We start from the raw sequence: 72,089 nt of genomic DNA on the forward strand, positions 1-72,089 counted from the left end.
TGGTCGGGTCCTAAAAAGTCGAGACTTTCTAGACGAGATCGAGATGGGGATCGAGACGGACGTTGACCAAAGTTGACTTTTAAATATATAAGTATATAAATGTATATATGTGTACATATTTTAAAGCCAAAAACTTTAATTAACTAATTTGTACCATTAATCGCTATCAACGCTAATATAATATAGAAAATTCAAACTAAAATACGACAAATTTGACCGATTTTACCTACTTTCTGGTTTTTTCGAATTTTGAGAGACTTTGACCTGATTTTTTTCAACTTTGACCTGAATTTTAACCGTTGACTGTCATATTAAACGGTGTTCTTCGAGACGGAACGGGCTAGTCACCAAAACGTCGCAACGGCTCGAGACGGGGTGTTTTGCAACACTGCTTTGAACTGAATTTTTTTTTTTTTTGATAGTTATTGGGATCACTTAAGGGAGACTAAACCACTCATTGCGATCATCTCCCGTTTCGACTATGTTGATGCAGCGATAATAACACCGTCTTCATCGCTGCCCAGGAGGAAACCTTGAAACCGATCCAAGGGCACGACCAAGGAAAACTTCTCTCCCCTTTACCCCCCAAACGATATGAGAAATGTGTCATGAGTGGATACTTCATGGCAGAGATGAAATTATGTTTTTAATATGTAGACAACGGGGGTCGAACTCCTGACCTCCCCTAAAGGAGGCAGGCCACCAACCGTTGTACCACATAACAACTTTTTGAACTGAAATTGTCTAGTGTCTATTACATTCATACTTTGATTATGTGGGGTGATATTCGCATATCATTTTTTCTTTATCTTTACACACATAACGTATATGTAGCGACCCCGACAAATCGTCAAATGACGGCGTCATCTACGTATGGTCCCATTACATGGTCGTAAGTCTTTATAACAAAGTTTGACCGAAAAGTATGTCGCATTCATTTCATAAATAAGGGTGTTTCAAAGTTTACAAAAGTAGTTTCCACAACAAGTACATAACAATGTTTAAAGTTTGTGTAAAACACATGCGACACGATTAAAAGTAGTCAAAAGACGCTCCACGTATGCAAGTATACTCGACATCCAATGCAAGTATCAAATAGTATGAGCGGAAGCATGTATCACCTAAGTTCAAGGACCTGAGAAAAACATAGAGAATCTGTCAACGAAAACGTTGGTGAAATCATAGGTTTAAATAAGTAAATGAGTAATAGTAAGTTGAACCACAAGATTTGCAACATCGATAAAGCCATAGTACATTCTAAAAGTTAATATTCACGAGCACCCAATTATCAAAGCTTAACGTTCCGTCCGTTGAATACCCCATCAATTAGTGCTAGAACAACACTGTTCCCGAAAATATATTTCATTCGTAAACGGTAGCGAACCGTTTGAATGAGGGTTTGTCAAACCCATATGGCCATATAACATAAGTTCTCGCTTACACCATCTGATGTAACTAATGATAATCGGATTGAGGATTTTCGTTCTAAACTCGTATGTAGAATGTTTGTTTTCCCGTTCTTGTGTTCACTTAGTTCAAAAGTATCGTTTATGTTTTCTCATCCCAAAAGTAAGTTAAAAGTGTAAAAGTGGGACTATGATCTCACCTTGAGTGCACGAGTAGTAAAGTACTTCAACAAGTAAACGTGTGCAAAGAACAATGCTAGTCTTGACCTAAACAATAGGTTGTATCAATAACGGTAAACACGATAGGTCAAAGATGTTCAATTAGTCCTATGGCTCGTTACGACTCGATTATTTAGCATGTGAAATCAAATTGCCAAGTTTCATGCAAGATACAAGTATATAAATAAGTTAGGAAGGTTGCATAATCATTTGGTTAAGTTTGACAAAAAGTCAAACTTTGGTCGGTCAAAGTCAACGAAAGTCAACACGTTCGGGTCGGGTTCCGAACTATTTTTCTAATCTTAGAAATCATATATGAGCATGTTGGCCAAGTTACATGTTAATCGGAGGTGCGTAGCATGCCAAACATTATTCGAAAATTGACCAAATTGGACAGAATCTGTCCAGGCCATTCGGCGCGCCGCGCGGGGGGTATGGCGCGCCGCGCCACCCTGCTGCTTCAGCTATTTTTCTGCTTTTTAATTATGCACGAACCAAAACCAATTCTAACACAATTCTTGACCCGCAAACACTTATAACGCCTATCATACATCGTTGGAAAGGTAATTTGACGAAGAATGCAACTAAACACATATCATCAATCAAACTTGTACTTAAAACAACCAAAAACCGTAATTAAACATTCATAATCAAAGTTTAAGTTCCAAAAACGCATTTTATGATTCGGGCAACCAATTTACATGTATGTTATGCCGTTTCGAAGGTAATCCAACACACATTGCAACAAAACACTTAACAACAATATCTCATAGCATTTGACGCATCAAAAGTTCATGTAAAGCTCATCAAACCCTAATCCAAAATCACAAATTCAACAATCTTGCATATGAAACTAATCCATGTCAACCTACATACCAATTTGAAGCTAGTGATGTTAGGAACACAATTAAAACATCAACTTTTAACATCTAACAACATATGATCATCCAAAATTCAAGAACAACACACCAAAATTCAAGTTCATGCTAGTTACACTAAAACAACGAGATCGAGCATATAAATCATATATTCGTGTTAGACTTGAGCCATAGACACTAATTAACACTTTTATAAGTTAAAAACATCAAGAACACAAAATCTAGTGATTTTAGAAAGTTACCCAAAATTGATGAAATCGGTATGGAAACGAAGAGGAGATCACGAGGAGTTCAAATATGCAATTTGTTTTGATCGAATCCTTCTTGAACGAATTTGGATGATGATTGAAGGTTTGAGGGTTTTGAGAGAAAAAGGTGAAGTATTATTTTTGGGGAGGTGATAGAATGAATGGAGAGGAAAGAGTTGACTAGTTGACCTAGTCATCTCTTTCTCCATTTGGCAACTTTAGTCCCTCAACTTAGGAAACGGGTACGGGAATTACCTAAACGAGATAATTCAAACGCGTATTAACGAGATGTGTTATAAACATATAACGGAACTTAAATAGTTAAATGGAAAAGTAAATGGAAAAAGGCGGGATGTTACATTACCTACACCTTAAAAGAAATTTCGTCCCGAAATTTAAGTAGGCGTAGTAGTCGTTGTTTCTTCCTCGAGATCTCGCGTTTCCGAATTCACGAATAGATGAGGATACTTCCTTTGCATTTGATCTTGTCTTTCCCAAGTAAACTCGGGTCCTCTTTTGGCATTCCAACGAACCTTGACAATCGGGATTCGGCTTTGTTTCAATGTCTTGACGGAGGTGTCCACAATTTCAACCGGTTCCTCCACAAAATGAAGTTTGTCATCAATGGTAAGCTCCTCGAGAGGAATGACGATATCGGGTTCGGCAAGACACTTTTTCAAGTTGGATACATGGAAAGTAGGATGAACGGAGCTCAATTGAGGCGGAAGATCTAAACGATAAGCAACGGTTCCAATACGCTCCAAGATTTCGAAAGGACCAATATACCGCGGATTTAGCTTCCCGCGTTTCCCAAAACGGATTACACCCTTCCAAGGTGCGACTTTTAACATTACTCGGTCACCGATTTGAAATTCAAGATCGTTGCGTCGTTTGTCGGTATAGCTCTTTTGACGACTTCGGGCCGTCCTAAGCCTATCTCGGATTTGAACGATTTTCTCGGTGGTTTCGTGAATGAGTTCGGGTCCGGTGATTTGCACGTCGCCTACCTCGGCCCAACAAAGAGGTGAACGACATTTGCGGCCATATAGCGCTTCAAAAGGTGCGGCTTTAATACTCGCGTGATAACTATTGTTGTAAGAGAACTCGGCGAGAGGTAAGTGCTTGTCCCAAGCTTTTCCGAAATCAACCACGCAAGCTCGTAACATGTCCTCTAAGGTTTGAATTGTACGTTCGCTTTGTCCATCGGTTTGAGGATGATATGCGGTGCTCATGTCTAAACGCGTTCCCAACGCTTCTTGCAATGTACGCCAAAATCTAGAAACGAAACGGCCATCTCGGTCGGAGATAATCGATAATGGTACACCGTGTCGGGCTACGATCTCCTTAATGTAAAGTTGTGCAAGTTTCTCCATTTTGTCCGTTTCTTTCATGGCAAGGAAGTGTGCGGATTTGGTGAGACGGTCAACAATAACCCAAATGGTATCATAACCGCCCGTCGTTTTTGGTAGTTTTGTGATAAAATCCATCGTTATCCTTTCCCACTTCCATTGCGGGATTTCGGGTTGTTGAAGTAGTCCGGACGGTCTTTGGTGTTCGGCTTTGACCTTGGAACATGTCAAACACTTGGAAACATAAGTAGCTACGTCCCTTTTGATGTTCGGCCACCAATATAGTTGTTTAAGGTCGTGGTACATCTTATTGGCACCGGGGTGAATCGAGTATCGTGACTTATGGGCTTCATCTAAAATAAGGCTTCGTAGGTCCCCATAACTAGGCACCCAAATTCTTCCGGCGAAATATCGGAGTCCGGTTTCTTTAACTTCGAATCGAGAGGTGAGGACGTTCAAGTGTTCGAGAGAGATGTTTTCATCCTTAAGAGCCTCATCTTGGGCTACCCGAATTTGGCTATTAAGGTTGGTGTGAATGGTGATGTTTAAAGCTCGGACACGGAGAGGCACCACTCTTTCTTTTCGACTTAAGGCATCGGCTACTACATTTGCCTTCCCGGGATGGTAACGAAGCTCGCAATCGTAATCGTTCAAAGTTTCAATCCACCGTCGTTGTCTCATGTTTAGTTGCTTTTGATCGAAAATGTGTTGGAGACTTTTGTGGTCGGTAAAGATAGTACTCTTGGTTCCATAAAGATAGTGTCTCCACATTTTAAGTGCAAAGACAACGGCTCCGAGTTCGAGATCATGTGTCGTATAGTTTCGTTCATGAATTTTAAGTTGTCGAGAAGCATAAGCAATGACTTTCGTTCGTTGCATCAATACACACCCAAAACCATGTTTTGAAGCATCGCAATATACAACAAAGTCATCATTGCCTTCGGGAAGTGACAAGATAGGAGCGGTGGTTAGCTTTGTTTTCAAGATTTGGAATGCGGATTCATGTTCGGTCGCCCAAATGAATTTCTTTCCCTTGTGAGTCAAGGCGGTTAGAGGACGTGCAACCAAAGAGAAATTTTCGATGAATCTACGATAGTACCCGGCGAGACCCAAAAATTGACGAATGTGAGTAGGAGTAGTAGGAGTCTCCCATTTGCTAATGGCTTCGATTTTCGATGGATCGACTTTAATACCTTGGTCACTTACAACATGACCAAGAAATTGAACTTCCTTTAACCAAAATTCACACTTGGAGAATTTGGCATAGAGTTGTTCTTGTCTTAAAAGTTCAAGCACAAGTCGGAGATGTTGTTCGTGCTCTTCTTCATTTTTAGAATAGATCAATATGTCATCGATGAACACAATAACGAATTTATCGAGATACGGTTTGCACACGCGGTTCATAAGATCCATGAATACCGCCGGTGCGTTAGTGAGACCAAATGGCATGACAAGGAATTCATAACTACCATAACGAGTTCGGAAAGCGGTTTTGGAGACATCTTCCCCCTTAACCCTCAATTGATGATAACCCGAGCGGAGATCGATTTTCGAATATACACAAGACCCTTGTAGTTGATCAAAGAGGTCATCGATGCGAGGAAGAGGATATCGGTTCTTAACCGTCAATTTATTTAGTTCGCGATAATCAATGCACATTCGTAGGGATCCGTCTTTCTTTTTAACAAACAAAATCGGAGCGCCCCAAGGTGAATGGCTAGGTTGGATAAAACCACGATCAAGTAGTTCTTGGATTTGACTTTGCAATTCTTGCATTTCAGATGGAGCGAGTCTATATGGTGCACGCGCTACGGGTGCGGCTCCCGGAATAAGATCGATTTGGAATTCAACCGGTCGATGAGGCGGAAGACCCGGCAATTCATCGGGAAATACATCGGAATAGTCACTAACAATTGGCACATCATCGATGTGCTTCTCATCGGACTCGACTTTCTTAACGTGGGCAAGGATCGCAAAACAACCCTTACGGAGTAGTTTTCTAACTTTAAGGCACGAAACGAGGTTGAGTCTGGTGCAACTCTTATCGCCATAAACAATCAAAGGTTCACCATTCTCGATAGGAATTCGGATTGCGTTAAGATCACAAAGAATGTGAGATTTCGTTTTGACTAACCAATTCATACCGATTATTACATCAAAGCTTCCTAGTTCCATGGGTATCAAGTCAATTTCAAATTCTTTACCCAAAATGTTCAAAGTACACCCCCGGTAATATTTGTCGGCACTTAAGAGTTTTCTGTCGGCCACTTCGATGGAATAAGTAGTATCTAAAGGGTGTGGTGGAGTGCAAAGGGTAGGAGCTAAAGTCTTGGACACAAAACATTTATCGGCACCCGAATCGAATAAGCAAGTAACATAAGAGTTGTTGAGAAGAAACGTACCCGTGACTAGTTCATTGTCATCTCGGGCTTCCTCGGTGTTGATGTTAAAGGCTCGGCCTCGGTTGTTGGGGTTGGCTTTCTTCTTCGGGCATTCGTTCTTATAATGGCCTGTTTGGCCACATTCGTAACAAGTGACCGTTTTTGGGGGATTGGGCCCCTTTCGAGCGACGGGGGCGGTGCTTGTGCAATTGTTGGCCCTATGACCAACTCCTTGGCAACGGTGACAAATTAGTTTGTTACATTCGCCGTAATGATGTTTGTGGCACTTGTTGCACAAAGGTAAGTTTCCGACATAACCCTTCTTGCCGTCGTTGTTGAAGGGCTTTTTGGTGAAGGTGTTGTTGTTGTAGTTAGTTGATGGAGTGGCTTCCCATTTCCTTTTGTTGCCACCCGACTTGTCCTCGGCCTTAGGAGCCGGCGCTACGATTTCGTCAACCGTTTCAATTAGTTGGCGAGCCATGTTCATAGCGGCTTGATGAGTAGTGGGTTTGGATGACATCACCCCTTGTTTGATGCTTTTTGGAAGACCGAGCATGTAGAGCTCAATCCTTTGAGATTCGGGGTTAACAAGATTAGGACACATCAAGGATAGTTCGGCGAAGCGTTGATTATAAGCCTTAAGATCGTTTCCGACCGCTTTCAAAGCTCTTAGTTCTTCCTCGAGCTTTCGGGTTTCTTCGCGCGGAAAGTATTCGACAATCATCTTTTCCTTCAAGTCGGCCCAAGAGAGGGCATGAGCTTCATCGGTACCCACCGATTGAACATAGGTGTTCCACCAAGTGAGAGCAACACCGGAGAACGTGTGGGTGGAGTATTTGACCTTGTCTTGATCCCGACAACCGCTTATGCTAAAGACGGCCTCGGTTTGTTCAAACCAACGAGTAAGCACAACCGGTCCACCGGTTCCATCATAAGTGTGAGGTTTGCACCCCATGAAAGCTTTGTAGGAGCATCCCTCGTTTGAGTTACCGGCCCCATTGTTGTTGTTGTGGTTGTTGTTATTGTTATTGTTGTTGGAAGAGTGACCGGCCATGGCCGCATCTACGGCGGTAGCTATCATCCGTTCGAGAGCTTGTTCGGGAGTTTCATTGCGGCGTACACGACGAGGAGCCATTGTTCCTTCAAAACAAAATAATACCGTTGGTTAGTATTCTAAATAATACTAACCGTGATATGGAATAAAGATAGAGAGAAAATTATCCTTGACCCGCCTTAAATTCTTTATGTCATAATGTCGGTATGTTCATATGAGTCACCGTAATATAATTTCCGGGAATTATATTACCCTAATTCATATGTGCATTCGACATTACGTCATATAGTCAAGGTGGCGTGTCAATTAAATTATATAACGCAAGATTTAGATAGAATAAGAGTAGATATGAGTAGAAGAGTTAGAGTATAAATGCACAATTTGTCAAGTAATTCCTATGTCAAGTCTATATGCCGGTTGTAGTCTAGACTCACCAATGTACCCTAAGACTCGGGGTTGACACCAATGAACTCTAAATCCCTACAACCAAAGCTCTGATACCACTTGTAGCGACAGATGGGGTAGAAACCCACCCAGTGCCTTTCCAGCTAACCGCTTGGTGACCACTGAGTGTACCTCAGACACTGATTTTACGGCCCGCATTTCTGCCAAACTGCCAACCCTCAAATTCCAAGGGATCGCAAGGGGTAAGAGCCAATGCTTCGTCACAGGTAACACTGTGAGAACCCCCTCTACGATTAACCCGCCAAAAAGCATAGTCCGTATGAGTGCCCGGCCTAACAGCCGGCGCGCGTGACTACCTTTACGGCTAAGGTTAAACCTGGCTCTGATACCACTTGTAGCGACCCCGACAAATCGTCAAATGACGGCGTCATCTACGTATGGTCCCATTACATGGTCGTAAGTCTTTATAACAAAGTTTGACCGAAAAGTATGTCGCATTCATTTCATAAATAAGGGTGTTTCAAAGTTTACAAAAGTAGTTTCCACAACAAGTACATAACAATGTTTAAAGTTTGTGTAAAACACATGCGACACGATTAAAAGTAGTCAAAAGACGCTCCACGTATGCAAGTATACTCGACATCCAATGCAAGTATCAAATAGTATGAGCGGAAGCATGTATCACCTAAGTTCAAGGACCTGAGAAAAACATAGAGAATCTGTCAACGAAAACGTTGGTGAAATCATAGGTTTAAATAAGTAAATGAGTAATAGTAAGTTGAACCACAAGATTTGCAACATCGATAAAGCCATAGTACATTCTAAAAGTTAATATTCACGAGCACCCAATTATCAAAGCTTAACGTTCCGTCCGTTGAATACCCCATCAATTAGTGCTAGAACAACACTGTTCCCGAAAATATATTTCATTCGTAAACGGTAGCGAACCGTTTGAATGAGGGTTTGTCAAACCCATATGGCCATATAACATAAGTTCTCGCTTACACCATCTGATGTAACTAATGATAATCGGATTGAGGATTTTCGTTCTAAACTCGTATGTAGAATGTTTGTTTTCCCGTTCTTGTGTTCACTTAGTTCAAAAGTATCGTTTATGTTTTCTCATCCCAAAAGTAAGTTAAAAGTGTAAAAGTGGGACTATGATCTCACCTTGAGTGCACGAGTAGTAAAGTACTTCAACAAGTAAACGTGTGCAAAGAACAATGCTAGTCTTGACCTAAACAATAGGTTGTATCAATAACGGTAAACACGATAGGTCAAAGATGTTCAATTAGTCCTATGGCTCGTTACGACTCGATTATTTAGCATGTGAAATCAAATTGCCAAGTTTCATGCAAGATACAAGTATATAAATAAGTTAGGAAGGTTGCATAATCATTTGGTTAAGTTTGACAAAAAGTCAAACTTTGGTCGGTCAAAGTCAACGAAAGTCAACACGTTCGGGTCGGGTTCCGAACTATTTTTCTAATCTTAGAAATCATATATGAGCATGTTGGCCAAGTTACATGTTAATCGGAGGTGCGTAGCATGCCAAACATTATTCGAAAATTGACCAAATTGGACAGAATCTGTCCAGGCCATTCGGCGCGCCGCGCGGGGGGTATGGCGCGCCGCGCCACCCTGCTGCTTCAGCTATTTTTCTGCTTTTTAATTATGCACGAACCAAAACCAATTCTAACACAATTCTTGACCCGCAAACACTTATAACGCCTATCATACATCGTTGGAAAGGTAATTTGACGAAGAATGCAACTAAACACATATCATCAATCAAACTTGTACTTAAAACAACCAAAAACCGTAATTAAACATTCATAATCAAAGTTTAAGTTCCAAAAACGCATTTTATGATTCGGGCAACCAATTTACATGTATGTTATGCCGTTTCGAAGGTAATCCAACACACATTGCAACAAAACACTTAACAACAATATCTCATAGCATTTGACGCATCAAAAGTTCATGTAAAGCTCATCAAACCCTAATCCAAAATCACAAATTCAACAATCTTGCATATGAAACTAATCCATGTCAACCTACATACCAATTTGAAGCTAGTGATGTTAGGAACACAATTAAAACATCAACTTTTAACATCTAACAACATATGATCATCCAAAATTCAAGAACAACACACCAAAATTCAAGTTCATGCTAGTTACACTAAAACAACGAGATCGAGCATATAAATCATATATTCGTGTTAGACTTGAGCCATAGACACTAATTAACACTTTTATAAGTTAAAAACATCAAGAACACAAAATCTAGTGATTTTAGAAAGTTACCCAAAATTGATGAAATCGGTATGGAAACGAAGAGGAGATCACGAGGAGTTCAAATATGCAATTTGTTTTGATCGAATCCTTCTTGAACGAATTTGGATGATGATTGAAGGTTTGAGGGTTTTGAGAGAAAAAGGTGAAGTATTATTTTTGGGGAGGTGATAGAATGAATGGAGAGGAAAGAGTTGACTAGTTGACCTAGTCATCTCTTTCTCCATTTGGCAACTTTAGTCCCTCAACTTAGGAAACGGGTACGGGAATTACCTAAACGAGATAATTCAAACGCGTATTAACGAGATGTGTTATAAACATATAACGGAACTTAAATAGTTAAATGGAAAAGTAAATGGAAAAAGGCGGGATGTTACAGTATATTGATCAAAAAGTAGTGTGTGAGAATCACCTTCTATTGATTAGTTACAATGTAAAAGACCGTAACTTAAAAGATGATGAATAAATAGATTATTTAGCGCATTTATTGAGAATGAAATAATATAAGCTAATTTTTACTGATACCGGCGTGATGGGGCGTGATGAGTGTTTTTATGAGGTATAGTGCTAATTTGGTAATGGTATGGCGTGATGACGTGATGAAAATTGTAATGATAAGGCGTGATGGTTGTGTGATAAGAAAATGGGTCCCATATTTTCATTTTATTTTTCATTTTTGTTTGTTTTTATTATTTTATTATTATTATTATTATTATTATTGTTATTATTATTTAATTAATATAATACGATAATTTTTTAATATAACACTTTTATTAATAAAAACAAACACGGTTACATTTTCTTCCTAATTAAAAACAAGTACGACATAATTAAAAGTCATAAAAAAGAAAAATTACAATTTATTTAAAGTACGACATACTTAAACTAAAACAAAGACAAGTTACTATTCGGATTCAGAATAATATCTGAAAAATTACGGCCATCAGTATGGTAACCAGGTTGACATGATGGATCGTCTTCTTCAAAAATCAAATACAGAGATATTCGATTTGAACGTAGAGGGAGAGTTTCTTTGATACCGTACCATGCTTCGTCGGTACGAAGGTTCATAACGCACAATTTCGGAAGACAGTCGTCTTCGTAATATAACATATATGTGTGGTGAAATGGTACATTTTGCTTCAAAAATGCTAACAAGGTTTCTAAACCCCAGTCACGAATGTCAATTTCTGCAAACGAAACTTTTGATGTACACTTGTAATCGTAAACTTTGTAATCACCATCGAATTCACCTCTATAATAAATGTCGAATGAGACAATCATAGGGGATTCTGTGTATTTGAATGTAATTTTGAGTTAAGAAAGTGATGGGGTATATATAGTGAAAAATGTAGTGGTCTGAAAATGTATCAGTTTGAATTTATTCATTTAAATTTAACTGTTTAGGTTTAAAATGTAGCCGTTTGAAAATTATTATTAATTAAATATAAAAGAAATTAATATATCACAAATTAAAAATAAATGATTATAATTTATTAAAATTCCTAAAAAAAAATTAAAAATCAACAATTTATTAAAATTCATAAAATGAAAAATAGAAAATTAAACGATTAAAATTCAAAGTCCTAAAAAAGAAAAATTACAACTTCGAAAAGTTAAGCATTTTAACTTCGAAAGTTTGATGGAAGACCCCAAATGTATTCAGTGAGATCTTGTCGAAGTTGGTTATGAACGTCCCTATATCGTATTTCTTTTTCTTCTGTTTCACGAGTTGTACCTTCGACCGTTTGTAAGTATTCATCAAACATGTCCGATGTTGTATCATAAGTCAATTGACGCAACGCCGATGTACATTTTTATATCGTAGTAAAACCTTGTTGACCAAGGGCATCATTTTTTTGTTTAAAAAAATCAAAATGTGTTGGTAAAGGTTCTACATCGTAATTACTTATATCATTGACGATGCGCAAGAATAGTTCGCTACTCATTCTAAAACGTCTTCTAAAATGTTTTCTGTATACATTGGGTTCTCTTGAAAGTAGTGCTTGTGTACATATTGTGCTGCAAGTTCACGATTTCTACGAATGTAAATTCAAGACATTGAATTCAAGACATTGAAACTCGTTGAGTAGAACTTTCAGCCTCTTCAGCATCTAATTCTTTGACATATCCTCGTAAAAGATCCAACTCGTATTCTTCACCCGAATTTCATATATCAAAAAGTTGAAACAAAAATTTCATATTAAAGTTTGTTTATAAAAAAATATATAAATAATGAGAGAATATTGAAAGAAATGTGTGAAAAATATGATATGAGAAATGTGGTATTTATAAAAATTGATTTAATTTTTTTTTTTTACAACGGCTATTAACTAGTTAAAGACCCGCAATGTCGCGTGTTTTATTGAATAATGATATTTAAAGACACTTTTCAACCATGATAACACAAATAAACAATATAACATTTCAAAATATCAAATGTACAATAATAATAAATACAAAATCTTGTTCAAAATAAAGTAACAAACTTAAATTCAAAAGTAGTAGTAATTAGCTATTCGTATTTGCTAATAGGTCCGACCTATAAAGTTGCAGACGGCGATAATGCAACTTCTTTTTATGTCTATCAAGTCTTTTGTATAGTTTCCAACATATTCATGCCATTAATCTTTTGAGATGATCATGAATTGTAAATAATGTAATAGTTTGTTGTCTTGTGGTGAGTATCATTTACATCTCAGACAAAACCTTTCCACGTAATTGGCCAACCTGTAATCATTATTTTATATTTTGCTACAAATGTTTGTGTGTGTGTGTGTATATATATATATATATATATATATATATATATATACTAGATTTTAGAGCCCGTGCGATGCACGAGTGTGTAAAAACACCGCACAAAAAAATGTATATTGCAGTTCATATTAGTATGAAATAGCGATATTGAAAAATAGAAAAAAAAGTAAAATTATTAAAGAGCCCGTGCTATTGATAAATTTTAAAAATTCTGTTGAGTTTAAGAATTCGTGGTGTTGAACAAATATTAAAAGTTCCTTTGAGTTTAAGAGGACGTGGTGTTAACAAATTTTAAAAACAGTTTTGGACTGTGTTAGGAACAAGGTTGGAGATCTCGAATCTTGGGGAGATCTCGTTTGGACATATTTTAGGAAATCTCGGCATCTCGAAAAATCTCGGGGAGATCTCGGGCGTTGACTTACGTTGACTTTTTAGTTATTATAATATAAATATATACAAATAAATCAATATATGTATATTTATATACATTTTTATAAGATTTTACAAGAAAATGCAAGAAATGAGCGAGAAAATCCTAAATATTGCGAGATTTTATGAGAAAATTCGAGAAATGAGCGAAATATTTCGAGAAATCGTGGCTTTGACCAAGTTTGACCCCGTTGACTTAGAAATCTCAGGAGATGGACATCTCGTCTCGGTGGACTTCCAAAAATGAGATCTCGGAGAGATCTCGGGGAGAAATAAGGAGATTTACAACATTGGTTAGGAACTTAATGTCTACATTTTTTTATTTGTCACTATTAATATCTTTTTAATTATATATAAATTATATACTACGTAATATTCAGAGAAAATATGAGCCCATTGATAATTTGTCATGGAACGTGTCACATAAAAACACGTTGATAAAGTCTAAGTTATATTATTTTATAATTATTATATACATTTATTTTTTAAATAAAAGTGTAACTCGCGAGTTTAATTATTAAAAAGTTGTTAGTCGTTTCAGCAAAATAAGGGTTCTCGGGAGTCGTTATGTATAATTAATATTATAATAGTTATATTTGCATTTTCATAAATATTTTAAAGACTTAAAATGTAAATTCAAATCACTTCCATATTTATTGTTAAAAAGAAATGCTCTGTTAGTAGTGCATCAAAACTCCGTGTCGAATACATTTTATTGCGTTTAGTTCGAAAAATTATTTTGAGTTGAATGGTGATGGCGGTAGAACCTAACTTACAGCGAACAGAAATATAAATTCGTTCAAAAATTTTGATGAATTTTTTTTGAGTTTATATTAAATAGTGAAGTGATTTACCTCTAAAGTGTATTGATTAATATAGATACAGTTAGATAAAACTTTAAAGTGTATAATAGTGCGGTAATAGTTTATCACAATAGTTGTTTAGGAAAAAATATTTTTTGCATTATGTATTATGATTGTGTTTGTGGTACACTGGTACCTGTATGTGACTTACATATATAGAGTACGTAGAAAAGTGATCTACAGAGTAATAAGTCATCGAACAAAATAAAATTTAATATCAGCCAAATCTATTTAAAGGATATATTCAATTGAGTAATTTAAATATTTAATTGTATTTAATTAAATTTTGGTCCAATCTTTATAAGATCTATTTTAATTATTTAATTGATTTTAATAATAAAACGACACATAGGATTTTGTAAATCAAATTGATTAATAGAATGACACATAGGATTTATCTAATTCGGATTAATAAGAAATTGACACGTAGGATTATTTGAATGCGCTTTATATATATGTATGTATATATAGATATTAAAAGCTTAAAATGTATCGATGATTTTACATGATCTATAAAGTTGTGCATAATACATAGCTTTCCAACTAAACTTGACATACAATTTTCGTAATTTGACATGGCAGATTCATCACCTTTATTAAGTAAGTCTTTCCGAGTTAAAGTATGTGCTATAGTGGTTTCTAACTTATTAAGATATGTACTTAGTTTAACCTCTTTTTCTAAGATAGTAGCTTTCAAATATTTCATTTTTGAAATTTGATCGCCAATCATCTAGGCATGGTTACATAAATTTGTTTAACACAGGAACACAATAATATCATGCCATTGTACAAAGTCTAAGTAAACAAAAACGAAGTTGAAGGTTTGACTAAAATTAGTCAAACATGACTTTAGCAAGCCTGGTGATGGTATTAAATAAACTGACAACACATGCATCTTAGTTAATCCTAAAAAGGAAAAGGGTCACACCCTCAATTTAATGAATTAAAGAGAATATATTGTGCCTTTTTACCTTTTAGGTTTAGTCACGTCTTCCCATATAAGGAAGCAAAACCATAACACAAGAGAGAAGGCGTTCCTTCGTCATTTTATTAAGTATCTGTCAATAGAACAACATTCGTCCAGCATGAATTCCGGGTGTCACTCATTGATTGTTGATTGTAATGGAACTGGTAGATGTAAGTTGATTCATTCATTGTTTCAATTATTGGTGGGACTTGGTCCATGTTGTCGGTACCCCATTTCATTTGTGAGTTGTAAAAAACAATCTTGATTGAGTATTTTGTCTGCTATCGATGAGAAGACATTGAAGTTTGCTAGTGTTGTTCCGTCCCTAAGTAACTGTTTATTTTTAATAGTTATTAACTAGTTAAAGACTCACGATTTCGTAATTTTTATTGAATAATGATATTTAAAGACAATTTTCAACCATGATAACACAAATAAACAATATAACATTTCAAAATTTCAGATGTACAAAAAGATAAATACAAAATCTCGTTCAAAATAAAGTAACAGACTTAAATTCAAAAATAGTAGTAATCAACTGTTCGTATTTGATAATAGGTTCGACCTATAAAGTTGTAGGCGGTAATAATGCAACTTTTTTTTTTTTTTATGTCTATAAGTCTTTTGTGTAGTTTCCCACATATTCATGCCATTAATCTTTTGAGGTTATAAATAATGTCATAGTTCGTTGTCTTGTGGTGAGAATCCTTTATATCTCTGACAAAGTCTTTCCACGTAATTGGCCAGCCTGTGATCACTATTTTATATTTTGTTACAAATGTGTATATTTTAAAAAAAAAAAAATATTAAAAGCTTAAAAAAAATAAACTGACAACACATGTTAGTTAGATCGTTTTTGGTCTGAATGTGAGGTTTTTTTTTGTGGTTTATTTGTATTTGCTAGCTGCTTGCTAGTTGTTTGTTCTTTTTTATTGATAATAAAATACTTGCCTTTCAAAAAAAAAAAAAAAATAAACTGACAACACATGTTAGTTGATCATAAAAAGGAAAAGGGTCACACCCTCAATTTAATGAATTAAAGCGAATATATTCTGCCTTTTTACCTTGTAACAATCTGGGTTCCAACATAATATTTCGCCATTCTAGTCTTCCTCTACCATATCCATCTTACCACATCAACATCCTGGAAAAACAAAAACCAAGATCGGTAGTAAGACAACATAAGCTAACACAAACACCCATTTATAATTTTAACATAGGTGAATATGTTGATATCTCATTATTTATAAAAATTTTATTAATCAATTCTAGAGATATCAATTACTTTTGAGCTATGTTTCCATCAAACAGCTCCAAGTAATAAATGTAACAAAAAATGTAGTAAACTACAGTTGGGGATTCACAAATGTACCACTGTATGCTTCGCTAACTATGCTACAACTTACAAGTAAAAGGGTGAATTTGGCCCACTTCCAGAATGACCAAACTAACATTACAGCGATGAGGTTTCTACCCATTTTGCAGCTACATTCATAAACTTGTAAGCCATATGTTAACTGATGAATAGTATAGTCCAGTATTTAAAAGTGTGATACAAGTTAGCAAATTACCTGAATATAGGTCATTGTCCATATGGATTCCTTAAGCAACTTACACCATATTTAATGTCTTTAGAGTTGGTATAATTAGCAAAGCCAAATGTTCCTAAAGCGTACGCTATTCGTCTCTTCAACACACTATTTTCCCCGATGGTCTTGGCTTCCTTTAAATGAGAAGTAAAAACTTCTTTATCGATCAGTATTTGTTTCCAATTTAGTAGGGAGTAATTATATAGTATGTTACTCATGTGTTGACGAAAACTAAAATCAAAAACAAAAAAATTATTCAGCGTGTGTTACGTAAGTACAACTGAAACATGTAGTGAAACTATAACACTTATAAACTTATCTGCATCTATACTTTCACCCATCTCCACTTCTGAATATTTTATCTTTTCCTCTCATATCATTTACACTGATCTTAAGTAAAACCCTATAGACTCTTTTGCAAAAATCTAAGTTTTTTACACACACCAAAACAACACCATTGGATAAGTCTAGGACACTGGAAACATACACACGTTTACAAAGTATAATTAAGATCATTACTACCCATCTCCTCTTTATATGTTCGAATCCAACCCAAAGTACCCATATAAACTGATATATGACACTCAAAAGTCATAGATTTAAGTAAAACCCTATAGACTCTATCGATTCCATTTACAAATAGCTCGTTTCTGTTTGGATATGATATTGTAATTTTTTGCAATGTTGAACCCGAAAATCATATGCTTTAAATAATGACGACTAATTTATGGAGGAGATGGATTAAGGATTTTTAAGAAGAAGAAGAAGAAAGAATAGTTGCAAAAGGATTGAGGACAAACTTATCAGAAGGACGGTGTGCATAGCTATTAGATCTGAATTCAAAATAGAACGATTAAATTATGGTCTGAAAACTGCAAAACTTATCAGTAGGGCGGTTTGCATGGCTAATCGTTACACGATGCTTCGTCCCGTGTAATTTAATTATGGGGCATTTCGGGAAATTAATAACAAAAAAGTTTATTTATTGGTGAATACGAGTATGGGATTAATATTGACCATTAGATTAGATGAAGGGGCTTGTGATGGTCATTTCATGATCTAAAGGCGGCTTTAAAGAAGGTTTTAGAAACATTTATTCACTAATTAGTATTATTGTCTTTTAAGGTATAGAGGGGATTGTGATATGTGCGTGTTAGAATAATATACTTGCTTAACATGCTCTGTAGTTTTGTTGATCTTCATGTGTGGAGCATTCCATCGTATCAAATACTGTATGTAATATCAAATTGATTACTTGCTTAATTGTATGTAATATCAAATTGCTTAATATGCTCTGTAGTTTTGTTGCTCTGTAGTTTTGTAATACTGTATGCAGCATGATCATTCCATAGGGCCAAAGATATTATGCTGCCGCTATATGGTTAGACGTGTCCACAGTAATAATGTTGATGTTGGGTGTTATACTATTGTGTTTTATTTATTTATTTATTTATTATTATTATTATTATTATTATTATTATTATTATTATTATTATTATTTATTTATTTATTTATTTATTTATTTATTTATTTATTTTATTTTTTGTTTTGAACAGCAAGTGTGATATTACAAGTATGCAAATCGTCTTTTGTGTTTTATCCGTTGCTATCTATATTAATGAAAACCTTAAATATGATTAAGTATAGTCTTATATCTAATGTTGTGCAAGTTCTAGGTATGAGATTTTAAGGTAAATCCAAACGTTGATGATTATATGTTTTGTTTACTCTTATAGTTGCACATACAATATATGGTAGGGACTATGAGCGCAAATTCTAGTACTATGTACTGATTACGTATACATGTTAAGCAGTTTAAAAAGTAGCTTTTCGGTAACATGTTCTTACTTGAGCTGAGGTTTATGAGGTCGATCGCCATTTTCGTTTTGTTTGCTTTGCCGACTTGGCCAGATGGAGCTAATGCTTTGTATGCACCCGATATAGTCTGTTGATAGTAGTACTGTTAGTGTTACTGATTATATAATGATTCTATTAATAATTATCTGGTTACACAAGTAATTACCCGAACTTTAAGGTAAAACAGCAATTAACAAAGTTTGTATACAACCCGACTGGCCTGATATGTTGCTAACCAGCGCTTTTGAAACTCAATTGTATACAAAACTGCAATTAACAAAAATAAGCAACCATTAAAACCACACATACTGCTAACAATAATGAAAATATCCAATATATATGTTAAAAAAAGACAATATCTAAATTTCAATGACACAAGATACTCTTATTGCTGATAATATTTAACATATATTAAAGTAAATGTACTAATAAAAATCAAGTATAAATCACGTAATCAATTCATGTTGGAATACACGGGCAACAATATCAGCTAGTTCAGCGGGAGTCAAATAACTATATCCAGCGATGAAACACATTACGGGCAGAGCATCAGGAAACACCTTACTTTCAAAATTGTGTATTAACCGCCAGGTCCCAATAATGACCGACCCCGGCATCAGAAAGCACCTTACGGGCAGTAATTTCAGTCCTGCACTCGTGGACGGAAAACCTATGAAAACTTGGTTTTGCAACATTCCCTTGCCAAACAAGGGCACACTCATTATTGGGTTTTTCATCATCATCATCATGATCTTCATATTCATTCTCTTCTTTCACAGCAGCAGCTGCCACCCAATTTATACGTTTTAACATCAACTTCTGATAACGTTTTATGGACTTGTTACCGCCTTCCACCACCACCACACAAACACCCTGAGACATAACCGCACAGCCAGAGAGCCGGTTTTCTTGGGCATTAACATCAACTTTATACCTTGTTTGAGGATGAGAAAGGTCATTATTAACTTTGTACACGGAAACTATTGTCTCGGGAGTATTATTATTATTCTTTTCATCAAAAAGTTTCCTTTCTTTCTTTTCACGTCTTTCAGCGGGTGTTAGCTTCCGTGCAATGTTTCTGTCAACATGGGCTTGTTCGCGTTCAGACGCAGCACTTCTTATCTCCATTTCAAGGCGAGTAGGGTCTTGGGTCGCTTCTGAACCAACAACTCTCATTAAATTGTTCATTTTGACTTTCGGTTTGGATGGTTCTAGAAGGCCTTGTCTGATCATTTCTTGACGGGTTTTCTCGGTAGCTAAGCGTCTCTGAGTGCGGAGTTTTTTGCGTTCTTTTTGGGTAAGCTTTAAGGGTTGAGGTGGTGGTGGAGTAGGTTCGGCTGGTGGCTGGATAGGACGGGGGTGTTCGACATATAATGTGACTTTTTCTTTCTTTACTTCTGTCATGTTTCCGTAGCTATCGAATTCTATAAGTGGTACGTCCCACCACTCATAATCAGGAATAGGATCCTTTGGCTTTTCTTTGATAATAATTCTATCTGAAACCTCTATCAGATTTGGATTGATATCAGGTTCCGCCTCCGCCAAATGAGCTTGTTTTGCTCTAAACTCTCGTGCTTGTGCTTCTCCAAATTGACTCTTTAGCTTAATCATCTCAGCCTCCTTAGTCCATTTACCTTCTTCTACGAACTGAAAAGTCATCTTTTTAGGCCTTAAAAGTTTGACTTTATCTATTCCCATTTGAGGATCAAAGTGAGGATTTTTATGTGGGTCGACTTCCAATTCAGGTTTCAATATTTTGAAAGCATCTTTTTTCTGCTTGTTAATGTTAACCTTAAGGGTGGTCAAATTGTTTAACTTTGGTATATTCACCTGCACGTTCCCATGTTCATCCACTTCCCTTCCCAAATGATCCAAACAGAGGATGGGAGCCTTGGCAGGCTTGGGTTGTTGAAGAGTTGGCGGGAACATGTTAATAAGTATAATTCTTTTATTAACTCGTTCAACTATAGACATCTGACCAATTCTATCAGTGCTGGAGTTAATACCTTTGTTCAACATAGGGGTTTTCTTCATCTTCGCTGCAAGCTTCAGTAATGTGGCTTTCGCCTTAGAAATAGCATCTCGAGAGATACCACCACTCTTGCCAGCATCTGCACAAGTCCCGTTACTATTAACTCCTTCATTTTCATGTTTGCTAGAAAGGGGAGATACCTTAGAAGGAGGGTGGCGGCTGTTTGCACCACCACCATTGACCTTGGAACCACCAAACAATTCATCTTTAACTTCACTCTTCAATTTATCACCATTCAATTTCTCTTGCTTAATTCCATCATTGTCTAAATCAATTCCTTCTTTCTTATCTTCAAATCTCCTCCTCTTCTCTTCTCTATCAGCAGCAACTTTATCTTCAAATCGCTTCCGCTTTTTGCGTTCATCCAAAACCCTAATTCGTTTCTCCCGAGCCTCATAATACCTATCTTCATCATCAATATCATCATTCCTATCTTTCCGTTTATGATGATGTCGATCTTTGCTGGTTTCTCGGCCGTATGACTTCTCAAGCTTCAATCGATCATCGATATCTTCCATTCTCTCGCCTTCGGAACGGCGACGGCAGCGATATTCACTGTCGGTGTCTCGGTATTTGGAGCGGTGTTGTTTCAATACCAAAGGAGATCGACTTTCTGAATCTTTGTGTTTCCGGCTGGATCGACTATCCATTGTGGTTAGGGTTTTGTGGGAATCGTTGTTTCAATACCAAAGGAAATCGGACTTTATATAGCTTTTAATTTTCCTCTCTTTTTTTCATATAAAAACGTAATCAGCAAGAAATAAAGATAAAATAAAACAAAGGAAGATTATTTTGTAGATGCGGAATTTTTTTTTAATTTTAAATAGTGAGAGAATAAAATAAAATAAAGCCATGTAAAATAGGAAACAAATATGAAAAAGATACTACTATTCTTTTTTTCTTTTCCCTTGATAGAAATAGAAAAAAATCTAGATGAAAAGAAAGGAAATAAATAAATAAGAAAGAGAGAGAAATTAAAATTTTAGAATTTGGAGATGATTTTTGCTCTTGGAAATGCATCACACGAAGTAGATTTATCTTCCATTTTTTTTTTTTTTTTACTTCGTCACTAATAATATCAGTAAAGCTCTACTTCATCTTCCTTTTTTTTGTTTTTTTAGTTTCATCACTAATAATAATAATAATAATATTCGTAAAGCTAAGCAGATATTTCAAGAGAAACAACGGATAAACATAAGTCAAAGTCAAATACGATCAAGTAGACCACAACGGTGGTGCCAATCTACTACACACTAGAGGAATAAAAAAATCAAATATCAAGAGATTAAGAAGTATAGAACGATCCTTTTTTGAGTCGCAACTAGGTTGTTAGAAAAAGAAAATTAAATGAGGGTGGATTCGCGGACGTGGAACATGAATAGAAAGAAAGCTACTTGGTGGTGAAAGACTGTTACTTAATGGAAGCGGCACGTCAAACCAGTTTTTGAAGGAAGCGGCACACCGTTTCGGTGGCGGCAAAGAAAGAAAAAAAGTGATAAGATCATGTAGAATACTCGTAGGTGTAACATATTATCATGGCTGCAAATGACGTCTGTTGCGATGGTTGTTGCGGCGTTTTGGTGAGTATCTCTCTCGGCGTCTAATATGTTCGTCAACGGTCAAAAGTCGGGCCAACGGCTGGAAAGGTCGGGTCAACGCCGGTCAAAAGTTGAAAATTATATTAAATTCATTCAAAAGTAAGTCAAATCGATCAAAATTTACGTAGTTTAGTGTTACCTTTTTTTAATTATATCAACGGTAATAGCAATTGTAGGTACAAATTGGTCAAATCCCCCCAATTTGATGTATTTATTTTGTAAATATGAAGTCATTAAACTAATATAAAGTGCCGATTAACTATTGATCCCAAATCTGCCATGGTTTATGTTCAACAGTTACCAGATGATGAGTTAATGGCCCTACTGGAGCAGCTTGATAAACCTGGGAATGAAGCTCTCTTTGAACATGTAGCAAATGCTGATACTCTGTCCGAGCAGGCTGTTTATGACTTTATTCTGTCTACTGCTTCTAATATACCTCCTAATGGTTCCTAGAAACTTATTAAGTGTGAATTTAATCAAGGTTTCGGACCAGTAACCAAAGATGCTGCTACTGTTCTATCAGTACCCTCTGATTCATCCGACTCTTCTGCTGATAGTTTTGCTGAGTCATCAGATTATGATATTTACAAGGGTACTGTTCTCCTATTAAACCATTTTTGTTTCTAACTGGTTCTGCTTCTGCTGATGATGATAACATTGGTTCTAAGCGTTCGGGTGAAGGTAAAAATGATGAATTGATGATGATCATGGTGATGAGTCTGATGACGACCTAAACGTGCCTCCATATTGAAGACTATCTTAAAAAGATACATGGTTTTGCTAACATTGTCGTGAATGATCACCAGCACGAGCAAGATCAGATTGAGTTGGCTCATCGTATACTGACTCATGAAGTTGTTGCGTCTACAATTTCTGATCTTGAAGCCTAGTTGGCTACAAAGAAAAGTTGTTATGCTGATTTGGAGGCAACATATGATGTTGGTCCCTTGATAAACAACATGAGTATTGTAGAGAGGGAGTGAATACAACTTCTTTTAATTAACTTAACAGTTAAACACAATTTAGTATTCAAGCATGTAATTTAAATAGAGTCAAAAGTAATTTTCAACGGTTTATTCTTTATTGATTAAATCACAAAGAATTACAACTATCCTTGGCGGAATGATAGTTGGTTGATACAGATTTACCTAGATTATAGCTATGAGGATAAACTTAAAGCTATTACACGTTTTAGACTCTAAATAATAAAACCCACACCACTAGTTGTTACAATAGTGGATACAACAATTTATAGTAGTCCTACTATCCGTGTAATTGATCCATTGTCTACTGGTACATAGGATGTCTGTACTTGTGGGGACAATTGTGTCAGAGAGCGTGCTCCCTTCTTTCCTCTTTGGTAGCTATTTACAGGAACACCCCAATTCGGTTTGGCACCACTATTTGTTTAAACAAATAGAATGTTGTGTTCCCTAGGCGTTGACAAAGTATAACCCATGTCTACACATGCGTTAAACTTCTGCATTCCCACGTGGTCTGGTAAGGTCACTTGTCAGTCGCCAACGCGTGTCCTTTTCTGTTCAACTTTGTCTTCGACTTCTGTTGAATAGTACAATTGATGTAGACCACTCAGGAAACCACCATGCTTGTAATGGAGCATGGTTGTCTTGTGTTGTATGATGATTACCAGGTATACTGGTTCTTCTCATGCTGAGTCGCTAGATCTTCTTGAATTGCTGGGTACTCATCCTGTGCTGATTCGAAGAATACTCTCTACCTTGTGCTGGTAGACTAGGCAGCATACTAAACGCTTGACATAGCAATATTTGTTGTCTATACATAAACAAACTTGTGCTGGCTGCACATAACATTTTAGTGCAAATAAATTATAGTTTTGTCATAATTAAATCCTTAATTATTTTGGGGACTCAACAATCTCCCCCTATTTGATGATGAGAAAACCTATGACATTGAGAAAACACTAAAGCCAGCACTAAGGAACCTAATGAAAAATAGGTAGTAAGTTTGTCCCTTTTAAGTTTGTTTTGGGATCTTTTGCTGAGTTATCTATATCTTATAACTTGATATGATTTTGAAGATAAATTCATTTCATTTTCATTACAACAGAGTATATACAATAATTACAAAACATCATAATGAAATATGAAATAATCAAAAGATACAATTTGAGAACTAGAAGGCTATCTGTCTTTATCTTTGTCTTTATCTTGTTCATCTTCATATAGCTCTTCTTCTTTAACTTTGAGAGCAACCCCCAGGCTTCAGGAAATAGGATAGGTAGCTCAGGAGGGTCATAAACTGGAACATGAGGAGGTAGAATGATGGGATCTCTTCTGTGTGGGCCTTCACCAGTAGATTTCTTTCCTTTAGGCTTTTAAGAAAGTACTTCTTCTACATTCACTACTGGTGCGTTCCCAAATTTTGTTGCTTTGTTGAAGAGCTCTTGGAGTTCAGGTTTCAGTGTATCTTTAATACCACTTTTACCCTTACCAATAAAGTACTCCAATATATCCATCCATTCACTGAATCCTAAGGTTCTTAATTCAGTGTAGTCTATCCTCTCTTGAATGTTATTTTCCCTGCTGACACTGAAAGCTCTTTTTATGCCTTTGTGCACCTTGATGATCTTGCTGGGATTGGATCTTCTAGTCATTACATTACTATACTTGCCCCTATAGTAATGACAGATAATTCAATTGTTCGTTCAGTTTCTATAGGGGCATTAGCAGGTGCTTTCTCAGTAGCTTCCAGTTCATCGAATGCTTTATCCTGTTCCTTGACAATGGCTTTGGCTAACTTGAAGGACTCAGCCTCTTGCTTTCTATCAGCAGCCAACTTAGCTTCTTCTTCCTGAAGCCTTAGCCTCTCAGCAAGTTCGGCATCAGCATCCTCCCTTCTTTGCCTTTCAACTTGTAAACTCAAAAGATAGTCATTGGCAGTAATGTTCAGGGATTTTGTTGTTTCAATCATTTGTCTGCCCTCAACAGTTTTAAGGGCATCACGATATTGCCTTAGATCCATATCCAGTCGCAGAGCCTCATGAAATTAAGCTTTCTCTTAATCAGTATGTAGCCTTTGACCACTGTTATTTAGATACACGCCAATTTCAATGCCATAAGTCAAGGCCGTGATATAGAATTGTTGATCAAGTGGATGATGCAACAATCTAATTTGGCGTATCCTTTCAGAAATAGCTGCTTGTCTTTGCTCAAGCAATTCAGGTACAGTGATCTCCAGCCCGTAAGCCTCTCTTTCATCTGGATTCATCCTTCTTAGATCTGGCTCACCTTGTGCAACTGGATCATTATCCCAAGGTGTGTGTTTATCATGACGTTTTGGGGAAGATGGAGGATACATGAGTGATTCTGCTATGCCAGAAGAACCTACTGAATACTGATTAATACGTTCATCCTGTGTCCTGTCAAAATAAGCAATATGGGGAGCAGAGATAGGTGATTGAACAAATAGGTGATCTCATCTGCCCCAGACTGTGAAATCAGCACGATCAACAGTATCAGCGTCTTCATTAGCACCCAGCTCTGCCACCTTGGCTGGGTCTTCATCACTTGTTACACCCAGCCGCACACTTCTGGCTGGGTCTTCAATCACAGCATTCCTTGCTGTGTCTTCGGTACCAGCTGACTGATTAGTATCAGCTGGCACAACTGCCACAGTATCTTCATCAGCTGCCTCAAATAAGGGTCCTTTCCTTAAGGGCTGGTTGTCTCTAGGAGCATATTTTACCCTTTGTTTATCGATAGGCATGGGTTCAGCTGATGGTTCTTGCGTTGATACTGGTTCTTGTGGAGGCAGATAGGGAACAATTGCTAAGTGCTCCCCCTCAGCAGTAGACACATCAGTTTCTACTGGTTCATCATCATCATCAAGGTTGATGATATACGCTGGTTGTGATTGTGTAGCTGGTTGAGCAGTAGATGTAGATCGAGAGGATTGGCCGGTTTCTAATATAGCATCAAACCATTTCATGAATACGTCAGCTCTAACTCCTCCTGACTCAGTGGAAGCTAAGTAATCTTTCATCTCTTCAGGAGTCATCTTCTTAATTCTGTCTGCTCGCTCAACATACAACTTTACTTTCTTTCTATCATATTTCACCATGAACATAGCATTTCTTTTCAAAGCAGGCCTTTTGTGTTCATCAATGCTGAGAAGTTCATCATGAATATCACGCTTTTCATGAGTGAGGGATCGTATATGCTCAATTTTATGTCGTTTCAGAGCAGCATATGCCTCAAATTTAGCATTGAAAGCAGCATCTAGTTCCTGCTGTCTCTTCTGATGCCTCTCTAGTTTTCTTTTCATTTTTCGTTCAATAGTTTGAGAAACAACAAAAGATTCAGCAACAGCCAGTTCAGAAACATCACTGGGCTTACTGCCAGAACCAATATCATCCACAGATGTGGCAAACACACTGGGTTGAGATTCACCAGCTACCTAGACACCTGTTTCAGTATGAGCATTGCTAGGCTTAGTGCCAGAACCTTGACCAGTACCATCGCCACCATCATCACCATCCCTCCTTTGCTATTTTGGAGCCTTTTCATGCTCATGCTCCCCTCTCAAATTGTTTTCTCCTTTTAGACTTCTTTTTAGACTTCTTCTCCCCCTTTTTGTCATCAGCAGGGGCAGAAAGATGAGCAGGGGAGACTTGTGCATCAAGGTCACTATCTGATTCAGGAACTGAATAAGCGAAGTTATTCCAGTCAGCATCAGCTGGAGATAGATGGGCACCAGGATCTACACCATATTGCCTGAGACATAGGTTTGAAGTTCGGACTTCATTCCTTGCAACACCCATGGCCATTTGATCAACAGTGGCCCTAACATCAGCTTGTAGGGCAGCCATTCGTTGCATAGTCTCCACCATTTGAACATAAGCAGAGGCACGGACCATTGTAGCCATTTGATGTTCCTGTGAATCCAATCTCTCTTCTAAAACCTTATTCTCCTCATTAAGAAAGAGAATCCTTCTATTAGCAGCATCAAGATCAGCTTGAAGATGGGCAATATGCTCAGTATATTCATTGTGAGAGATGATTCGCCTTTTGAGATCCTCATCTTCTTCATGGTGTTGGACAATGGCATACACCGCAAGATTTGCAAAAGCACATACTTGTTTGAGCTGGGATTCAATAGTTGAAGTTGTAACCTCCCCAGCTCTGCGTATGGCTTCAGCCATTCGATCGACAAGAGTAGTGCAAATGGTTCTTTGTAGATCTGGTGTGATTCTGGCTACTGTACGATAAACAGCCAGTGTGGAAATGGCAGCCACCTCTGTAGGATCAAAGCTACTGGTTGAGGGGCGATCACTAGCAGCGACAATAGGATTACCTCCGTGGGGTGGTGGAGGTAGAAGGTCAGAATCTGACTCGTCACCATGATCACCATCATTTTTACCTTCACCTGAAGGTTTAGAACCACTGATCCTTGTCATCATCATTATCAGCATCATCAGTAAGATCCACTGGTTTGTCTTTGGAGCCAGTCACATTATCATGAATGACTGGCTCTTCCTTACCAGTACCTTTATTAGCATCACCATCAGATGAAGAAGATGATGAGGAAGAAGCTGATGAATCAGAAGGTACTGGCGAATCAGGAATATTTTGCATGATATACTTACCAGTAGTTAGATCTCTGATGAACGTGAGAGGCCTCCATGTACCAGGCCATGGAGAAGCAGCTGGAGCCATACCAAAGTAGTGGTAGTATGGCTGCTCATTAACTTGTTGGAGAGTAGCCAGCCTCTCATAAACTTCCTCACGTGCTGGGCGATCAAGCTGAGATAATAGTTCAGTCAGCTCTTCTCTGGGTAGTTTGCTGGTTGATACCAAAGGACTTTGAGGATTAATCGTCAGCTGATCCACCAACAAGGCAATCTTGGGAGTGATAGAGGCTCCCCTGTAGATGAAGTTAGGTACAACTTCATCAGGATCTGATACCTAGCACACATATGGTTTCTTCTCAACAGAAGCAGTAGCCTGAGAAGAATCTGTAGCGATAGCAGTGTAGGTACCAGCATTCAAAGTAGGTTCCGTAGAACCAGTGATATGTGCAGAATAGGCAGCATTTGCTGCGATAAGCTCATCAGTAAGCACCACGTCATCCTGGTTACCACCTGTACTAATCTCCTCAGTAGAAGCAGTTGGAGGAGTAACAGTGGTAGTGCCAGTAGCATCAAAATCAAGAACCTCCTTAACGATATTATCAATAATCTTTTCAAGTACGGGAGGAGGTTCCATTATCATCTCATCAACCACTTCAGAATCAATGGTTGAAGTAGCAATACCGGAGACAGTAGGAGGAGTAGCAGAAATATCAGCAGTAGCTAGCTCCTCATTAACAGTATATCAGTGGAACCGGCATCCACAATGTCTCCAGTAGAGCCAGAAGCAGTAGATGCAACAACACTAGTATCAGCACCACCAGTAGACAAACCAGTCGCAGAAACAAAGAGCTCATCAGTAGAAACAATAACAACTTTTTCTTGCTCCCCCTCTGCCTGTTCATCTACCTGCTAAGAACTGAAATAAAAGAACATTTTATGTTAACAACTGTAGTACCAAATAAATTTGACTCAACAATTGCATATGTTGTTGGTCTCTGGGGACAGACTGGTGATTTAGTCAGCCCTTCGATTGAGACAGAGTTAGGTGTCTGTAAGTACAGCTGTGACTCTGCTGACTCATTGGCAACACATGTTGACCCAGATAGTGTAAGAGTTCTGACTGGTAATGATGTAGGAGTGAGACTCTTAGCATGATCCAAGTAACATTTAGGCTGTACAGTGGCCTGAGCTGATTCAACACGATGAGGAACCAGCTCAAAACGGCTTTGGGGGTCAGTTATGTTCTCTGCTGGTTGTACTGTCAGCAGAGGATATTTCATGAAGTATAATTTTGAAAAATGTGGAAGTGCCTGGTTAGAAGAATATGGGTTGCTACTTTTCTTAACACTAGTTTTAAAACCAGCCAGCTTGGGAGCCAAGGTTGTACCTTTAGCTCCACTTTCATTTTTCAAGTCAACAGTAAAAACATTTTTAATTATGTTAGAGATTTCTGCTGTTTGGTCTAGAGACACACAAGGTTCCATAGCAGCCTTCTTTGCAGAAGCAGTAGTTGAGACTGGGGCAATCCCTCATGTGGTTTGCTTGGAGCCAGCTTTAGCTCATTTGGATTTGCTTGTTACCAAGAAATAGATAAGCAACGGATTCCAACACTAGAAGTGGGTAGTCAGGTATAAGACTAGGGATGTTCTTTATTATCAGAGAGCACTAGATTCTAATATAACTACTGATTTACCAGTATGTGAGACGGTGGCTGTACTAGTTGTGGTAGCTGGCTTCTTCCTTTTCGCAGATTGCTTGCGCTGAGGTCCCCCCCCCCCTCATCTGGTGCAGAACCAGAGGCAGTCGCTTGGCGAACTCCACCCCGAGCAGCAAGATACTTGAGCATGCCTGGTGTTAAACCAGTATATGGAGCAGCAGGAGCATCTTTTGGCATTCCCCCTTGTTTTAGTGGCAAGTCAAACGATTCATCAGCAATTTGCTGGTAAGCATCACCCAGCTCATTTTCAAATACCAGGCTCAAGAACCTTGGAAAGGGGATTAGATGTGTTCTTTTGGGTGCAAGTACCGTTTCCCTTAGCCTCAAGTAAATTTCACCGGCATAATCAATATTACGATTAAACAGCAACCCGTGACCAATCTTTAGCTCAAAATCTGAGCACTGGTCAAAACTCCCTGACTTCTGACTGATGCATTTGTGGGATCCCTTGCATCAGTTGCTAGGATCTTTAGATCAAGGAACAAGCATCGATTAGCAATTTGAGCTTAAACAAGTGATAAATGAGATGAACATGATGAATATGAGATGAACATGATGAATATGAGATGAACACAATAAACACAAAAATAATCGGCTGATATACATCAAGATTACATGTAATGAAATGATAAACGATTACAATAATGGATTACATGAATCTAAGCTAATCACATTGCCATTTCCATGGTGGTTGGAGCATCAATCCACCATGGATCCTCTCCACCATGAAGATGAAGAGGAGAAGCACACACCTCACACACACTCAAGTGATCTTGGTGGAAAACCTCAAATGACCAAGAACAAGGAAAACTCTATTTATAGTGTCTGTCATCTGTCAGCTCACACGCACGGGTGAGGTCTCAACCGTACGTCTGACAGTATTCAACCGTACGAGTGACATCAGTCACTCGTATGACAGACCTATATTACACGTTTGGTCACATATGCTCCTGCGACATGAGTTTTCTAGTTCAAACCTATCCTAGGTGTACAACATAGACCTAAACCATTCTCAGGTTATTCGACAGCGATGGACAACTCCATTTCGTGCACTAACAACTCCCCCTTGGACATTGCTGGCGAATCTGTTGCTGTCGATAAGTCGTTGAAAACACCTCTGGCAATCTTCAGTCAGTCTCTGCAGTGGTACCGGGTCTTCTGAATCATCAAGCTTCATTAAAGATCTTCTCGAATGCATGTAATACAGAACTTCGCACCTCAATGATTTTTGGTCATTGAGATTCCACCTTACGAATTGTCGTTTGATATTCTCGAAGAAACTTCAAATCCACTTGTTACCCACAAAACCAATTGCAGCAGTACTCCCCCTAAGACTGAAATGAGATCAATCTCTGACGAACTCCTTTGATAAAAGACACACTCAAAGTATCTTGACTGTAGAATCTTCTTTCTCAGCGTTCAATATATCCCACTCTCTCAACACTATAATCAAACATAAACGTCTTCATCACGACTTGCCTACTGTAATGGGCAAAATATCAGAGAAATCCGATCCACAGTTTATCTAATTCATCACACGTCGTCAATTTGGTATCTCATGATTGCGCATCACTCTCATCAATTCCCTTGACAGAGTGAAATCTTCTCAAATGCTTTACATCCAGCGGAATTTCCACAACCAACAGTCCAAAGAAATAACACCATAGAGGTGGCATATGCTTCCTTAAGGGCGTATGAGCCACTGGTCGATTGAACCCTATAGTTTCCAGTACCTCCCTTCTAAACTCATCACTGGTAGGTGAAGTAACAAATGGTCCACTTGGCAGATCAAGGGCTCGTCGAATGGCATCAACGGTGATTGAGCAGGTAGGGTTTCAGTAACCATGCCACGAATACATGGAACGTTATGTGGAGTGGTGGCCATGGTGGCAGTATACCAGAATCTGTCCAAGCAGGTTGGGTAAAGACGTGAAGGTACACCTGTAATTGCTCGAGCCAGAGTTAATAACCGAAGGTTATTATGTGGAATGGATCGCCTTATTTAACCTTTCGGGTTGGTGGAAAAAATCCAGGAGAGAGAAAATGGCAACTGTCATCTGCAGGCGCGTGGGCAGATGTGACAGACTGACACGTTTTTGAGGGGACACAGACTGTTGACATGACGTTTAATCGGCTTGAACACTCATACCTCCCATTAAGCATTAAATGCAGCAATTTTCAATTCAAAATTAAGTTAAAAGCCATAAGAAAAATTTTGTATTAAATACAAAATTTCTTTGTGACATTTAATATGTTATGAATTTAATTTTAAATCATTGGGAGTAAATGAGTTTCAGATTTAAGGTATCATTTAATTATTGTGAGCTATTTATTATTTCGTTTTGAACATTGAGTAACCATGATACAAAGACCTTGTTGTGCTGACTGTTTGACATGTAGGCGGTAAGAGAAAGTTTTAGCTTACTGGTTTGTCCTACATGTTGTAGAACCAGCATACCAACAAAGTTGTCTTTGATTTTAGAGTTCAAGCATACCCAGCTCACAGATGAGATAGTTAAAACGTTTCTTATCTAAGGGCTTTGTGAAGAGATCTGCTAACTGCTAGTCTGTTGAAATAAAATATAGCTCCACATCTCCTTTCTGAACATGATCCCTTATGAAGTGATATCGAACATCAATGTGCTTCGTCCTAGAATGCATCACAGAATTGTTGGTGATAGCAATTGCACTTGTGTTGTCATAGTAGATAGGAGTTTTTGTAACATGAACACCATAGTCCTTCAGCTGGCTTTGCATCCATAGTACTTGAGCAGTACAACTACCAACAGAAACATATTCTACCTCAGCAGTAGATGTGGACACAGTATTTTGCTTTTTGCTCATTCAGCTGACTAGCCTACCACCCAGTAACTGGAAACCACCAGTAGTACTTTTCCTGTCTATTTTACACCCTGCAAAGTCAGCATCTCAATACCCAATTAGTTCGAAATCATGGTCCTTGGGATACCAAAGACCACGTTTAGCAGTACCTTTCAGATACCTAAATATCCTTTTACTGCTAGCGAGTGTGACTCTTTAGGATCAGCTTGATATCTGGCACAGAGACATGTGGCAAACATAATATATGGTCTATTGGCTGTAAGATAAAGTAGGGATCCAATCATACCTCTATATTCAGTGATATTGACTGGTTCACCATTGGGATCAGCATCTATTTTAATAGATGCTGCCATTGGGGTCCCTATGTCTTTTAAACAGGTCTGATATGGCCAAACAGAAGGTTTTATCTGTGCGGTGTCGTTCGGCCGCAACACGTCAGAGTTAGCTACCAAAAGGGCGTAATGGTTTAATAATTTATATTTAGCTGGGGTTCCTAGCTATAACTCACCTACTTGTCTTCCTTTTAACGAGTAAGTGGTAAATATAACTCAGGTACGTATTTTTATATGTTTGCTCAGTAATGTGGGACAAAAGTGCCTATATAGTTAACCCTAGTGACAAGAGGTGATAGATTAAGATTAACTAAATAAAACAGTAATTTGACTATAAAAGTAAAGATAGATAGGTATGAAGAATAGTATTCTGAAGGGGAATTATCGCAAGAGTTTTACTTCCTAGGATAAACACTAAACCTCAATCAACTGGGCTATTGACCTAATTGATTTGTCACTAAGAGTTTAGGCCTTGAAGATTCTGGCTAAGACGGATATCCCTCTTCCCAACGTTAACCTAAAAGGTTTAAACGACCTTATGGATAGAATCCTAGGTACATGAACAAAGTGGTATACCCATAAAGGAAAGTTTCAGCTTTTCTTAATCCTAGTTGGTCTAACTAAAGTAATATCCTACCACTTAATCACTATGCTATGCCTTAACATTAACAGATGTGAAATCTTAGATATTCTAAGGTACTGCTAATTGGAATAGAGGTCTCTCCTTTGAGATCACTTATTCAACCCCGGATCATCTTACAACATCTCAAGAACATTGCTTCTGACGCGAATCATGCTTTTGAGTAAGCTAGTGTTTACTGAACTCTCCGTTGCTAACTCTAATCACAACCTAAATGTGCAGCTCTTCTATGACGAGTAAGTGGTTATTCGTACGTAGGTACTATATCCCTATTGTGACGTTAAGCACACATAACTACTTACCTTGTATCCTAGGGTTGATCAGGTCCTAATACTAGGTAATAGCCACGTGAATAAGCGGAAAGGGTGATCCGTAAATTAAACTTCTAAACCGTCAAGGTTTCAGCATAACAGTATGATAAATCTCAGATAAAGTATTCAACACGTAATAAACAATTGTAACAGATAGATAATCATGCAAAATGAAAGCAACTCAAGATAATAAGATAACTTTATTAAATTAAGGAAAGCGTTCACCGTTTACAGACGAGATCTGGACCATTACAAGTGTTGACATCCTCTAGACCGCTCCTATTACAATCTTCGGCGTTCGCCTCCAGGTACTTAATTTCCCGCTCGGAGGTGAGAAGGCCTTGAAAGCTCTAGTGAGAGAAAGTGTATTGTGTGAGAGAGTGAAGAGAGGTGTGTGAAAATTGGATGACAAAAAGCCTTTAAATAGACTTGAAAAATGCCTGCAAACGGCTGGAAAGCCGTTTGCTAGGCAAGCCGTTTCTCGAGCCCATTTGCTTGACCGTTTGGCAGGCCGTTTGCCATACTGGTAAGCCGTTTGGCAAGCCGTATGGCAGGCCGTTTTTGTGCCTGGTCAGCCTTGATTCACTGGATCGTAACTTGATTTCTTGTCTTTCACCGTTTTCGCTTTAGAATCTTTGTTTTAGCTCCGTTCTCTTGATTATTTTTGCATTGTATTTGTAATTACTTTATCTACAAATTTAACCGAAAAAGCAATTATTTTTCTGACAAAGTTTTGAACTTTATGCTTTTAGGACTCAATATCGGGGGTAAAAAGATGACTTTTTAGCCGATATCAAATATCCCACACTTAGACTTTGCTTGTCCTCAAGCAAACTTCCGAACTTTAAACAGCGAGGAATTTAATTCGTAGTGATCATGTTGTTTTTGTTCTGCAAGACGGAAGAGTGAAAACTTAGTTCTTATTCTTTTTGCTATTCTCAAATCTTTTTCTGCAAGCATAAGAGGAGGTTACATAACTGAGGCTATCTCATTCGGGTCACTCATTTCACTAAAGTGTTTAGGGTGTCCTATAGTTCTAAGAAATGAAGTCACTCTTAGCTAGTCATGCCTACATTCTTCGTCATAGGGTTGATCAAGACTCAAATCTCCATCACTTATTTGCGAGAATTTTAGGTTATCGACTCAGCTTGGATTGTGAAGAGATGGGGGTTTGGAAGTTTCTAGGATGCGAAGGGTTTTGATAGATAGGAGTTTCTTTTTTAAAGATCGATTTTTGTGATCCTTTCAGCTTTTTGTCCTGAATTTCTCGGTAAGCATCCTTCTTCTTTACTGCCAGGAGTTTCTTTTCTCGAATCTTTTCGGGTTCTGCTCCCTTTCTCAGAACCTTTATTCATCAACAAATAGTGCATTTTTTTTGAAAGCATCTTTTGCTTTTCTCTTCGAGGTCTCCTTTTGGCGATCTTCTTTGATAATTGGATTGGATGCTCGCATTTTTCTAGTGTGGTTTTGTAGAGGATTTTCCCGAAAAAGAATGATTTGATCGGGATTTATTTCTTTTATTTATGAAGCGGATAGAGTAGATAAGAAGAGGTAAATAGGTTTCGTGGAATGAAGATGGAAATGAAAATATGTAGCGGGGGTTGTTTTTGTTTTTCACGAATAGCTGAGGTTCTAACTTAGTCATCCTCGTCAAAATGTGTGATTCCGAAATGTAGATCAAGAGCAAGTTCTGATTCCGAGATGTTAACATCGGCGCGCTCAACGGAAATATAGTGAAGCACTAAAAATGAGTGCTTATAAAGCCTTATTTGGGGGTGCCTCACAACAATTATAGCAAGTCGAATTTCGCCTTTCGTTATGCAATGCTTTTTTGGAAAATTGATTTTGATTTTCGCAAAAAGTTTTCAACCTTGCTTTACCCTTTTGTCTATTTTGTAGCAAAAACTTTTTGACACTACAACAAAAGTCCACTTATAGGACCTTTTTTTTCTGGGACCTTTTAAAATTTAGTCCTAAAAGCCACTTAGATAGGACCATACATAATTTAGGTCCCATTATGATGTACGCTTTTAGAGTTGGGTCCTAAAACGCTATTTTGTGGGACACATTATTTTTTTGTGTGTCCTATTAGCTCATATTTTCATAGAACACTTAGACAGTAGATCCTATTAGAGGAGCTTATAAGACATTTATTTGTTAGGGTCTCATTATATGTTTATGTAATAAGACACTTGATATGAAGGTCATATGAAATAGGCCTTTAGAGGCCATTTTTTTACGAGAGTCTTATTATACAGTAACATATTAGGACACTTTGAATGTAAGTCCTATAAATGTATGTTATTAGGACAAATGATTTTCCGGGGTCCTAAATATCATAATAGCTAATATGATATAATATGACATTTAAATTGTGTATCATATAAAGAGACCTTATAAGACATTTAAATTTGTTTGTCTCATTGTAGTAGATATAATGGGACACTTAAATTCTTTAAGAGGACCGATTAGTTACCTATGTCATAATTATCATATGATGTCATAGGACACTTTAAATGTGACTCATTAAATGGGACTTTATATGACATTTAACGGTTTGGTGTCACATTACGTGTTACTTTATAGGACACCTTATTTTAAAAGTCATATTAAATATACTATCATAGGACATTTATTTTGTCCAAGTCGTATTATATATTTAGCTAATAGGACATGTAATACTTATGTCGTATCATTGATAATTTTTAGGACACTTATAGTGTTTGGAGTCTTAATTATCAAGTCATTACATAGGACATTTTTGTGTGACCCATTAAATGGGACTTTATAAGACATTTAACGGTTTGGTGTCATATTACGTGTTACTTTATAGGACACCTTATATAAAAGTCATATTAAATATACTATCATAGGACATTTATTTGTCCTAGTCGTATTATAACTAATTAGCTAATAGGACATGTAATACTTATGTCGTATCAATGTTAATTTTTAGGACACTTTTAATTTTTGGGGTCTTAATTATCATACGATGTTATAGGACACTTTAAGTGTGACTCATTAATGGGACTTTATAAGACATTTAACAGTTTGTTGTCACATTACTTGTTACTTTATAGGACACCTTATATGAAAGTCATATTAAATATACTATCATAGAACATTTATTTGATTTAGTCGTATTATAACTAATTAGCTAATAGGACATGTAATACTTATGTCTTATCATTGTTAATTTTTAGGACACATTTAGTTTTTGGGGTCTTAATTATCATGTCATTACATAGGACACTTTTTTGTGACCCATTAAATGGAACTTTATAAGACATTTAACTGTCTAGTGTCATATTACGTGTTAAATTACAGCACGGTTTATACAAAAGTCATATTAAATATACAATTGTAAGACATTTATTTGTCCTAGTCGTATTATATCCTAAGCTAATATGACATGATATAATTAAGTCGTATCATAGTAGTTTTTTCGGACATGTTGAATCTTCAATATGACGTAGGAGGTTTTGATGTCTTAATTATCTTGTGTTGATTTGAACAAATGGCTAGTGATCAAATGCATATGTAACAATGATGGATGTGCCCATTGTATCAAGTATTGATTTGAAGTAACAACGATATGGTCATGGCCATCATTCAACAATCGAATACATCAACATGGAAACAAATGCATAGTAAAGCGGTTTTAGGTTTACAGGTTATACAAACATATAGGAAACCTAAAATAAATTAAATAGAAATGGGCTTCTGTGTGTAAAGCATTGCAAAATATCCAAAAACGAAAGTCAAATTGAAACAGTACAAATTTCCATCTCCTGTTAAATCACAAAAACATCCCACACTTTTTACCTTAAACCGCCTTACTAGTTCGTGATGAGTAAAACTTGTGTAATTGAATATAATACGCCATTAATTCACCATTTAATCTATATAGGAGGGACAGTTTTGACATCATATTAAAACCTGTGTAACTGAAATTTATACAACTTGTCAGTTACTCAGTTGTATAAAACAAGACCCAAATTTCAAGTCAGATTACATCATAATACATCATGTATTATATTGTTCAGATACAAAACAAGATCAACAGCATATAATCCAGAATAGTGAACAAAATATCCAAAACATACTACTTCCAAAGTATTGTACTAGTTATCAAACATACATGATTATTAAACATAACAAACAAAGTACATAACCTAAAATAAACATAGTTTGATATGCAACAAAAGAACACAAATCTAAATGAAAGCAGTTGATTGCAACCCACTCTATTACCTGAAGACAACCCACTGTTAGAACCTTAAGTTTCAACAATTTGACGGAAAACGAGCATCAAATTTTTTTGTGAATCCAAGGGCAGATAGACCAGCAGCATGACCAGATGAAGGACCGGGTCCACGAACAGAGGAAGGACTGGGAGCAAAAGAACGACCTAGTTTTTGTAGACAAAAACGTAACGCCTTATTCGTCCAATCTAAATCATTTTCCAAACCACTGAATCGGGGATCTTGGATAGCTTGACTGTTGACATTACGTATTTCTTACCCTGCATCAGTTTTTTTAGCACCAGAACAGTTTTTGTTTTACATTATCTCTAGATTTACTAAATGTGCTTCATCAAAATATTGCATAGTTGCCAACTCTGTCAAAGAAAGTAAATCACTCTCAGTAGTATCCCCTAAACCTAGAGCTAACTGTTATTATATAGGCCCCACCACAAACAGCAACATTATGTTTCTTCCCCGAGCTCTTATATAAATACCGAGCTAAACACTTAGCCAAATTACACGGTGTATTATGAACAATATAATACATATACAGCAAGTCAGATCGTGTAACGTTGTAAGTGCAGGTAGCACGTTGATTTATCATTTCAGCAATTGCTCGATGCAGTATCTTATAACATGGTTGAGTGATCGATGTGGATGACAGGGATGTTTGAACCCCCCATGTTCCAAAAGTGGTCCAAAAATCATGTGGTTCAACACCAGACGGCCAACCAGTCATACCAGTAATAAAATCCTGACTATCAACTTCATCAGTGGTATATAACTTCATAGCCATCGCAAATTCAAAAAACGAAAACGGAAGTTCATAATCTTTACCTAGTAGTGAGAACTTCATAGCTGATCTCGAAGTCACACTATCAACGTACTTGTTGAACCAATAAGTACTAAAGAATACATTAAATCATAAACATTGTACCTCAAAAGTTATACATAAGACGTGTTCAGCAATGCTGGATGATATTAACTCACTGTACATTCTGATCAACACAATAATATAGAGGTAAACAATCATTAACCACTGCAAAACAATTAATTTTATTTACAGAAAAAAAGGTGTCTGAAACGTACTTGTAGACATTAAGCATGTTCACAAATATCAGAGTGATTAGAGACAAAAGGTGTTTTCTGAGTGCACTGGCAACACTTGTATTTGTCTGCATAAATAAAACAAATAATTATAAATACCTACCAGTAGATAAAAGGCAACACTTACAAAAAGGCATCACATGTTAGGTTTATAAGTGCCAAACCTGCAATATGTTAGGTACAGTCCTAATGACATCTTGATCCTTTAAGAAATCAACACTACCACGGGCATGACCTATAATTTTAGTCCATTTCTGCATATAAAAAAAAAGAACTCGTCATACAACATAAAACCAGACTGCATTAAAAGAACGTTCATCTAGACGAATCTTACCTGATTCGGGAGATTCATCAGCCTCTGTTAGTATTCCTCCCGCTTTATAGCCTCAGATTCTTCTTGGATCATAAAACCAACCTACCAAAGAAAAATATAAATCAAACAAATGTGGTAGACTAAACTTAACTTGAGTGAACCAAACAAACTTTAAGAACATTGTATGAAGTAACCAGGTCACTTGGACTTACATATTCATAAAAGGTATGTATCTGATGTGGCTCGAGGTCCATAATAGTTGTAGGAAAACTGGTACGCAGTTCTGAGACAAATGGCTGACTCTCACCAACCTAAAACGTATAAATCGGTATCCACCAAGATTGCCTTTTACGTAAGAATCGGCTAACCCTGTAAAAAAGTTTGGTTAGCCAACATGCACACTAAGCGGGACGTTTTGAAGTTAACTTACCGTTCATGTCCGATGGTTTCACATTAAGTCCTTCCACAATTTCCACTAGCGCATAACTAACTGGCTCCTTTGTCATAAACTAGGTTACAAACACACCCAAAACCGGGTTACAAACACACAAATTTTGGACGAATAAAATGTTTGTGAGTCAACCAACCCGGACCGCTTATTGAACCACCATTAGCAAATTAGATAAGAAGCAAAAGAACATTACCTCAACCGGTGCCTCCTCGAATGCAACTTGCAAAAGCTTATCCTATTTAAAATTAAAATTTTATATATTACAAATATATTAGACTGTGTACCTGTCGCTTAATCGTAATTAATGAAGTAATCACAAATAATGAAATACTAATCCAGCAATCCCAGGAACTTCAGTAACATCAAGACCATGAGTAAATATCGGCTTTACCGTCATCTAAAGTAAGGTGGTTCGACAAAATACACTCTCAAACGTCCAAGAAACGACCATCTCGGGAAAAATTTTATCCCCACCAACACCTAAAACCAAATTTAAAAATAAAAAACTTATGTTAAGTAATTTAACGTTAAATAACAAATTAGTGAAAAAAACAGACCTTTCCTTCAACGTGCATTCCTGTCAAATGCATTTTTGTTGACATCCCAAAACCTAATCATTTTGTAAGTTTGGCTGCTAATATTGCACTCATGTCATCTGCTGTTCTAAAATTTAGTCCCAGCTCCAAAACCGTAACGAATTATGACGAAATTAAACATGAGTAAGAAGATTAAAACTTGAAAAGCTCATGCTAGGGAAGATGTTTAATTACCAATTGATCGTCACCGGTAGATTGACAACAGACCCTCATTTCAATAATCACTAGTTTATAACACGCGGTTTCGCGGGTTTATAAATTAGAGATTATTTTAATTTATATCGAAAGGTAAGAAGAAATGTATTGAAATGAATAATTAATAGCTAATGAAAAAAAAAATATGGTGGAATATAAGTTTAGAATAGATATGTAAATACAAGTCAAATGCACGAGTAAGTTTTACGTTAGAGTCATAGAAAATATAAGTCATTCATTCTATAATATAGTCGAATAGTCTGACTATATGCATACCAGTGTGTGAATTCGAAGTAATATATTTATAATTAATTATTAACATTATATAACATCTACATTGAAATCTCATATAGCAAAAAATCGAATAACACAATAGTTTGGTTTCGTAAGCATCTTTAAAATTCTGCAAGCTCTATTTTACGAAAACAATAGACCATGTAAAATTTCACAAAGTTATTATACATAATATGAAGAATACCAGTTGCCATATTCTGCAATCACCCAAAATTTGGGTCAGAGTGGAAAAAGCAGTGCAAGTGCAACAAACTGCAATTATGCTTTAGAGAAATTCTGTAATAAGAATAATTAGAGGTGTGTGTCGATTAGATCTTGAAGAAAAAGTTATGGGTAACTAAATGGTTGTGTCAAGACTCATGCATGTATGGTCAAAACAGGTAATATGTGTATGTGCCGTTCAAAACCATCAAAGAGTGGTTGAGTTGACCAACATAACTTTCATACTGACTCATTTATGAGTATCAATATGTGTGAATATGTCTTTAATTGAGCAAGTAGTATTAAACAAATAGTATAACTTTGTGGACCTATTTGATCCATTAAAGATAAAGCATAACCCAAATCAACCAATTCATATGTAAGTGGAGTGCTTTACGCGCTTCTAATCAAAAGAACGTGAATTTGGCATATCCTTTTTATTCAGTTTTTTTTTCATTAAATTTCTATACATTTAAAATTAATTTTGCTCATTAGTAAATCTATTAATTATGTTATGCATACAACTTAGTAAATCATATGATTCAATAACCCCAAGGGTGAAGTTTAATATATGAGACTTGGGAATCCATAGTGGAGGCCCAAGTTCAACCCTCATTTGCTACAATTTCGGGGCTTTGGCTTAAAAAAATCACATGATTCAAAGTTCTGAAATAATGATGAAGTCCAATTCGACATCATCTTATAAGCCTCAACCGTGATCATAAGTCTAAAATTAGACAAAAAAAATAGTTGCTTGTCAAATTGACACGACCAACCTGATAGTCTTATACGTTCAACAATAGCCCATTTTGACTTGTTACCCCACCCGCCCATATAGTCACCTCTAATGAAAACTGTTTGAATGACGGTCTAACTTGAATATAAGAGAACCAACCAACTAAAAAAGGACTCGATGACGATAATTATATCATATAGAACCAAAATACTTGGTTTGGTTGAAAACTTAAATATGTAGAAAACCAAACATCTTAGTAAATTAACCATCAACAAAAAGGGGTAACCTAGTTTCAAAGGTTTTAACAGTAAGATACCATATACAGCAGTGCAGGTTGAGGAGAGAAAGAATGTCAGCCGCCAAAGATGGGTTACGTGTAAAAATGAAATAAACCGTCTTCCGATCATCTTCTTTTTGCCTTGTTTCCTTTTGCGTTTGGTTCTTCATCCCTACATTTAGATCTAAATTTTTTTAAAAGAAACATAAGCATAGTAGATCAAGAGTACAATTCTATGAAGTTGGTATTCAAAAAAAGATGGGTTACGTCTAAAAATGAAATAAACCGTCTCCCGATCATCTTCTTTTTGCCTGTTTCCTTTTGCGTTTGGTTCTTCATCACTACATTCAGATCAAAATTGCTTTGAGCCAATCTTCAATAACAAATTTTAAAAAAACTAATACATACATCAGTTTTAGCAAATACATACATACATACACATAAAGGAGAGGTTGGGATTTCAGCATACATACATCTTGTATGAACAAATGCACTATCAGCATCCCTCAAAAACTTAGTTTAGAAAATGAATTTGTCATTAAAATAATGCAAACAGGAAAACGAATGACGATTACCATTCAAAAGCTTTGTTATAGTCATTCACAAATAAGTAAATTGCCTTGGACTGCAAAAAACATGGCTCGGTAATTCTTATTGACGATTAATTAATCAACCTAAAACAGCTTCAATTTAATATCTTGCCAAGAATCAGTGAGACCCAAATAAACCTGTAAGAAACATACAGAACATCGAAAATAAATTCAAACCCTAAAGTTCATGGAAATCAATATATATCACTTGATAATTGGTTGTAAATTGCACAGACCGTAGTTTAGGGAATCGTCGATTTACCCTAATTGTACGTGGATGAAGGCTTCGACTTGCCTTTTATTTTAGAACCTGCACGACTCCGATTTACCCTGATTGTACCTGCATGAACCCGTTTTTTTATTTGTGCGGAACCCTAAATTCAATCGTGAATGAGCGCTTTTGATCAGGGATTGCAACCTAAGAACCCTAATTAGTTTTTGAAATGTGAAGGAGCGTATTGTTTTTGGTTAAATTGAACAATGGAATGAAATCTAGTAATCCCGTATTTTTCCATTAGGTGCGGTTACAACATTTTTTAGAGGGTGTTGCATTCAATCTCTCAAGGTTATTGCATTCACCTCATGACTCGGGTTATTGCATTCAATCGTTTATTAATAAAAGCAGAATAAGATCAAAATTTATCCAATTTAAAATTACCGTTAATTGACAGATGAATTCATATATGCGATGGGTTGACCGAGAGTTCCTTTACGATTGGATGTTGCTGAATCGCTTGTAGGTGTGATTCAATGTTTTCTGAAGAACGAATTAAGCAACAGAATTTTATTTACAGAAATTAGGGTTAGAACAAAATAGGGGAAGAGTGGCAGTTGATGTGGGGTAACAATGATAATAGATAAGAAATGAAAATGCGGAAATGGAAGGTTAAAAGCTTTTGAAAGTGTAAACAAAATTTAAGAGGGAAGTGTTAAAAATTTTGGGGAAGAAAATGAGGGAAGCTTCGTGCCTAACTATTTTTCAGATAGTGAGATTCTTTTAGCTTTCTGTTGTATCTTTTTTTCTTTTTCTTTTTTTGCGAAAAAATATTTAACTATATAAACTATGAACTTCATCAACCAATGAAAAAATCAATTAGAACAATACTAAAAAAAATCTGGCGCATCTAACTAGTATCAAATAACGAAACCCTAACTATCTAACACTGAGTCGCGCCTAACCGAATACACATGAACTGGAACACACAAAAATAAAAACAAGCCAGAAGTGAAAGTGGTATTTATGTTGAGAGTCTTGAGGAAACGTGTTCTGACTCGGGTTGACTTGGATAAAAGAGGAGTTGACCTTGATTCTGTGAGCTGCCCCGTGTTTGATGATGATGTGGAAACAAGCGACCACTCCTTAATCTTTTGCAAACATACCTCCGACGTATGGGAAAGGATTTATAGGTGGTGGGGGTTGGGACCGGTAACAAACTTAAGCATTAACGAAGCTTTTCGAGGAAAGAATAATCAAACAATGTCGTCAATGGGTTCACGAATTAGCAACGGAATGGACGTGTGCATATCTAATGTGGAGTAATCGTAATCAAAAAGTGTTCTCAGATAAATGTTGGAACGGGCCAACGACTTTGATGAAAATACAACTTAAGTCTTTCAAATGGATTTCATCTCGAGTCAAAAATTTAAAGAACGATTGGTTAACGTGGCTTCATAATCCGAGTTCATACATTGTGTAATCTTGGTGGTTGTTCCTATGTAGTGTGGATAGTATCAATTTAGTTACCTTCTCTGCAACTGGATGCACTGTTGGTTGCGACTTTAATGCCTGCTACTTTTTTCTGTACTCGTGTGTGTATGTGGGTTGGGCTCCCAATTAGCCCTTCGTGATGATAAAATTTCTTTGCTTTTCGTAAAAAAAAAAAAAAAAAAAAAAAAAAAAAAAACAAGTCATGCCAACTATACAAAACGGCCACAAAGTTCCACACAAAACCCCTAACCAAACCAAAACTCTATATAAGCAAGCATCAACATAGAAGATAATGAAACAAAAATACACAAACATCACCAACCGATATACTAAAATATCATTGAAACTAACACAGTATACCAAATGACAAACTAACCGTGTGCGAAAAACCTAACAAAGATTCCAATCACCAACCACCTCGAAAAGACGTTGTACCAGCTAGGATTCTGAAGGCCACAAAAAACTGAGAGCAATTGAAACCCGAAGCGATTGATATACCATAATCCGAATCTCTCAAGGAATCACCTAATCAACTCATGAAAGTCACCAAATCACCATCTCATGCCAACTGCTATAAGAAGGATGAAGACACCATTGATTCCACCGTATTTACGTTCTTTGCCTAATTCTACTTGCAATCCGAGTTTGTAACACTATCAGTCGACAACAAACAATATACATTAAAAACACACGAAACAAATTCACAACAAAAACAACATACCACAACATACAAGAAATAGATATCAAGAAATTAGTTATTATGTTTTTATTACTTAATGATTATAATCTTACAAATGTAAGACACTTTTCACCAATTTATCCTTTTTTATATACTATGGTAACACCTATTATAAATAAGTGCTAGTTTATTCGTGACAAATTATAATCTTATAAGTTATTACCACTATTTGTGTTTATCAAAGTTTACTCAAAACTAGATGGAGGTTCGATGGCCCACTCTGTTGGGCCAAATATTGTGTGGGTTGAAGGAAAAAAGTTTGGGCTCAAAGAACAAAATTTTCAAAAAAAAAAAGTAAATAAATATAAGGATGATGTCATAGTTACTATTCCTAGTGTTGGCTAATATTCCAATAACAGGGTTGAAATTATATTAATTAATTTATAATACTAAATAGTCATGAGCTAGTACTCTTCACATGGTACTTTTATCTTTTTATCTTACACGACATTTTCATCTTTTCACTTCCAATATTTACTAATTACTACTTTGACCCACTACACCGAGTTGTATTCTCAATTATTTTGGTGATTAATGAAAATTTAAGCTTTACAAAAAAAAAACCCCACAAATGAAGCCATTTACAAAATGCAATAACATTTGAATCAATTAGTTTGCTTGATTTCAATTGCTTCTATATTTTTAAAGTTATTTTATTAACCTTTTATTTTAATTAATTTGAAAAAGTCCATTCAAAAATCTAAACTCATTTTTCGTAAACAACTTTATATAAATTCGTTTCAATTCACGTAACAAATACCTACTTAATAATGCAACATTAAAATTGTTCTTATATAACTAAAACATTAATCAGATAAAAGTATGCAACAACCTTTTAAAAAATATTTTACTTTATACTTTGAGTAATATTATACTTTTTTATTTTAAAATTTATATATTGTTATGTAGTTATTATCTATATATATTATCAATATTAATCCTTAGTTACCCTAATATAAATTAAAGTAATATATATTACATGTGTTTTACTATAGTATATTATATTATATATTATAATTATATTATAACATATACTAAATATTGTACTCATCTTTAATTGTCATTGGTTCAATGAGGCCACTAACTCTTTTGATTTTTTTTTTATTTAAATTTATGTCTAGAGGTTAAAAGTTTTTTTTTTTTTTTTTTACTAATACTAGTTTTTTGGCCCGCGTTTTCGCTGCGGGTTGGTTTCGAAAAAAAAAAAATAATAAAATAAAAAGGTACTGTAGCTACAGTAGCAGCGGGTATTCGGGTCGGGTTGGTGGAGCGGGTCAGCGTATCCGGATGGTATTGGGTTAGTGGTTTGTGGAGTGTCGGGCAAATCATGTTTTGAGAAAAAAAAAAGAAAAAAAAAGGTTACTATTCACGTATGGTGTCAACCAATCATAGGTTGACACCATTTACCACAATTTATATATATATAAACTAATATAATATAAATATAAATTAATTTATATTTGTTATTAAGGTGTTAATTAATAATTAAATTAATGTAAGTCAATATATTAATTTAAGATTTTGTAAGAGACTAACTCCGTATGATGTTATAGTATTCGTGCTATAGAGGTTAACGACATCTCTTTCCAGTTTATTCTCCTTTCACCTGCTCTAATTTAAAACCCTAGACAAAAATTCTGCACCACCTTACTTAGCGGCCATCAAACACCACCCGATCACCTCCCGGTTACCGTCATTCGGTTACCGGCATCAATCACCATATCACAATCAATCGTCGTGAGATTCAAACAATAATGCCCATGTTGTGATAAAAGTAGATCTGACCGATTAAAAGGTGAACAAAATTTAGATCTGGCCGCACACTTATAGGCTTATAGCCGATGTCAATCTTCTTCCTATTCTATCTATTCGTTCTAGATTGCAAGGTAGCAATACCTTTTTCAATTGAAGGATTTTAAGTATTCAATCAATTGTCGCCGATAGTTGCAGGTGGGTTGGTTGTAGGTGTTCGAAGATTCATGTCAACTACTAGGTTCATAGTTTACCAGGTGGGTTTACTTGTGAAAAGGTACAATTTCTTCAATTCCGTTCCGAAAAGGTTTTGTAATCAACGAAAAAATTAATGTTTGTGGGTGCAGTGATGGTTGTGAAGCGTTCACAGTACAAAATCACCACCACCATGTAATTTTTGTCAGTATTTGAATCAATTAATAGAAGATTGAAATATAAATGAAGTTTGGATTCTGTTTGTTTGGTCTAAGTTGATACAGTATTATTTAGGGTGTCTTTGGTTGAACTAATTCTAAGTATTAGTTTTCTGATTTATTTGTTAGGGTTTACTATATCGATTTCAAAACTTTGTGTATTCTAATGTTTGTATGGGTCGATTTTACATGTTTTCTCAAACTATAGCTGATTATGATTTTAAATGTTTGATAATTTTGGTAACCTGCTCATTCAATTACTTAAATTTGATTTGTCACTTTACATAGACTCTGTAGGAGGTTTATAAAAAGACTGCCATTTTTCAGAAATGGGTATCCATATAAATTTAGAAAACTGTCTTTATGGCATGTTGCTTCCATCACCATGATGTGAATTATAAAAAATAGGTTGCTTACTTGCAATACTGTTATGTTCAGTTATTGTTTGGAATATTTGATTGTTTATACGCATTGAAATGAAATATTGTTAAAGGATTGTGTTGCATCATTTCTAGCAAATTAAAATTTGATTACTCCAATACTGAAGTAATCAACACAATGAGCTTAATCAAGATGAGACAGTCTCTGCCGTTCAGAATTCACAAAGAAACAGTGAGTTGGGTTATTTTTTGTTTTGTTTGTTTTTTTAATGGAAAGTGTTGGTTACATGGTATATTGATTATTGTATAAACTTATATTAAAAATCATGTTCTCTTTCTTTAGGTGGAGTGTCAAGAGTGAGGGGACCTACAAGTATGCCCAAAGTTTGGAATCAAAAACCTAGCTGTCGAATTAATATTGACGTTAATAGCCACGGTCAACCTATCAAAGACAATGCTAGTATAGTCACCCATGTCCTGGGAACCATTTCAAGGAGTTGCAAGTATTGTCCGATTTATTTACCATGGATTAAAGTTTCTGGCGAGGAAAAGCAAGAGATGCTTAAACATTTAAGGGTATATAATAATGAAAATTTGTATTCATATGTTAATGACAAATCTGTTTTATTTATATCAACTGATATGTTTTGTATCCAGACAAAGTTTGTTAATCCCGAACATGCTGATACTTGGATGCTCAAATCAATTGGGAATAAAGTGAGCAACTGGAGGGCAAGATTAAAGAACAAATACTGGAATTCGTCTAAATCATTTAAGAAGCAAGTAAAATCAAGGCCTCAGGAAATGCAGAGAGATCATTGGAAGCTACTTGTAACTTATTGGAATAATGAAAGGATCAAGGTATGACAAAAAAAATTCACGAGCTAATAATATTAGTTGCTTACATAATAAGATATTTATAATTTCTATTTCAGGAGCTAAGCCAGAAAATAAAGAAAATCGGGCCAGAAAGGAACTTACTGAATAAAATGTACATTTGAAAGAACAGTTGGCAAGTAAGAATGGTTCAGATGTTGAAGATACCACAACACCATAAGGCCTCACTGTAGTCAATGTAGCTCCACGTCTTAAGGTATTTTTCTATTTAACACCTTAATGTGTTTGATATTTACCTTTAACATTCATAACTGCTTCTTGCATATGTATTTGTAGGTCGGAGATGAAGTTTTTGTACACAATATGCTTAACCCTAGCGAGAAGATAGGAAGAGGATGGTTGAGGAGCTTGGATCCAACTTAGGTAATTGGCGGTGTAGAGATTGGAGATGATTGGTGTGCGAAACGCCTTCAACATGTCCTTAAAAAAGGTGTTGATATCATTTGATCCGATTAAGAAAGTTGAAGACGCTATAGGCATAACTATCGCGTGGCCGTCTACGTTCATATCGGTATGTCTACCATATATTTGTGATAATATTAATTTTTATTTATAACATGCACTTTTATGCTTATAAATATATGAATATTTTATTTTTTTTGTAGGTGGTACCCTTAAATTAATAAAGATGTGTTGATCGAAGACGTTCTTCGTTACTTTTCGTTGTTTTTATTTTCTTTGTCGAATGTTATTTTAGTATTGATATGATGGATTATCTATGAATTTTTAATGTTTGGTGTTTTTCAATTTATGAGTACAATTTATTACAATATGATTATGTTTTATTTTATAATTATCTTTAATAGAAATTATTAATTGGATGTCGAAAATTTGAATTAAATTGAATCAGGCACGAATATATGGATCCAATAATCCGATCCGGGCTCAAATAATTAACCCGATCCGAATACTTGATTCGTAAAAGAACTCGATTCGGACCCGAATATCTGAACCGAATCCGAATATAGAAACCTATTCGGAATTACTTTGACTTGAAAGGACTCATTTTGTGGTTTTAATACTATCACTTGAAAGGACCCCATATTGTCTAACGATACAATTGTTTTAGGACTTTTTTAAATGGTACCAACCTTGAAAATATTATATTAGGACTCTGTATTTGGTACTAAATTAACATCTTATTATATATTAGAACCCATTTTATGGTTTTAAGGTTTAAGAAATATATATTAGGACTTTTGTTAGTGGTACTAACCTTAAAAATTATTATATTAGGACCCTATTATGTGGTACTAAAGTAACATTTGTGTATATTGGGACCTTTTTCTTGGTAGTAAACAAGAATATTGATACATTAGGACCTTTTTTTATTGGTACTAATGTAGTATTTTTTTATAATAGGACTCTTATTTGGGTATTAACATAATAATGAGACCTTTTTTTTTTGTCCTTAAAAAATATAAAACTTAAATAGGACCACTTTGTTGGTACTAATATATATATATATTTTTTTACTTTTGGGACCCTTTTGTATGTCCCAATCTAAATAGAAGTCACTCGATATATACTTGTAAGGACTTTTCTGTGCGTCTATACTTTATACGACCGCCTTAGTTGGTACACATGTCCCGTTGTCCTTTCAGGCCAAAAGGTCCTATAAAATGACATTATAGGACCAATTTGGGTGTCCTATATGTACACTTTTGTTGTAGTGTGATCTTTTATAGAATTTTATAATCCTTAGTGTTTTATGATTCGGAAAGTTTTAAATTTATGTGAAAAACTTGAGGATTTTACAAGAATCGTTATGTGCAACATTTGCTATCCCACACTTTAAAATAACATTATCCTTAATGTTAAGGATACGATGTATCCCACACTTTAGGTTTTAAAAGAGGCGTTGTGTTAGTAAAAGTTTATGTTGGTGGGGTTGCCAATCCCACACTTATTTTTTTAAGTGTTATAGTAGTTTGCGTATATTCTATTGAAAAAGGTGGTGAAGACGTAGTACTCCCCTATGGTTTCAGGACGTGTAGATGGATGGTGCGCTAATTATGGATTTTTCAATTTTTGTGCTAGCGTCATCCTCGTTCAAAGCGTCCTTGCTCCAAGTTGTGCTTCCATCTCGTACGGTCTCGATCGTTCTTTATTTTGTGACGTTTTATTCATGCAATTTTTATTCTAAAAACCATACATACTAAAACATAAAGATAGTTATGCCCGAAACCGAGCGTACAAATATAAAGTAGCGTAAATAGTATTCCAAAAATTAAACACAGTCATGGATGAGGTGGTGGGTACAGAGGGGAATAGATTACGCTGGTGCGTGGCCTCGCCGGGTTTCTCAATCTGGAATGACCCTCGTCGGTCATCTCCTCGTCCGTGGCGAATTGTTGTGCCAATTTCTGCCGTGTTCACGCCCGAGGATATTCTAAACTGTATTTCGTCCGATCGTGCAATCAACCCAGTAAGCGAGGATGTGCTCGTGTAAACCATAGGCCCTTTTTGCCAACCCATTCCTTCCTGTAAATCTCTACCCCTACCCCACTGTTGGTTACGTCCATACCATCTATACCCTGTACAATCCCCTCGGTCGTACGCCGGTGCAATGCCTGATCCCATACTGACTCCTGAGCATCGGTAGATGTGTTTATGTTAACGTTCATATGGGAGGTGCCGAACAGATTGTCGACAAAACCTGCAGCCCCGGTGCTCTGTGGAGGTGGCAGTGGAGGTGTAGACGGGATGACCGTATGCTGCGTGTAGTGATGCTGAGGTGGAGTTGGAGGTCCCGAAAACTGGTGGCTTGGGCCTGCTCCCCTAGGGTCCCTGTGGGATACTAGTACTGGGTACTCATGAGGGTATGGCGGGACGTGGAGTTGTCTGCCCGCATAGTGTGCAAAATGATCCAAATTCTGAAGGATCGGATGTTGGGCAAACCAACTCTCGTGTCCTGGTAGATCCCCCATGTGGTAGTGGTATGGTGGAAACTGTGGCCTATTACCCTCCCCAACTAATGAGTGTCGGCGGGTGTCAGTGGGCCGTCCATGTGCTATGGGATCATCCTCATCCCTTGGTTCCTGAGAACCCCGCCGCCTCCTACCGTCTCTCGTCCTAGTATCAGGTCTGAAACCCTGTACTCTCACCCTTGGCGCTGTCCGGTCTTCAGAATCAGGTATATCTGGATTAGCTTGAATGATCAACTGTTCACCCTCAACACGGATGTAATCCCAATTGCTTAGTATCTTATACCATATTTCTTCTGACACAACCCCGATCCTATAATCAAACCGCTCTACACTCCCCAAAACACGCATTCTACGAAGGAGTTTAGTAACAACGCCTCACTACAAGAAAAATGCTCCTATAGGACCCCCAATTTGGTCATATAAAGCCACTTTATAGGACCTTTGGGCTTGATAGGACCTACCAATGGGGGTTGTATCTAACGCGGTCGTATAAAGTATTGAAATTAAAAAGTGTCCTAAAAGGTCATAAGATTATGAAACCAATGATCAGGTCCTATAATATAATTAACAACCACAAAGAAAGGTCCTTAAAATACATATTAGGAGCATTGTTTTTATATTGAGACATACAAAAGGGTCACAAAAAGTAAAAATAGATTACATTAGTACCAACAAAAAGGGTCATAATAAAATTTTATATTACTTAAGGACTAACAAAAATGGTCTCATTTTTAAGACTTTAGTATCTTAGTACCCAAATAGGAGTTCTATTATGAAAAAAATACTACATTAGTACCAATAAAAAAAGGTCTTAATGTAACAGTATACTAGTTTAGTACCAAGAAAAAAGGTCACAATATCCACAAATTTTACTTTAGTACCACTCTTTGGGTCCTAATATATAATAATGTGTTATTTTAATACAACATAGAGGGTTCTAATATAATGATTTTTAAGGTTAGTACCACCAAAAAAGTCCTAATATGAATATATTATTAAACCTTAAAACCACAAAATGTGTCCTAATATGCAAAGATATGTTTTTTAAGTACCATGAAAAAGGGTCCTTATATAATGATATTATATCAAGTTTATTAGGACATAATTATACATCGTCATATAAAGTCATAGTAGTTCCGGATCGGTTGCAGATGGATATTCGGATCTGGTTCGAATATTCGATTCCCGTTCGGATTCGGGTATTCGGAACCTGTACGAATATTCGGGCCCAGCTCGGATAATCGAATCCAGATCGGATTTTTGAGTCCGATTTGGATATCCGAATCCAATTTGGTTTTCGGATTTTGGGCGATTTTGGTGGTTCCAGCTTTATACTAAAAACCAAATATGAAATAAAACACAATTACATTTCAATAAAATTTTCTCATAACGTAAATGAAAACACTAAACATGAAATAAACCATAATTATATTTCAATAAAATTCTCATAACGTAAATGAGCACACTAAACATAAAAAAACTCAAAAATAATCCAACATATAAAGACTTCGAATAACATTTGACAAAGAAAGTAAAGACAATGAACATCAACGCAGAACGTCTTGGATCAACATGTATCTTTATTAATCCAATGGTACCACCTACATATAAACCATCCATATATTTTTATTTATACGCATAAAAGTACAAGTTATAATGGATATGACGTGCTAATTAACTGTAATATAGTATAGAATAAGATAGATCCCTACAAGCAAGTTTCATCATGGCCATGACTTGATAATTACAATAGCACACAACCACTCTGATATATATCTATAACTTCTATTATGCAATCTGAATTTAAGAATAATACTTACAATTGTAATTGCAGCTTCTTTGCTTTTAGAAGCGCCTCCTTTAGAAAATCATCTCCGAACCATATCCAATCGAGTTGGAGATTTTCCTTCTTTAATCTGTTAAAATTAAAATAATAAATTAAGTATTAACAATGGATATCCCTTTTCATTTTTCTCGCTAAGCTCCTGAAAAAAAATATATAAATATCCTAATATAAAAAAAATAATGTTACACCAAGTTAAAGACTATTTCATACCTTAACCTTGTCTCTATTCCAATATCTAACAAGTCTTCCCCAGTGTTTTTTGTGCACTTCTTTAGGATATAGGATTTGAATTTATTTGATCCTGCAATGATAAAGACGGATCAAACCAGCTCTTTAATGTAATCTAATCAAGAGCTTAGGAGCTGCACATTGTACACTCAATTATATTTTAGTAGTGTGTTCACTAGCTAGTTCGGTCTATCTACACATGAGCTGCACATTGTATACAATGATTATATTACAATTATAAAAATTTCAGTCATCTACAGCTCGCAAGTAGTGTTAAAGACAATCAATAACTAGAAAAAGAACAATTAACCAACTCAACCATTAAAGGAATTGCTTGAGCATTTACAGTTGGTTGAATCTGCAACTCATTTTTTAACCTTTTAATCTCTTGCAAAGGCTGCTTAAACTCCATTTTGTCAAGTGGCAATTCAGAAAAGTCTTTTAAAAAACTGGCGAGCTCGAGGAGCACCTATGGCTATGGCATCTGGTTCAGATGGTTTCTTACGCTTACAACCAACCTGTTTAAACATTATTATCAAAGTGTATTTAAAAAGTGCAGCAAAAAAGTACAAATATATTTTGGATCATATTTACATGTGTTGCAAATATTAAGCAACTGATTTTCTCGTGTGTTTGAAATAAAAACCCAATAGTAAAAAGGTGAAACCAAGAAATACACAGCATATAATAATTCTATGAAAAACTCTGAATAACTTAAACAAGAAAATACAGAACATGTACCTCTTGTTCAGCCTCATTTGATACAATCGAAACACGCTATGCTATGTAACTCGGTCTGTCATGCAATAAAAAAAGAATATGATAGACTAGCTAAATTACCTAAATGGATACTTCCTTATACTTTTGAAAATTCCTTAAATTGATGACTTCATCTCCTCATCGGCAGCTCAATGATAATGAGAGCACAATTTTCCTCTTTTACCTAACAATTCACCCTCTATCTTTTGACATTGTTGTCTAAATTTTTCATTTCAAAAGACTCCATTAAGCACACATCTATAAAAAAAAGCCTACTATATGTATCAAATTTTCAATTATTTGTATCATATATTTGAAATTCAATCATAAATATAATGACACTCTATCATGTGTATTTATATTATATTTGTATCGCCATTTTAGGTTGACTGTTGTAAAATAAAATAAAATAACAAGCGGTGTACCTCCGGGATTAAGACAATAAATCCGTACTTGTTGACCTACCAATATCCATTGTACTCGAAACTGAAGAGTTACCCGAGACAGCACAAAAAAAAGTTTGAACAACATTACCACCAATGAACATAAAAAATCAACATTAATCAGAATAGGGGTATAAACATGAAATTCAATGACGAACATGCAACAAAACAACAAACATAGGACAACACACATAGAACAAACATATAATATGCAGTCTTTAATGAAAAACAAACTTAATGCTAAATAAGTAAATGAAAACTACAACAAGAACATATTGGATTACCGTAACGAAGACAAAAGAGAAACTACCGAATTGAGCTTCAATTATCACTTAGGCAGTAACCTAAAATAAAAAGAAAACCAGAGAAATATTGTTAAACATGAATAATAAATGAATAAACAAACACATTACCACATTCAAACAAACCCAAAATCAAGAATGAAAACTAACCTGGGAATACATTCACAATCGCAGAAGAGATAACTGTGACAAACATTAGATTCCAGCAATCGAAAACAAAACATGAACAATACCACATTGCCACAATCAATCGAAGAGGAAATCAAGAAATAACAACAAAAAAAACGTACAAAGCTAATGCATCAATGATTTTGATTGAACAAATATAAAAATTTTAGAGTCAATAAAAGCATCTAGGTTTGATAATAATTAGGAATTAAACCCTAACCTTTCAACGTCATCGACCGCTTACAAGAATAAAAATCGTCCGTGAACCCCATTGAAAGTACTCGCAACGAAACACAAATAAAAACCCTAATTTTCCTCCATTGTCGTCGGCTTCAAAAGGCTGTTAAATTGATCATGGAGGTCGATTTCAATCGCATACAAATATAGGATTAAAAGCATTAAAGCCATTAATCGCAAGAAGCAGTCACAAAATCACCATATTCAATCGCTAAGAATAGAGAAGGAAAAATGGATCGAGTGTTATGAATCGGTGCTAACGAAGAAGAATCAATTAATTGAATTAAGCTATCAAAAACCTAAAAATACGTAAACACAATGAAAGCTTACATTTTACTCATTTAAGGGTGTGTTTGGGTGACGAGCTTCTTGGAACTTATGGAAGCTTATAGGAGCTTGAGCTTATGATTTTAATAAGCTCTAAGTCATAAGCTTTGTTTGGTAGAGAAAAAAAAGTAGAGCTTATGAAAATCATAAGCTCTGAAAAAATAAGCTACTTTTAGTAGCTTATGAAAAATAGTAGAGCTTATGAACTGGAAAATAAGCTCCAGCTAGTTTACCAAACACTTATAAAAAATAATAAGCTCCAGCTACCAGCTTAAAAAATAAGCTCCAGCTCCAGCTGTATCTCATAAGCTCCAGCTCCATCTACAAGCTCCAGCTTCAGCTACTTTCGTCCAAACACACCCTAAGTCAAAGGGTTAGGAACGTATAATACTTGATACTCCATTAATAGATTATGAAGTTAAGTAAATTTGAGTAGTTTTAAAAAATTTGGGAACGGGAGGGAATGTCGAAATAATTTTTGACCACTTATTTTTCTTTTTCATTATGTTTTACTCCATAGAGTACACACTTATTTTTAACCCCATATAATCATATACAGTATGATTTATGATATATGATGTTGTACGGTATAACACTTTAAGTCATGTTTGATTGCGTGTGTAAAAATTGATTGTGTACGGATCATCACAATTTATGTATGGTAAAACAATAGGGTATAAACGAGTCGAATCGGGCGAGGTAATATGTCCGCAGAGGCTTTTGCGGCTTTTGATGTTATGATGACACGTTTGGCCGGCGAAAGCGCACCGGGTGACGGATCCGCCAATGTGTTATCATACAAAATAGAGAATCGGTCCGGGAAGAATTCCTTGAAAGAGACGGTTAACGGTAAATTGAAAAGGGCGGGTCCTCGAGGTTGAGTGGCCGGGTTCGTTTTGATAGTTAGTTTGATGTGATTCCTCTTTTCATGTTGTAATCGGTTTTGATTGATTAGTTTGTGTTTATGGTTTTTCGGATTGTTACGGAGGCTCGTTTAGATATTTGTTTTCTAGGTGCGAGCTTTCTCGTTTCCTCCTTCTATTTTTATTCTTTGTTGAGGGCGTTTTCTTTTGAAAACGGCTTCGTTTCTATATGAGTATTCGTTTTTTTGCCGAAAAAAAAAATAAAAATAAAAATAAATAAACGAGTCGAGCTCGGCCGAACTTGAACTCGTTTAGGCTCTGCTCAAATTGAGCTTTTAACGAGTCAAACTCACGAGTAGCTCGTCTCATTCATAATCCTAAAAAACATTATATTATCTAGTTCTCTAGTATATATGTATAATATGAATTTTGCTAACGAAAACTTTAAGAGTTGTCATTAACATGCATCGAATCCTTGTAAATAACGAGTATTAGTCATATTCAAAATCACAGTTATTAAAATATATAACAGTTTAACGCATGTTAACAAAAGAACTAAGGGTTGTCATTAGCAAAATTCATATTCATATAATATTTATGTTAATTATTATAAAATAACAAATAATGTCAACATATTAGGAATCAGAGAAAAAAAATATAGAAATTAGAAAAAAATAACGAAAATAATCGATACAAAATCGTTTTCATTTAGCATAGTGATTATTGCCTCTTCTTGAGTGGTTGAGAGGTCTTGAGTTCGAGTCTCAATTGGAATTTCATAATGTAATTCGATGGTTCAGTGGTGGTCCGCTGGTATGGTGTTGATCCTCTGGGGTCCGGTGGTCCTCTGGGGTCCGGTTACATTCTGTTGATCCAATGGTGGTTTGGTGGTCAGTTGGTGGTCAATGTGTGTAACGACCCGGATTTTTCCGCTCGTTTTACACTTATAAGATTAATATTTACATAATTTAAACCTTACCAGCATGATAAGCAATCCAAATTGTTGAAACTTATGTTTTTGAAAAGAGTTTTACACAACGTTTGACTGTCTAGTTTGACCGATGATATCACGAACTATATAACATATGATAATTATACGTTTGTGTATATATATGTATATATACATATTTAACATGATCTAAGGATGTTTTAATATCTCATTTTGTATTAATAACAATAAGTTATAAGTATATTTTGAAACTACTAACTTAAGTTTTCAAAACGATAACCATACGTAACGTTATTTGACATAAATACTTATGACCTATAATGTTTATACATATATCGTATAAGTAATGTATTTAATCACTTTTTAAGGACTTAAATACATAAAACAATATAAGTGTATTCACAAAAGATAGCTATATTTGAATTCTCATTCCATTTTTCACAAGATTTCTATACGTATATCTAGAGTATATGTACTCGTATCATACCTAGCTTCTATACGTATTTACTATTGGTATATACACATCAAATCACCACCAACCAGCCCTTGTTCATGCCCTATGTATAAGGTAACTACTTTTGTTATCTAGTATGACAATTTCACATGATTAAAAGTTCTTTTCACAAAATTACAAACTTATACACCTTTTACACCACCATTTATACTCCATCCATTTTCAATTTTTGATTCATTTTTACCTCAAACCTCTAGCTAAAAACACACACACTTTTAAGAGCCTTAAACTCCATAACCATTCAGCTAATATCCATGAAGATCTAGCCATAAAAACATCACTTAAACACCATAAGAAAAACCTTACAAAAACACTTCAAGAATCCTTCCCAAGAACACAAGTTTACTTCCAATCTTTCATCCAATTCCATCACCCTTTTGGTTCTAGGTTTTTACTCCTCTTTTTCAGCAACCTTGTCCAAGTAACTTGAGGTAGTAACCTTGTTCATAATTCTATTTGATTCATATATATATAGCTATCTTATTTTGTGGTATAAAATTTTAACAACAAGAACATAGTTTGAATGTTTTCAAACTTGTTTGCAAACTAAATAGATCCTTCTAACTTAACTTTTAAAATACTTCAAGACCTGTAATATAACTTAAATATATGCTAATTTAACAAGGTATAACTTGGTTTTTCAAAGAACACCTTAAAAACTGTTTTTACGACGTCGGAGTGCAACCGGGGGCTGTTTTGGGTTGGATAATTAAAAACCATCTTAAACTTTGAATTGGAGGTTTATATTCTGGAAAAATGATATTTCTTATGAATATGTTAACACATAAAAATTTCATGATTTAATTCAAAGTATAAGTATTTTTAGAAAAATGGTCATTAAATGATATTTTTGTAACAAAAATGATTAACTTCATAAGTTTCACTAAAATTTGACCTATGACCTGTGATTTCGAATACAAACTAAGGTATTTACAGTTCATAGTCTTATAGAGGAACTCGATTCAAGGAGATGGCAAGTTGAATCAACGTAAACGGAGTTGTAATGAAGAAACTATGACCAAAACGAGATCGGATATCTAAGACTAGTTTAGCTACGAAAATAATTGGAGAAAATTAAATAAATCACATCTTTCTAAAATAACATGATATTATATATATATGTACTCATAATTTAATTTTATATGGTTCAGGATCACCCGTAAACAATACGAGAAGATTAATCATAAGATCCCATGATTGTACGCAACACGTCATTTGACAACACTGGTACTTTATGTACGCAACACGTCATTTGACAACACCGGTACCGTGGGTCAAGATTAATCTCGACCAATACATATACGATAGGGGTTTTATTTATTTCGTTGGGGGTTTATTAAACACCTAAAAATGAACCATTAAAATTGAATTACTAACATCGGACTGCTAACTACGGACTAAGGAATTATTAAAAGTATTAAAAGTATTATAAGTATATATATGTGACGATTGTTCAAAAAGAAAAGGTATTGATATATTATATATGGATATGTTCGTGATATCAATCGGAGACCAAGTCGAAATTATATATCTTCAAGGCAAAAGTGAGTATATAGTCCCACTTTTAAACTCTAAATATTTTGGGATGAGAATACATGTATTTTATGTTTTACGATATGGACACAAGTAACTGAAAAATATATTCTACGTTGAGTTGTACCACTGGCATACTTCCCTGTAGCTTGGTAACTACTATTTACAGCGGTATTGTAAACGCGAATCCTGTTGATAGATCTATCGGGCCTGACAACCCCAACCGGACTGGACGACCAGTATTCAACGGTTGCACAGTACTTCGTTTCGTGACTACACTTGGTACGGTGTAGTAAGATTTCATAATAAAGGGAATATGCGACGTGATTAAATGTTAAGTATGGTTACCAAGTGCTCAACCACTTAGAATATTTTTATTGAAATGTTTACATATGAAATCTTGTGGTCTATATTTATATCGCTGCCGGTATTAAACCTATATCTCACCAACTTTATGTTGACATTTTAAAGCATGTTATTCTCAGGTATGAATTAAGTCTTCCGCTGTGCATTAGCTCATACTAAGGATACTACTCGGGACCATTTAAGCCATGATTCAAAAACGTTGCATTCGAGTCATTGAAGTTCACTAGAGACTATTAATAAGTAAATGGTGGTTTAGGACATTTGGATATTATGAAATATTAGGCGATCATGTCAACAATCGATGTAATATTAGATTGTTTTTTTTAGAATAAATGCAACGTTTGTAAAATGTTTCATATAGAGGTCAAGTACCTCGCGATGTAATCATATGTTATTGTATTCGTCCCTATGGATTGGGTCGGGTCGTCTCATGTGGTATCAGAGCGTTGGTCTTAGCGAACCAGGCCTTGCATTAGTGTGTCTAACTGGTAGTTGTTAGGATGCATTAGTGAGTCTAGACTTTGACCGTATCTACATGTCAAAAGTTTTACTTATCATTTCTAGTCGGAAATCATCTGTTTATCATCCTTAGGAAACTGCCTGCTTATCATTCTTAAGTCTAGACACGTCTTACTGCATTTAAGTGCATCGATAGTGTATAGACAAAATTCATATCTTTGCGTATCTGTTACTATAGACATTGCTTGACGTATTTCAAAAATTCTCCGTAATTCACGGGATTTTGGTATTATATATACATATGTAAATTATGTATTGAGGAGTACCAAACCCAATTTCTATAATCTATTCCATACCAAAAATTCATTTCTCCGACTATACAAGATGGATTCTTCATCCAGTTCGAATTCCTCCGACTTCGATAGCTACGCCGATATGGATTTCCATTCGAGCCCCGAGAACAGCGTCACCGGAATGGATCAACCAATTTCCCATCATCTATTCTGGATGAATTGGGGATGGGTTCGTAATATACTAAATCTCTGGAGGCAAGAAGAAGGTGATCCATTCCATCCACCAAATTGTCCTCTTAACGATGAACCTGAAGCACTTACCGGCGAACCTATTCGAAACACCATTTTCTCGCTCATTTCTAGAGTATCTCGTCATGACTACATACTATCCCATATTTCGAATCTTGTTCATTCGCTCGTTCCAACCGTCAATCATCCCGGTATAATAGAAGAAGTCAACGAGCTTCGCGCTCGGGTAGTGGCTTTAGAAAATACGGTGCGAAGGTTACAAACACCAGTAGCAGCACCAGCAGCATAATCTGTACCACCATCATCAACGCCGATAGTACTCTTGTCACTCCCAAAATCTCAACCTCACAAACTGTATCTCGGATATCAACATCACATACCTCAAAAACCTCATCGGAACTTCGAGTATGATCTTTGTTCTATATATTGTTCCACATTGATTATCATCGTTCTATGTATTGTTCTACATCATTTGTTTTCGTTCTACATAGCGATTATGTAATCTTTAATGTTTTAAAGATTATGTACTCCAATTCTAACCGAAAAATCAAATGAGTTTAATATCTTATTGACTCATTAAATTCATAATTACATCCGAAGAAAATATATATGCAAGTATATTTTCATAAAGATTGTAATTAAAAATTCTTTCGTACAAACTGTTAATGATGAAAAATATTTTAACGGGTAGGTAGTACCCGTGGAATATTTGGATTTCATATTAATAAGTTACACTGTACATTTTTCGAATCTGATTCAACGGTCATTTGTTATTCTACTTACAACCATGGATATACGTATCCGTTCACCCCAGAATAACCATTTCCATTTAAATTTCATATTTGGATTTTTACCTATCCGAATCCAACAAGTGGCATAAAGAAGAAACATTGGACAAATTAAAAATTGGTTAGAAACACACGAATTAACTATGATGAACATTGTTAAGATTCCACGCTAACTGTTTCGGCTAACTGTTCCCAGCTAACTGATTAACATTTAATTTATCGCAATTTACATTCTCGCAATTTTATTTATTGTTATTTAATTTCCGCACTTTATGCATTTTAAATAACGGGACGCGTATGCAAGGTTTCGACTTATCATATCGACCCATCTATATATATATTTCGGAACAACTGTAGACACTCTATATGTGAAGATGGGAGTTGGCTATACAGGGTTGGAGTTGATTCCAAAATATATATATGGTTTGAGTTGTGATCGACACTGAGACCGGTACACGGGTCACGATACGTATAAATTAACTCGGATATTATATATTTAATTTATATACGAATTTATTGAACCATTGGACAATCGGACTTTTGGACTGCTAACTTTGGACAATTAAAATGAAATAAAATGTTGATTATAACATATGAAACTAAAAAAATTCTTCAAGTTTGCCACTTGATTTCATCCTAAACCTCATTTGTACTTCGACAATTATAATCCTCGTTCAAATCTTTTCATGATTCTTGAAAACACCTCGATCGAGAAGTTGAACCAGCCGCACCTCGTCTACGGAAGAAAGATTTATGCATATAGTTATACACCTGAAACTTTTGAAACCGAAGTTATCGTTAAAACTTATCCGCTTCAAATTCCTTATCATTCATTGGCAAAAACAACCTTACATTTCTCTTTTCAATATAAGTCGATTTTGTCAAAGCTCCACTTTGATTTCTCAGTAGGACTACTCTTATTATAACCTCGATATATATACCTTGTCCTTTCACCGTTGTTACCGGAGAACCTTTCATATTCCACGACATCATGTACCAGCAGCTTGTCATCTTTTTGGCGGAATCCGCAATTAGTATTTTAAAAATCTCGCAAAACTTCTCAGTCATACCTATAACGTCTATTCCTAAGGATTTCATACTCCGAAGGTGAAGTTTCTGAAAAACACCCTGAATTATGAAGTAGTTCTTTAAATGCTGATGAAGCAGCGAAAATTGTAAACGATTTTAAACAGTCAAAAGTTTGATGATGAAGCACAGTGGTTGATAAAACTCAGAAAAAGAGAAGAGTTGAAACCGGAAAACGGTTTGAGCAAAGTATGAAAGAGGTTGTGGATAAATCACAAGAACTGAATCTGCTTTCAAAGGATTCAAACGATTCAGTGCCTGCTGAAACCATTAGTAAAAACCCCACCCCTTATTCTAAACCTTTCCCGATGATATTCTTCATCATCATCTAATCTTAGATATTATAAGATATCTTCATATCTTCCGTTATTATATTCTCCATATTTCTGGAGATATTTTCACACCTATTCTTATCTGAGAATATTTATTTCTCCGTAATATCTGCGTTACAACATAAAAGAAACTGTGTTAGTTTCTAAGTTCTAAAACCTTCAAGTTTAAAATAGGAATGTTCTGAAGCAGTGTTGGGAACTGATGCATGAATTAGTATAATATAATGAAACTTGATCAACTTCATTATATTACAGTAAGTCATGTTAAGTTTCTAATGAAATGTGATGATTCACAGTACCATCATCATGTGCCATGTTACACGGCTCTTACATTCTATCCAATTCTCAAACATAATAGGAACATGTCATCCTGACAGTTCTATCTTTTTCGGGGTATTCTGGTAATTTGACAAATCAAAATTGTTCTATTACCATTTCTTTCTTAGAGCATTAGCTATACTCATTTCGAATCTCATTTCTACAAATTCCGGACCATTACTCGCTTGACTCGAAGTCGGGAAGAGAAAATGAAAGTATGAAGCTTTGAAAAATAATGAAGAATACAAAGGCCGAAAATCACCCAGGATTTACAAACCGTGTATATCAATACGTATTGCAACGTAAAGACACGGGAGAATTAAAAACATTATAATTCCGAGGAAAGGATAGAAGTAAATAGATTCTTCTGGCGATAAATGAAAGAGAAGAATGAAAGATATGAAAGTTAGAAGTATAACAAGAATTAGAACGGGATGGAGCATTTAAAAGAATACTTTAAGGTATGAGTTGAAGGAGAAAGGATAGAAGATGTGAGTTGTGGAAATAAGGAAGAGAAGGAAGTGGATTTATAGCAAAATATTCGACAAAGAAATCGAAACAGATTGCCGCACTAAATCAAAGAAGATCTTGATCGCCAAAGAACCAAATCTTATTACGTAAGATATTCCATAAATTCCGGAAATCAATTCTAATCACGTTATCGGTTAAAACAATTCCATATTCACCCATTTCATTCTTTTGTGATAGCTTCACTCGTGCGCTTCACATGATCGAACCGTTTTATCCGTATCTTCCAATAATGATAAAACTCTATTATTACCTCATATTCGTCATGAAAACATTCCTATTGTTAATTATGACAACCTCTACCAAATTTCGGGACGAAATTTATTTAACGGGTAGGTAATGTAACGACCCGGATTTTTCCGCTCATTTTACACTTATAAGATTAATATTTACATAATTTAAACCTTACCAACATGATAAGCAATCCAAATTGTTGAAACTTATGTTTTTGAAAAGAGTTTTACACAACGTTTGACTGTCTAGTTTGACCGATGATATCACGAACTATATAACATATGATAATTATACGTTTGTGTATATATATGTATATATACATATTTAACATGATCTAAGGATGTTTTAATATCTCATTTTGTATTAATAACAATAAGTTATAAGTATATTTTGAAACTACTAACTTAAGTTTTCAAAACGATAACCATACGTAACGTTATTTGACATAAATACTTATGACCTATAATGTTTATACATATATCGTATAAGTAATGTATTTAATCACTTTTTAAGGACTTAAATACATAAAACAATATAAGTGTATTCACAAAAGATAGCTATATTTGAATTCTCATTCCATTTTTCACAAGATTTCTATACGTATATCTAGAGTGTATGTACTCGTATCATACCTAGCTTCTATACGTATTTACTATTGGTATATACACATCAAATCACCACCAACCAGCCCTTGTTCATGCCCTATGTATAAGGTAACTACTTTTGTTATCTAGTATGACAATTTCACATGATTAAAAGATCTTTTCACAAAATTACAAACTTATACACCTTTTACACCACCATTTATACTCCATCCATTTTCAATTTTTGATTCATTTTTACCTCAAACCTCTAGCTAAAAACACACACACTTTTAAGAGCCTTAAACTCCATAACCATTCAGCTAATATCCATGAAGATCTAGCCATAAAAACATCACTTAAACACCATAAGAAAAACCTTACAAAAACACTTCAAGAATCCTTCCCAAGAACACAAGTTTACTTCCAATCTTTCATCCAATTCCATCACCCTTTTGGTTCTAGGTTTTTACTCCTCTTTTACAGCAACCTTGTCCAAGTAACTTGAGGTAGTAACCTTGTTCATAATTCTATTTGATTCATATATATATAGCTATCTTATTTTGTGGTATAAAATTTTAACAACAAGAACATAGTTTGAATGTTTTCAAACTTGTTTGCAAACTAAATAGATCCTTCTAACTTAACTTTTAAAATACTTCAAGACCTGTAATATAACTTAAATATATGCTAATTTAACAAGGTATAACTTGGTTTTTCAAAGAACACCTTAAAAACTGTTTTTACGACGTCGGAGTGCAACCGGGGGCTGTTTTGGGTTGGATAATTAAAAACCATCTTAAACTTTGAATTGGAGGTTTATATTCTGGAAAAATGATATTTCTTATGAATATGTTAACACATAAAAATTTCATGATTTAATTCAAAGTATAAGTATTTTTAGAAAAATGGTCATTAAATGATATTTTTGTAACAAAAATGATTTAACTTCATAAGTTTCACTAAAATTTGACCTATGACCTGTGATTTCGAATACAAACTAAGGTATTTACAGTTCATAGTCTTATAGAGGAACTCGATCCAAGGAGATGGCAAGTTGAATCAACGTAAACGGAGTTGTAACGAAGAAACTATGACCAAAACGAGATCGGATATCTAAGACTAGTTTAGCTACGAAAATAATTGGAGAAAATTAAATAAATCACATCTTTCTAAAATAACATGATATTTTATATATGTACTCATAATTTAATTTTATATGGTTCAGGATCACCCGTAAACAATACGAGAAGATTAATCATAAGATCCCATGATTGTACGCAACACGTCATTTGACAACACCGGTACTTTATGTACGCAACACGTCATTTGACAACACCGGTACCGTGGGTCAAGATTAATCTCGACCAATACATATACGATAGGGGTTTTATTTATTTCGTTGGGGGTTTATTAAACACCTAAAAATGAACCATTAAAATTGAATTACTAACATCGGACTGCTAACTACGGACTAAGGAATTATTAAAAGTATTAAAAGTATTATAAGTATATATATGTGACGATTGTTTAAAAAGAAAAGGTATTGATATATTATATATGGATAGGTTCGTGATATCAATCGGAGACCAAGTCGAAATTATATATCTTCAAGGCAAAAGTGAGTATATAGTCCCACTTTTAAACTCTAAATATTTTGGGATGAGAATACATGTATTTTATGTTTTACGATATGGACACAAGTAACTGAAAAATATATTCTACGTTGAGTTGTACCACTGGCATACTTCCCTGTAGCTTGGTAACTACTATTTACAGCGGTATTGTAAACGCGAATCCTGTTGATAGATCTATCGGGCCTGACAACCCCAACCGGACAGGACGACCAGTATTCAACGGTTGCACAGTACTTCGTTTCGTGACTACACTTGGTACGGTGTAGTAAGATTTCATAATAAAGGGAATATGCGACGTGATTAAATGTTAAGTATGGTTACCAAGTGCTCAACCACTTAGAATATTTTTATTGAAATGTTTACATATGAAATCTTGTGGTCTATATTTATATCGCTGCCGGTATTAAACCTATATCTCACCAACTTTATGTTGACATTTTAAAGCATGTTATTCTCAGGTATGAATTAAGTCTTCCGCTGTGCATTAGCTCATACTAAGGATACTACTCGGGACCATTTAAGCCATGATTCAAAAACGTTGCATTCGAGTCATTGAAGTTCACTAGAGACTATTAATAAGTAAATGGTGGTTTAGGACATTTGGATATTATGAAATATTAGGCGATCATGTCAACAATCGATGTAATATTAGATTGTTTTTTTTTTAGAATAAATGCAACATTTGTAAAATGTTTCATATAGAGGTCAAGTACCTCGCGATGTAATCATATGTTATTGTATTCGTCCCTATGGATTGGGTCGGGTCGTCTCAATGTGGTGGTTCAATGGCGGTCTGGTCGTCTGGTGATCCTACGGATCATCGGACCACCACAATATCACCAATGGACCATCATTAAACTACAAAATTAAACTATATAATTGGAAAACCATACTACCATGAAACAATCGCACCACCGTTGAACCAAGCCGACATCGGATAATCACTGAACTGCCACCATAACACTAATGAAACACCACTAGAGCATCGTCGGACCACCGAAGGACAACTAACTGACCACCATCATACCAAATGAACATCACCGGATAACCGAACCACCACCAAAGTACCATTGGAGAACCAAACCACCACCAAAGTACCATTGGAGAACCGAACCACCACTACGTACCATTGGAGAACCGAACCACCACCTGTCAGTACCGGACTACCGAACCGCCATTAAACAGCCACCAGACCAAAAGACTGCCACCGAACCACAACCGAAAAAATAACGGACCCCTGAACCACCACTAAACCAATGGATAACCAAACCCCCATCTGACCACCACCTGGAAACTGAACCACTACCGGACCACCAACGAACAACCTGCCCAGCACCAAACCACTATTCGAGTATTAACATTACCATTGATATACTGAAAGAAACGTAGTTACTTTTCGTTTGAATAGTCACAACGACAACACCTCATATTATTAACTTTTCTAATCCTTTTTCTAAATTTATATATGTACAAATTATCACATCAAACCACACTCACACTTAGGGATGGCAATGGTCACCCGATCCATTGGATATCCACCCGATCCACCTGCCTTGTGATGGATATGGATGAACCTAAATGGATGTGGATATAAATATGTATGAACATAGACGGATATGGATATGGATCTGGATGAAAAATTTCATCCACTGATATATCCATTAACACCCGAAATACTTATATAAATGCATAAATATAGATATATGCTTACATATTTACTATTATAAATGTATTTACCGTTTGATTTACATTCAGCTTTCAACATTATGATGAAAATACTATGATACTTTACAATAGAACACATATATTTAACAAAATTAACATACAAGTTACATATTTGATTTTTCAAAATTTATGTTTCATGGTAAATTCAACAAATTTTGTTTTATCTTCGATAAATATAACGCATCCTTGTGGATAGATCTTAATTATGTCATGTTATATTTATTTTCTCTATACTAGGTTTTTATTTCATCACATATTAAGAAATATTATAATATTTTTTAATATTTATTGGATATTCATTAATTTGCTTAATCTATTAAATATACATATGAACAGATGAATAAAAATTAAAGTAATATGAATATGAATATGAATATGGATATAAATGCTAAATCACTCCATCAATATGATACTAAATCACTCCATCCATATTCCATCCGATCCATCCCTGCTCACACTAGGTCACCGTCTTTTTTTTCTTAACTGCAACACCACACAAAACTTCCTTCATCCACCAATTTCACCATCGATTCCTTTTTCCATCAATTTCCTCCACCAATTATTTGAAGTATTCCTTTAAGATTTGGGATATATTCTTCTTATTATGATTATTAATTTTTGTTGTCAACTCATGTTCAACATTATAATCGATTTCCTCACTTTTACTTTCGTGGTTGTTAGTCTATCTGAACCCTAATTGTATTCTTCTTTATTATAATTATATACATCATCAGTATTATATATATCTAATATTTGCATTGTTTGGTTTTAGATGTTTATTCTTTATATTATCTTTAATACAGTGTTGTAATCTGTTAGATATGAACCCCTTATTCATTCCGTGTTTAAAATCTAGATAGTATCGTTCTCAAATAAATTTATCATACAATAATGTTATGATTTGAAAAAGTTTTGACTTATCATTTTGATTTTTTGGGGATTCTACCGAGAGGGTAAGGAGATCACAAGTTAATCATTTGTCAAACTCATCGGGGCAAAGATTATTGGAATCGAGGAACATGAGTGATTGAAAAATTGCACCCACCATTTGTCACAAAACCGTGCTCGCTTACTGTATTTTGTAGTACACGAAACCATGGTGTGGAACAAACTTGGTGTTTATGTTTTAGCTGCAACGCGCGGGCCGATTTATCATTGATTTAGAATATTATATTTAATCATGTTGTCGGTTCTACCCCAGAAAAGGGGGCCTCCCTGCTGCTATCTGCTTGCAGCTTACAATGCTTGTGGTAGTATTTTAGCTGTAATTTCAAGGTACTTGAGTTTGATCTTCTAAATTTGAAGTTGCTCTTTGTTATAGTCGACTTGATATGCAACATGCTTGTCCCTTTATTTATTCCATGATTTACACAGATACCTTTATTTTACAGAATGCTAAAGAAACAGCCCATACCCTCTTATCGTCGTTTGTGTTGCTGAAATTTTGAGGTCGAGGTTTAGTTAATCGTCTTTTTTTTTTCTTCATAATTTGAATGCGTTGTAACTAAATTTGAAGTTTACTGATGTAAAAAAATTTTAGACGTTCTGTGTCTGGTTTGTTTTTCCATCTCAGTTTTGGTATTTTTTGTTGTTCCGAAATTTTAGGATTTAAAAAGTGTCTTTAAAGTATGTGTTTCAAAAGTATCATTTTTGTGTAGTGCTTCGTTTATATTTGGGATATATATGTTTTTTTATGCTGGAGGTTCGTTTGAGTGTAGATTGTGTTACTTGAGGTTCGACTTTCCATTTATGTTTTCCGTTCCCGATTGCATCTGAAGGTTTGTTGAGTTTATAATTTTGGTGCTGGTGGTTAATATTTCTGTTGGTATTTGATTGGGTATTATGAAATGTATGTAGTGCTTATAATTTGGTTTCTGTATGTAGTGATCAGGTTGGGTTTTCAGTCTAGCGAGATATTCGATTAATTGGTGCCTGTTTGTTTTGATGCAGAAGGTAAAGTATGGTGTCGTTTTGGCGTTTCTTTTTTATTGTTCCTTTTAGTTGAAAACACCCTACAATGTGTGAATCATAAAGAACAAAATAATGGCAGGCGAAGGTTAGAAACGTCTACATACCTTACAGCCTCTCTTAAACTGCAATTACTAGTATAATCAATTAATTCATTATCTTGTTAAACACTGATATGTTCTTATTGGTGTAGCCTTTCAGACTTAATGTTATAGTAATAACATTAAGGTAATGACTACAAAAGATTTAATGTTATAATAGCAATAACATATGTTTGCTGTAATACAAAGAGTCATTTGATCCTTTGTTAAGCGCTCACAAGATCATATGGTGTTGGAATGGGTAGAGTCTGCAAGCACATTGTTCAAACATCTTGCACCTTCATAGTTCATACGATACCCGCTATACGGTTTAACATTAGCGAAGCAACTGAGTTTTTCACTTACATGATTTATCTTCTAGAGAGGATAATGGCCATGTAGTTAAACTTATGACTTCACACAAAGTGTCACTGGCCCTTTTTGTTTGATATAGAAATATACAAATGTAATGTAATGTATTAGGGCCTCAAACTTATATTATCAGTTCTTATTGGTACACCTATATATACCTAGTATCATGATTTTTCAGTTCACGCATATAACGAATTGAATTGGTTGTATAAAAGCACCGCAACATTGTCGGAGGCAACACCCTGCACCCCTTAATTCTAGTTCATAAATATTTACACGTTGGATATGTAAGAAAGTTAGGAGGATCAGCTAGAATGGTAGCAACTATAAAGCATGCAATTATGATAGCGTTTAAATAGAACTCTTTTGGGACATTACATTGCTTTTACTATCTCACAACTCCACTCACAAAAACAAACACCGGCTACGGAGGCATTTCAACAACAAAGCGTATGCTATCTGATAAAAAAAAAAGTCTCAAAGGAAAAAAGGAACAACAAAGAACTGATCAAACATGATGTAAACAACTTCCTTCTTTGTATCAAGTGCACTACCACAAACTTAAAACAATTTTGATATTATTACAATCATAGGTATTTTGTTATTCTAAATACGCAACGCTATGACTAGGAAAGCTAGGTATGTATCTCAAGTATTTATGAACACTATCTATTTTGTTAATGTATACATGCTTCACCTAAAAACTTAGATTAATATTACCTAAATATAAAGTGTCTTATTTTGTTTCGATCTGATACGACTAGGACAAATGAATGCCATATGATAGTATATTTTATATAACTTTTATATAAGGTGTCCTATTTAATTAACACATAATGCGGCATCAAACAAGTTCCCTTTTATGATCCACAATTAAAGTGTCCTATGAAATCATATGATACTTAGGACCCCAACAACTTATCCGTCACATTAAGAATCAAAGTGTCCTAAAATTGACAATGATACGACACAAATATCACATGCCATATTAGCTTATGATCTAATACGACTATGACAAATAAATGTCCTATGATAGTTTATTTCTTATGACTTTTTTACAAAGTGTTCTATTCAATAAACACATAACGCGACACTAAACCGTAAAATATCTTATAAAGTTTCATTTTATGATTCACAATTAAAGTGTCCTATGAAATGATATGACAATTAGGACCCCAACAACTCATCCGTCGCATTAAACAATCAAAGTGTCCTGAAAAATTTACAATGATACGACATAAATATCACATGTCCTATTAGCTTATGATATAATACGACTATGACAAATAAA

The 72,089-nt window shown here is 35.4% G+C and overlaps 3 protein-coding genes and 1 long non-coding RNA gene across 30 annotated transcripts; 1 reads left to right on the forward strand and 3 right to left on the reverse strand.

The window, feature by feature from the left end:
- Positions 1–15,751: 15,751 nt before the first annotated feature.
- On the reverse strand, positions 15,752–21,435 carry LOC139846794 (protein RDM16-like). 7 transcript variants are annotated; one of them, XR_011759193.1, is made up of 7 exons: positions 20,709–21,435; positions 18,869–18,969; positions 18,694–18,790; positions 16,828–16,979; positions 16,663–16,741; positions 16,321–16,400; positions 15,752–16,004 (listed from the first exon to the last, which is right to left on the reverse strand). XR_011759193.1 is itself a non-coding variant. In XM_071836325.1 (3 exons), exon 3 carries the CDS (start codon positions 20,311–20,313, stop codon positions 19,270–19,272), a length of 1,044 nt encoding a protein of 347 aa, XP_071692426.1. In that variant the 5' UTR covers positions 20,314–20,349; positions 20,709–20,813; positions 20,875–21,014; the 3' UTR covers positions 18,995–19,269. The 7 variants fall into 7 exon arrangements, 1 of the variants encoding a protein (XP_071692426.1); XR_011759192.1 differs by having other exon boundaries at positions 15,752–16,013; positions 16,663–16,754; XR_011759194.1 differs by having other exon boundaries at positions 15,752–16,013; positions 16,828–17,076.
- Positions 21,436–37,943: 16,508 nt separating this feature from the next.
- On the reverse strand, positions 37,944–43,750 carry LOC139850740 (protein EXPORTIN 1A-like). Of its 8 annotated transcripts, none has more exons than XM_071840293.1 (12): positions 43,453–43,737; positions 43,057–43,134; positions 42,780–42,932; positions 42,472–42,545; positions 40,463–42,376; positions 39,885–40,385; positions 39,667–39,823; positions 39,476–39,556; positions 39,306–39,395; positions 39,124–39,209; positions 38,872–39,032; positions 37,944–38,792 (listed from the first exon to the last, which is right to left on the reverse strand). In XM_071840293.1, the coding sequence occupies exons 8-11, from the start codon at positions 39,491–39,493 to the stop codon at positions 38,957–38,959; spliced, it is 270 nt and encodes an 89-aa protein (XP_071696394.1). In that variant the 5' UTR covers positions 39,494–39,556; positions 39,667–39,823; positions 39,885–40,385; positions 40,463–42,376; positions 42,472–42,545; positions 42,780–42,932; positions 43,057–43,134; positions 43,453–43,737; the 3' UTR covers positions 37,944–38,792; positions 38,872–38,956. The 8 variants fall into 8 exon arrangements, 3 of the variants coding, with proteins under 3 accessions (XP_071696394.1, XP_071696393.1, XP_071696392.1); XM_071840291.1 differs by having other exon boundaries at positions 37,956–39,209; positions 39,885–39,963; positions 40,099–40,140; positions 40,297–40,385; positions 43,453–43,729; XM_071840292.1 differs by having other exon boundaries at positions 37,944–39,032.
- Positions 43,751–46,800: 3,050 nt separating this feature from the next.
- LOC139848140 (uncharacterized) lies at positions 46,801–49,447 on the forward strand. 3 transcript variants are annotated; one of them, XM_071837872.1, is made up of 7 exons: positions 46,801–47,270; positions 47,922–48,018; positions 48,130–48,362; positions 48,444–48,647; positions 48,722–48,879; positions 48,960–49,194; positions 49,289–49,447. In XM_071837872.1, exons 3-5 carry the CDS (start codon positions 48,162–48,164, stop codon positions 48,785–48,787), a joined length of 471 nt encoding a protein of 156 aa, XP_071693973.1. In that variant the 5' UTR covers positions 46,801–47,270; positions 47,922–48,018; positions 48,130–48,161; the 3' UTR covers positions 48,788–48,879; positions 48,960–49,194; positions 49,289–49,447. The 3 variants fall into 3 exon arrangements, with proteins under 3 accessions (XP_071693973.1, XP_071693972.1, XP_071693971.1); XM_071837871.1 differs by having other exon boundaries at positions 46,801–47,250; XM_071837870.1 differs by having other exon boundaries at positions 46,801–48,018.
- Positions 49,448–53,030: 3,583 nt separating this feature from the next.
- LOC139847112 (uncharacterized) lies at positions 53,031–55,920 on the reverse strand. 12 transcript variants are annotated; one of them, XR_011759318.1, is made up of 8 exons: positions 55,342–55,915; positions 55,174–55,233; positions 54,872–54,932; positions 54,429–54,483; positions 54,065–54,205; positions 53,670–53,760; positions 53,434–53,529; positions 53,031–53,214 (listed from the first exon to the last, which is right to left on the reverse strand). It is a non-coding gene; the product is annotated as an uncharacterized lncRNA (long non-coding RNA). The 12 variants fall into 12 exon arrangements; XR_011759315.1 differs by having other exon boundaries at positions 54,065–54,932; positions 55,342–55,374; positions 55,580–55,920; XR_011759317.1 differs by having other exon boundaries at positions 55,174–55,913.
- Positions 55,921–72,089: the final 16,169 nt, after the last annotated feature.

Source organism: Rutidosis leptorrhynchoides, chromosome 5 (genome assembly GCF_046630445.1).
Source record: "Rutidosis leptorrhynchoides isolate AG116_Rl617_1_P2 chromosome 5, CSIRO_AGI_Rlap_v1, whole genome shotgun sequence".
NCBI classification, from domain to species: domain Eukaryota; kingdom Viridiplantae; phylum Streptophyta; class Magnoliopsida; order Asterales; family Asteraceae; genus Rutidosis; species Rutidosis leptorrhynchoides.

Bases quoted from the DNA above. Each gene is read 5' to 3' on its own strand.
- LOC139846794 (XM_071836325.1), bottom strand. From the start codon at position 20,313: ATGATTAAGCTAAAGAGTCAATTTGGAGAAGCACAAGCACGAGAGTTT.
- LOC139850740 (XM_071840291.1), bottom strand. The intron at 39,964-40,098 runs GTAATGTTCTTT...TTTGTAACCTAG, and splicing joins TCGAGGAGGCACCGGTTGAG to TTTATGACAAAGGAGCCAGT. The intron at 39,824-39,884 runs GTAAGTTAACTT...ACTTTTTTACAG, and splicing joins GAAACCATCGGACATGAACG to GGTTAGCCGATTCTTACGTA.
- LOC139848140 (XM_071837870.1), top strand. From the start codon at position 48,162: ATGCCCAAAGTTTGGAATCAAAAACCTAGCTGTCGAATTAATATTGAC. The intron at 48,363-48,443 runs GTATATAATAAT...TTTTGTATCCAG, and splicing joins AGATGCTTAAACATTTAAGG to ACAAAGTTTGTTAATCCCGA. The intron at 48,648-48,721 runs GTATGACAAAAA...TTTCTATTTCAG, and splicing joins GGAATAATGAAAGGATCAAG to GAGCTAAGCCAGAAAATAAA.